The sequence below is a fragment of the Dermacentor silvarum genome, chromosome 9 (genome assembly GCF_013339745.2).
Source record: "Dermacentor silvarum isolate Dsil-2018 chromosome 9, BIME_Dsil_1.4, whole genome shotgun sequence".
Taxonomy (NCBI): Eukaryota; Metazoa; Arthropoda; class Arachnida; order Ixodida; family Ixodidae; genus Dermacentor; species Dermacentor silvarum.
This window is the reverse complement of record NC_051162.1, coordinates 81,815,512-81,887,600: the sequence shown is the minus strand read 5'-3', so window position 1 is coordinate 81,887,600 and position 72,089 is coordinate 81,815,512. Positions and strand designations below refer to the sequence as shown.

General features: G+C 45.5%; 1 protein-coding gene across 1 annotated transcript; it reads right to left on the bottom strand.

Moving 5' to 3' along the window:
- Positions 1-41,851: 41,851 nt before the first annotated feature.
- Positions 41,852-54,417, bottom strand: LOC125940217 (uncharacterized). The gene is made up of 3 exons (XM_049656049.1): positions 54,310-54,417; positions 48,489-48,751; positions 41,852-42,116 (listed from the first exon to the last, which is right to left on the bottom strand). Exons 1-3 carry the CDS (start codon positions 54,379-54,381, stop codon positions 41,861-41,863), a joined length of 591 nt encoding a protein of 196 aa, XP_049512006.1. The 5' UTR covers positions 54,382-54,417; the 3' UTR covers positions 41,852-41,860.
- Positions 54,418-72,089: the final 17,672 nt, after the last annotated feature.

Below are 72,089 nucleotides of genomic sequence, written 5' to 3'. Positions count from 1 at the left end.
AAGTAAACTGCCGCCACCGCATACGGTCGCCACGCGCGCCTCGCGGCAGTGACGTCAGGCCACACAGCGCCCAATCGGGAGGCCACCTGAAGCTCCTGACGACAGTGACGTCAGAGCCCACCGTCGAACACACGGACGCTACGCGCGCCGATGAGATCAGTCATCCCGTGCGGCGCCGAACCACCCCGACACCCGCACTTGACGACAGTGACGTCACGCACGCGAGCCAATCCGGAGGCGCACACCTGCGCCTAGCGACAGTGACGTTACGACACAGAGGAGACCAATCAAGTGGCCGAAAAGCTGTGACAGTTTCTGCTAACGGCAGATGACCTTGACAATGAGCCATTAAAGGCTTCCAAATTCGTTTAAGGTACTGCCATTGTCAGACTGTGGTTGTAGCAATCAGTGGCAAAGTTTTGGAATTGTCAAAATGGCAATACTAACCCTAATGATAAAATTTCGTGGTTCAGGATGTATATATACATACGCACACACACACCCACACACACACTGGGCGCGCACGCACATTACAGAGACAAGTCCGCCGGCTGTCTGTATACAGTGTCTGCAGACAATGTGCGCACGAGGTATACAGGAAGGTCGAGTCTAAAGGAACGTGACTGGGGTGACTGGTTGGTGATCCGCGGGCGACTGAAAGGCCAAACCCATTTTTTAATGGTGGGCATGCGCACACTTTGCGTCAGGAAGAAAAACGAGGGCTCCAACGCTGGCGGTAAATTTACCTTAGACAAGAATATTCAGAACTGGAAGTTTGTTGGAAACACCCCTAGATATGTGCGAATAAACTTATCTTACAGACAATAAAATGCACAACCAAGCTAATAGGTAAGGGGTCGTTATGAGGACGGTAGCGCAAGACAAGAAGAGGACCCACCGCGGTGGCTCAGTGGGTAAGGCGTCGCGCTGCTGAGCACGAGGTCGCGGGATCCGATCCTGTCCGCCGCGACTGCATTTAGATGGAGGCGAAATGCAAAAACGCCCGTGTGCTTGCGTTGTAGTGCACGTTAAAAAAAAAGTTGTCGCAGTTTTACCTGAAAGGCGAAGCATCAATTGCGATAGCAAATTTGTAGAGAGCTATACGGAGTAATGATAGTAGCTTTATCAGCTGTATAAACTTGGACATGCAGTAGCACCGGCAACACGCAGAACTGTTGTCGACGCCGTCGGCGTTTTGCCCGCGTTCGCACAAAATGCGTGCGGCGTTGGTGACTGCTGCCGGAGCCTCTGTTATAAAGAGGCACTTGGTGCCGAAGCTTAACGTCGCCTCCCTTCCCTCCTCCCCCCCCCCCCCCCACGGCCGTTCGTGCGTCAGAAGAAGGCGCGTTTGCTCTACATATATGGTGATTGTAAAGGAGAAAAGAGACGCCTACTTCTGCAGCCCTTAAGGGAGCACGGCACAGAATGCGCGTTTGTTCTCCGCCGTGCGTTCTCTCCCCGTGAAAGAGGACGTCCCACGCGCCCTTTCACTCGCACATACAGCGTTCGGCGGCGACGATTTCATCTCCATTGACGTCCTACAGAACCTCACGGCGACGGCGACGGCGACGGCAGAAATCTGCTTTGGAGTGTCCATATAATTGCTATCGCAATAAAACACAGGTAACCAAATTAATCCGGATCCCTCCACTACGGCGTGCCTCATAATCAGAACTGGTTTTAGTACGTAAACCTCAGAAAGAGGAAGAAGAAAACCAGACGAGGACAAGAAAGTAAACGGGATGGGTGCTAACTCACAACTGTGCCCAGCTCACGGTGGCCCAGCTACACATCGAGGTAAATATACTTAGTAGCGAAGCTTGGATACAAGCCAATACGTTCAAAACATGGCGGTTGATCGGCGGTTCATAAGGTCCCTGTATGTTGCAAAGGTAGCGCAAACCATTGTTCAAATAGGAAAGGAGAGTATCCTCCCTGCCCTATGCCCCTCTCCTGACTTCTTCGTCGTTTCCGCTCTCCCATTGGACGAGGCTTGACACGTGACAAATAACCTCGCATGACCCCACGCGGCTTTCGGTTTCGCGGGAAAACGGCGCCATTAGTGAGCGTAGAATCACCGGGACACATGTTAGCTGTGCGTGAGCGTTGGCTTTTTACATTTTTGAAGACGCCCTCGGCTGCAGCACGATGCCGACTTGCTGTGCTGTTGGATGTTCAAATAGCATTGCCAAGGGGGGCAAGCTTTTTGCGGTTCCTCGTGGCAACGAAACCTCAAACGGTGAGCAGTTAGTGATGAACGCAGTTAGAGATGAACGAGGGAAGGTGGGTGCGTTCACGTGTTCACCATTAGCCAACGACTGAGTAAAAAAAAGAAGTCCTGGTTTATGCTCTGCGGCGAACAAAAAGGCGCATTTTGTCAATATAGCAGCATGACTTCTAAAATGAGCATAATGGAAGAGTGGTCAATTAAAGTGCAAAACGCAGAAAGCGCGCACACATACGGGAACCAAAACATTTAACTAAAGGGGAAACATGCGGGCGAATGCATTTTGGAAAAAAAAGCACGTTGAGTGTATTTAGCACATAAATATCTCCCGCGTATTGTGTGTGCATAGTTTGATGTAGCTCTTTTTTTTCGTAAATGCGTCAGGTAAACAGAACACCATTCGATACCGAGAAACAATCAGCAGTAGTAAAGACTGCTTAGGGTTGTGTTTAAGTTGTTCTACCTTTCATTTTCCTCGTCTGAGCGACGCAGATTCTACTAATAATTGAAGGTACTACATATCTTACGTCTATATCTTAACTATAAACAGCCTTGTGAAAATGCGTCCAGAACAGTCGCGCTTCAAGCAAGCGCTTCAACGAGCCGCATGCGCTACGAAATGAAGCGGGCGGTATAGCGGCCGAGCGCGCTTAGCTCACTAATGGCGGCCGAGAGGAAGGGGCGAGGAGGAAACTGCGCGGAGAGGAGGAGTTTGCGCTATCTTTGAAACATACGGGGACCTTAGCGGTTCATTAGCGGTTCATGGAGCTTAGCGCCGTCTGTGTGACAGGCAACACTACCGGAGTAAAAAAAATGTGACGCCATATCCGTTAAAAACACAAGTGACGTCATTTTGTTCTCAAAGGCGCGAAAATTGTTTTTGTGGCCGGATACTTAAGCTGTATATTCACATGCCCCTACATTCGACTTGTAGAGCGGTTCGAGCTTTCAGCGCAGAAAGCGATACAGGAAGTGGTCAGCCGAACGGGTGTTGAAATCGCACCGCTGCACAGAGCAAAAAGTTTCTTTGGAGGACGAAGAAAGCTTTGTGAGTAGAGGGCTGGTCCCATCGTCGGACGCCAAGCCCGTCGGCCAGCGCGGCCGCACAAAATCAGCCTAACTAAACGATTATCTGGTGGCCGTAACTGACGCCTTTTGACTGAACAGGTTAAGCAACGATGAAACTACCCGCGCCACGAAATTCAGACAAACGTCGACAAGCAGACCAACACAACGTGTGAGGAGGGCGTATTGTAACAGGTGCACTTCACCAGCGACCTTTCTGCACACTTCAAGAGCGACATAGCATTGCAAGCGATAGCGGGGTCAACGCCTACACCTATTGTGTGCGCTGAAAAATGGTATTTATGGATAATGAAAAAGTAAAATGGACTTGTCTTTTCTTTTCTCGCCACGCGCATATAAAATTGATTAGGAACATTATTTTCCTTCCAAGAACCACCCTTGTAATGTCGGTGACAATTTGTTCTGAACCGCTTTTCGCCCAAAGCTTAGCGAAATATTTGGATTGACCTTGTACACATCGCGCAGGTGAACGTTACAATGCACAAGCACGCCTGAAGAGCGAGAAAACGCCGAATCGGAAGCGAATAACGCGGTAGATAACCAGCAATATATTACGCTCATCAAACGCCACTCGATAAACGCAAATAATTTGACGACTCTAGTTTATCCTCTGTACACAACTCGCGTCAGATGTCACATGTGTACGTCACCCGAAAGCGAATGTTCTCACGAATATGCTTGCTTGAATTTCTTTCTCCTTATTCTTCTTGCTGTAATATTTGTTCTCTTTCTTTTTTCTATTTCCTAAAAGAGTATCACTGAAATACTTGCGGCGTTCACCATGCGAGCTTCTTCCATTCCAACTTCGTGCTTCCATCCGCTCATCATTCAACGTATGCGCATCGCAGGGTTCAGCTGCTTCGTGTGTAGCTCGGCTCAATTGTGAGTTATCGCCCTATCTGTTTACTTTCTCGTACTCTTCATGTTTTCTGCTGACATAGTTCTAATAAATTTGTTATTGTTCATTACGTAATGGTTGGGGTTGAGTTTTACAGTTGTTAAGTCCCACCATAATTATTGCATAATGAGTTAGCTACGCATTGCTCATGCATACACACATGCATTTATGCTTGTGTGGGATGACGATTATTGTACCGGTCGCTTTGGGAAATAAGTTCATAAATTGATCGATGGTTGATTGATTTATAGTTATGTAGGAATTCTAGCAAAACAAATGCGGCTTACTAAATATTTTTAAAAATTTTATTTCTCTATTTTATTCAGGTGACGGACATACTGTTCCACTATGTTACGATGAACGAGCGACGTGCGTTCAGTGTGGACTTCTTATTTCCCCTGCATTTCTACAGGCTTGGTTACCTCTATCCGTCGCCCCTCATCTTGAAGAGCGATTTTACTGCCCTGAAGATATTTTCAGTCACGGTGAGATTTGCTTATTGCCGGATTTTTTTCGCGCAGGCCTTAAATGTACGCTACGCAAATATTCGACTCTTCATTGAGAGTTTCATAAATAAAGCCACTACATTTTATCAATGGCTGTCGTTTGAACCCGTTGAAATGAAGGGCGCCAGTAGCATTATCGTCAGAATCGTACATTAGTTCATATTGGAAAGATTTTTACCTGCGCTATAAACAGGGACAAAGGAGGACGAAAAAGACAACACGTGGGCAGACTCACAACTAACTTTTAATGTGTGAAAGATGACATATATACAGTGAGGATAACAAAACAACATGATCTGATTATCTCTGTTTAAAGCGCAGTTTAAAATCTTTCCAATGTGAACTTCAACCAAGTAGCCTAACTTGGTGCACTATCGTATATTAGGCCGAATATATGTAAACTGTACCATAAGGGCCCTGGCCAGACGCCTCCATTCTTCTTCATTCAGGGGTTTTACGTGTCAAAACCAGTTCTGATTATGAGGCACGCCGTAGTGGACGGCTCCGGATTAATTTTGACCACCTGGGGTTATTTAGCGTGCACTACAACGCAAACACACGGGCGTTTTTGCATTTCGTCTGCATTGAAATGCGGCCGTCGGGGCCGAATTTCGAAGGAGGCAGCGCACGCACAGGCGGCCCAGCCGGCGCGCCATCTATGGCGAGACTGAGCGACCAAGCGTCGGTGAAGCAGCCGTTAAACCATCGACTAGTCTTCACGTGGTACCGCTGCGGCGAGGCTCCGAGCGGGCGCATCTGTGAAACCTCTCCGCAGTGCATCACGTGGCGTGACGTCACAACTGCCACACTCGCGCTCCGGCCTCTCAAGGTCATTGAAACGCGATGAATAACCTTGCGAGACATAGCGTAGCAGAGCTTTCGCTCTAAAAAAAGAGAATCTGAAAACTAGCTTATGCATTGTTTCTCTGTCTCGAGGCTTGTCTGTCCCCCGATGACGAAGCCTACTCTTTCTTCCGATAACGTTCTCGCCGTTACAGTGCAAACTGGCGCTCTTGTCGTTATCCTCCCGGCGATTCCGGCATTTTCCTGCCAGCTTGGGTCACTGGGTTGTCTATGTGGTCTAATGGGTAGAAACTAGGACTGCTGTGCTGAGAGAAACCGGTTTGATGCCAACTGGTGGACCAACTTGGATCAGTGGGTATGTGACACAGGGTATGTGCTGCTCTTGAACAGCGTTGCCATGTTTGTGATTTTACCTTTCGAGTTATTGAAATATATTGCACACGAGTTTGAGCGAAATATCTGTGGAATGTCATCACATGAGCGCTGGGTGAAAAAAGTTTGGGCACAACCATTGCCCAACATATTGGACATTGCGCCGAGCAGAAACTAGCAAAGCTATTAGAGAAATATTTAACACTTTTCCCCTTAATAACTCATCTGATTTATTAGGAAATTTCAAGTAGAATGTGTGCAACCAAATGCATCCCGGCTGTCAAGAGGGTAAGCTTTGTCCCGCATAGCTCAACTTCAATGCATACGGCCTTCTGACGTTCAGCACGTGGACATAGGTTCATTTCCCCTGCTGCGGCTGCTTTAATCAATCAGGCACAAAACGCACAAACATGCGTGTGTTGTGGCATGGGTGTATATCAGGGACTTTTAGTGACTTAAAATAATCCCAGAACCATTTCATAGACGCTTGCTCATTTATGATGTCCTCCATCCGTCGGCTCAAGGCAAGTATGTATTACTTTTGACCGCTGCACAATTCAACAAATTGGAAAGCAATATACGAATACCGTATATCTGGCTTGAGCAATTGTGAAAGCAAATGTGATTCTAAGGCTGGCATAAAACGTCACTGAAATCTTGGTATAGGCTAGCATTCAGTTGCAGACACCGTCACTCACGTAAACTGAAAACCAACGATAATACCCATGTGCACAATTTAATTATTTCAGACGTGGTGCTTCTGGGCAACCTCCGTAGTGCTGATTGTTTCCGTGCTTCGAGTGGTCATCTACCTGGAGCAACGGTTGTCACGTGCCAACAGTGTGGCTAAGATATTTTCATTGAGAGCGAAAACAGGTGAGCCTGGGCTATCGCACCTATGTTATCAGAACAAATTGAATGAACTATCGCGTTTCATGAGAAAGTAACTCATGCTTTATTTTACGGATATTGTGCGTAAATGCGTAGTGTATTAGGCAACATTACCCTACACAATAAACAATCTGTTTCATGTTCTGAATACATTCCGGAAAAAGCAACACAAAAGATAAGAAGGAGGGTGTTGAACCCAACCTAAACCTGAACCAAAACCCGTACCCGTTCTGGCATTTTAGCCACCACAAGAAGCATAACAGATATTCTCAGGACTTACCTGAATCCGAACTAAATCAGAACCGAAAGAAATATAATGGTTACTAGTTAAGCATGAAACGGATAACGCATGTAGAGTGACTACGGTTGCTATCTAGATAGGCTTTGTGGAAATAATTACTTCATAAGCGGGCGCATACCATTAACAGATTGCTAAAACACAGAAGTTTCGTTGCGTCAGAGATTGGGGATATGTAATAGCTATTTGCTGGTGATTACACAGCCACATAGGCAAAGATACTTTAACCTCTGTGCTATGTCGTGCCAGTAGTGCTTCGTGTCCAAAACGTTGTTTTAAAGGGACACAGCAGAAGCAAAATTCCTGTTCAAGCTCCCAAACCGGTCGTCAAGTGAGCTTGCGGCTAACATTATCAGAAAGGTTAAGCCCGCACGCCAGCATACATGGAGAGCAAAGACTCACTTTCGCCGGAAAGGCGAATCATCCATTGCGAAAGCAACTTAGTAGAACGCTATCGCTTGCAGAAATTGTTCGAAAGTTATTGAAATGTCATTGCTCAATGTCAACAAATTGCAATAAAAGTACATTGGGGTATTGTTGAAACATCATTGTCGCAGTTGTTGACAAGGATTGTCGCAGTTCTTGACAAGGCATATCAATTTGAGAAATCATTGGTGTATTCTTGAAATCATGTTGTATTTCAATATGGAAAGCCCATTAAAACATTGTTGGAGTGTGTTGCATTCCAATATTGAAAGCCCATTGAAATATAGTTAAAGCTATATTGAACGTCATTCTTGAAATGATCTTGGAATTCCATTGATTATGCCCCGAATGTACAGAGTGTTATTCAACTAGAGCCAATTTTTAAAAATAGACAAATGATACATTGCTGGACAGAACCAGGGTAATGAGGCTTGCCGTCGCTTGGTCCTATTCAGATTATTTTTCGCATTCCGCCTAATAAGATAATTAGTTTTAATTAACGCATCAACTTCTCAATTATTATTCTTAGATAAAAAGTGTCAGTGACATAATTGTAGGGCAACATGAAAAACTCCCAACACAGCTTTCTGTTGCTCAATACGTGCTACATAGAAGTGTTTTTCTGAGAGTGAAAGAAGCCTGAGAGTATACCGAAGAGGTCGCAGCGACGCAATCAAAGGGCGCAGGAAAGGCAGGAAACCGAAGAAAACCACTCGCATACACCGCACGCACAAATTCCCGGAATGTGCCAAAGAGTCAACATCGCAAACGCGCATTCGCACAACTCCCATACAAATACACGCTTTCATAGACATGAACTGTAATATTTATTAACAAATCTTGTCGTATAGTGTCATTTTTTACAATTTCTGTGGTTTTCCTGTGTATGAAAGTTTCTGCTTAGCTTTTTTGGTGAACGATGTTCTGTATCGCGGTAACGCAGTGCACCGGCCTGCCGCGTACGCACGCGCAGGAAATGGTGCAAAATTCGAACGTTGTAAATGTCGTGCCCTGTGTGTGCGCAGTTTTCATTCTCTGAATTTTAAAACTGATGTTTTAATACGCGAAGCAACCGGCACAAAATGAACGATTGACCAGAGAAGTACACAATTGTCGCTGCTTGTGCTTGTTTGTTCAACATAATGACAAACCGTAGACGGCATATCATCCCATGGTTTAAGCATTTGTACCTGTACTTGTGCGCTACGATTTGTCACCGGCAAAGTATAACAGCGTATATTGTTCCTGGTGGCCAAGCAGTCTCCCAGCACATTGGCCAGCACCCCGTATGTATTAACGAATAGACCTTGTCCTTCATGTAAAATATGAACACCACGTCGCAGATATCAACCAAATTTCTTCTTTCATTCTGCTGTGCGCAAATGGAAAACAAATAAACGAAACGCACGCTTTACAACGTATTTATTTATTATGCTTATACACTACTTTTCGCACCTTGTAGCCTATATTTAACATGGAGGTAATGCTTTTTTCTAACACTGCCAGGACGCTGGCCACTTACAGCAGACACCGATGGGAATCCCGCATGTTTCTCATCATCGGTCATTGGTCACTGCTTGTAGGGACGTTTGTCTTGTGCAACAACGGTTTGTGCGTGTGTGTGACTATATATATATATATATATATATATATATATATATATATTGTAAAGGGTTTATTAGAGATCGGAGCAGCGCAGCCTCGACAGTCCACCGAGGCACAGCTTTCAAGCACGAGCGGTGTGGCGAGCAACAGCGCTAGACCGACTAGCTTCTGGGCCCACTAGAGCGGGACTTACTAGCGTCTGTCTTCGCTACAATATATACATCTAAGAAAAGTATGCGAAAGATGGAGAGGATGAGAGTTGTTTTTCTATAAGTGCATAAAATTTTCACTATAACCTTCCGGTACCCATATGTCTGTAACTTAAAAATCAGCTATATATATATATATATATATATATATATATATATATATGTGTGTGTGTGTGTGTGTGTGTGTGTGTGTGTGTGTGTGTGTGTGTGTGTGTGTGTGTGTGTGTCTGTCTGTCTGTCTGTCTGTGTGTGTGGGTGGGTGGGTGTGTGCGTATATATATTTCATTGATTCTAGGAACACTAGAGGAGAGATGTTGATAGAATTCGCCGCAAGAAATAGGCTCCGAATAATGAATACTTTCTTCAGGAAGCGCAACAGAAGGAAGTGGACCTGGAAAAGCCGTAACGAAGAATCAAGGAATGAAACAGATTTCATACTCTGTGCAGATCCCAGCATAGGTCTGCATGTAGAAGCGTTAGGTAGGGTAAAGAGCAGTGACCATAGGTTAGTGAGGTATAGGAGTTCCCTCAACTTGAAGAGAGAAAGAATGAAACCTGTTAAGAAGACACAGGCCAACCTAGACGCAGTAAAGGTAAAATCAGCCCAATTCAAGCTGCAAACAAATATGCAGCTTTAGAACAGGAAGATGAAGACAACATAGAGGTAATGAATGAAACCGTAACTAGGTTGATCTCAGAAGCAGCATTTGAAGTGGGAGGTAAGGCACCAAGGCAACCAGTAGGTAAGCTCTCCGAAGTAAGGAAGGACTCCATAAAGAAACGATAAAACATGAAAGTGTCAAACTCGAGAGATCAGATAAAATTCTCTGAACTGTCCAAACTAATCAATAAGAACAAAGTAAGGGATATTCCAAATTATAACGTGGAAAAGAATGAGGAATCAGTAAAATGTGAGCGCAGCACGAAATCAGTGAGAAGAAAACTCGGCATAAGACCACGCAAAATGTATGCACTGAAAAATAAGCAGAGTAATATCATCAGCAATTTCGGTACCATAGTAAAAGCAGCGGAAGAATTCTATACTGACCTGTATAGTTCCCAGAGCAGCCAAGTTACTTTCTTTGGAGGTAGTGATAAACAGGATACAGAGGCTCTTTCTGCAACTAGCGATGAAGTTAAAAGGGCCTTGCAAGACATGACCAGGGGAAAAGCTGCTGGAGAAGATGGAATAACAGAAGATTTAATCAAAGATGGAGGAGATATACTTGGAAAGCTTGCGGCCCTTTATACGCAATGCCTCACAACTGCAAGTGTACCAGAGAGCTGGAAGAACGCCAACATTATACTTATCCATAAGAAGGGAGACGTTAAAGAATTGAAGAATTACAGGCCCATTAGCTTGCTTTCCGTATTATATAAAATATTCACCAAGATAATTTCCAATAGAATCAGGACAACACTTGACTTCAGTCAACCAAGAGAACAGGCTGGCTTCTGGAAGGGATATTCAGAGATGGATAATACCCATGTCATCAATCAGGTAATAGAAAAATCTGCGGAGTACAATCAACCTCTCTATATGGCTTTCATAGATTATGAAAAGGCATTTGATTCAGTAGAGATAACAGCAGTCATAGAGGCATTGCGTAATAAACGAGTACAGGAGGCATACCTGAATATCTTATCAAATATCTACAAGGATTCCACAGCTACCTTGGTTCTCCACAAGAAAAGTAGAAAGTTACCTATCAAGAAAGGGGTCAGGCAAGGAGACACAATCTCTCTAATGCTATTCACTGCATGCTTAGAAGAAGTATTCAAGCTCTCAGACTGGGAAGGCTTAGGAGTGAGGATCGACGGCTAATATCTCAGCAACCTTCGGTTTGCAGATGATATTGTCCTACACAGCAACAATGGAGAGAAATTACAACGAATGATTGAGGACAGTAACCAAGAAAGTGTAAGAGTGGGGTTAAATATTTTTATGCACAAGACTAAGATAATGTTCGACGGCCTGAAAGGGAACAAGAATTCAGGATCGCCAGTCGGCCTCCAGAGTTTGTAATTGTATATCGCGGTATATATCTAGGTATATCTAGGTCAATTACTCACAGGGGTCCCTGATCGTGAGAAATTTACAGAATAAAATTGGGCTGGAGAGCATACAGCAGGGATTACCAAATCAAGACTGGGAGCTTACCAATGTTGTTCAAAAGAAAAGTGCACAATCATTGCATTCTACCGGTGCTAACGTATAGGGCAGAAACTTGGAGGTTAACAGAGAAGCTCGTGAACAAGTTACGGACCACACAAAAAGCGATGGAATGAAAAAGGACGCAGTTTCGCCCGAAAGGCAAAGCATCAATTGGGATAGCAAATTAGTAGTGAACTCTATGGAATAGGGATACTAGTTTTATCGGCTGTATAAAGTTGGACGCATTCGCTTACTAACTGAATTAACAGGCACGGTGTTAGTGCGCAGAAACAAACATGAATAGATCACACTCAATCCACACACAATCGCTGTTAAAACGCTGGCGTGAGCAAGCGCGCCAGCATCAGTGAGCGAAGGTTCGTGCGGTCTATCGCTTTAACGGAAACTGAGCAGGGAAAGCACATACAAAGATAGGAACCGTGTTGCAGATCGATTTCCAGATACGGCGTGCGCGACCACCCGCCACCGCTCAAAGTACAAGTACGCAGTTGCTCGCGGAGCAGAAGGCGCAACCCCTACCCTTCCTCCCTCGATGCCTTCCCGTTTTCCTCCTTCCGCCTTGGTGATTAGGTCACCAGTTCACCTTGTGCCCGGTCGCAAGATACGCGACACGCAAGATCCTCCCTCCCTCCCGTCCCCCTACGGCCTTTCGCGCGACGGAAGAAGTCGCGTTTGCTCTCCGCCGTGCGTTCGCTCCCCGTGAAAACGCGTGTCCCTCGCCTGCTTTCACTCGCACATACAGCATACGCCACCCGGCGACGATTTTATCGCCGTTGGACTTTAGACGGAACCTCACGGTGACGGTGACCGCGACAGCAGAAATCCGCTTGGAGTGTCTATATAATTGATATCGCAATAAAATGTTAGTACTAACATAAAGAGACAGGAAGTGCGCGGTGTGAATCAGAGAGCAAACGGCGATAGCCGATATTGTAGTTGACATTAAGAGGAAATAATGGAGCTAGGCAGGCCATGTAATGCGTAAGATGAATAATCGGTGGACCGTTAGAGTTACCGAATGGTTACGAAGATAACAGAAGCGCAGTCGAGGGCGGCAGAAACTGAGGTGCGGTGATGAAGTTAGGAAATTTGCAGGTGCAATTTGGAATCAGCTAGCGCAAGACAGGGGCAATTGGAGATTGCAGTGGGCATAAATATAGGCGTATATATACACATATTCTAATAAGACAACAAATATAACACCAATGATAACATAGGGGAAGTCAATTGTACTTACTAATTCAAGTCAAGAAATTATATAATAACGGAAACGAAGGTGGGTGAAAAAACTTGCCGGAGGTGGGGAACGATCCCACGTTTTCGCATTACGCGTGCGATGCTCTTACCAATTGAGCTACCGTGGCGCCGTTTTCGCCTCCACCTTCTGGGATAGGATAGGAATAAACTTTATATGTCCAACGGTTATGACTGTTGGTGCCCGGGGCTAGGCTGCCAGGGGTTCATCGCCTTCTGGGCTACTTATGTTTTACAACTAGAACTAACCCTAACAGTGTTAACAAGTGCCACCACTAACAAACCTTGGCGGAGGATGTGGAACATCCTTTCTACCACAGGCGTCACGAATATGTCATCTTTTTAGCTGAAGGCAACTGGTGAATAAACCCACATATACTACCTGAAGGTATCAGTGTAGCTGGATTCGAAACTCTGGCTATGTAATGATCGAGAACGTTATGTAATGAACGATAAGCCCACACATAGGTGGGCTTATTGACCAGTTGTCTTCGCCCAAAAAGATCACATACTTAAGACGCCTGCGGCAGAAAGGATGTTCCACATCCGCCGCCATGGTTTGTGAGTGGTGGTGCTGTCTAACAATTCCAGGGTTCTGGAAGTGAAATAAATACCCCTCAAAGTGGATAAGAGAACCGCGCCGCGGTAGCTCAGTTGGTAAGAGCATTGCACGCGTAATAGGAAGACGTAGGATCGTTCCTCACCTGTGGTAAGTTGTTCTTAACAGCGGAGCTGTTCGTTTTCGGGCATGCGCCGTCTAATGAAGGCGCGTTTACGCAGGAGCAGAGCCGAAGAGGTCACGTTACGCGCTCGCTGGGAGAGGAGGAGCCGACCAATCGGAGTGCGCGCCGGGGAAGAGGAGGCGAGTCACCAGGGACGCCGCTCACGTCCATCGGTCATGAAGCACGAGAGGCGTCCAGAACACATGCCACGAAGTGAAAACTGTCGAAACAGAGTAAATGTGGTCGTTCCTTCGGTCTAAAACCAAGACTGTCACAGTGAAAAAAAAGAAACATACGCGGCAATTGTAGAAACAGAACAGGATCGTTCACTTCGTGGAACTGGCTGTCTTTTTTAAACCACTTTCATATCCATTATTGTATCATTTCTTTAGTTCAATTAGTCGGTTCAAGTAATTTCCCCTGTGTTCTCCTTGATGTCTATGTTTGTTGGCTTTTTATGATTTGAATAATAAAAATGGGGCCCCTCGATTTCCTTTCTTCTCGTTCAATATACAGATTGTTGAAATCTATGTTTCACGGAATTGTTTAAAATTGCCTATGGCAGGTAGCATAATACTTATCATTGAGCTGGGTAATTCGATGGGGTGGACCTTAGTGGCACAAGAAACCAAAGCAGATCTTCAACTATTTAACAAAAAATCACCAATTAACTTTTTAGTTGATTACTTTACGACACATAATGTAATTTGCGAAATGTAGCTGGTGAGTGTGTCAGGCCTATCCACTTGGAATCAATTTCCAGTCTAATCATCTAATCAGGCGGAATGCAAAAATAAAAAGTCCAAGCGACATCACACAAGACTAGATTGGCACTGTCCAGCTACCTAACATTTGCATATTTTTAAAGTTTGGACCAAGTTAACTGAAACACGCAGTACGCTCGGGGCATAATTCAATGGGCTTTCAAGATCCTTTCAAAGTTGGCGTTCAATATAGCTCGAAAAATATTTCAATGGGCTCTCAGTATTGACATGCAACACATTCCAACACTGTTTCAATAGGCTTTCAAAGTTTAGACACGCATCCTAAACAATGATTCAATGGGCTTTCAATACTGAAATACAATATGGTTTCAACCATACATCAATGATTTCTCAAATTTAAATGCCTCAGTAATATTTAGACAAAATATCAGGGGTCAATTATCGACATTTAACAGATTCTTCAATGATGTTTCAACAATACCACAATGTATTTTCCATGGCATTTTTTGAACTTAGCCAATGACATTTCCATACCTTTTCGACAAATTTTTGTAGGGGTTGCCATCCGCGAGCAATGCCCCAACGACGTCATTTTTGGATAGGGTATTTTGACAACTCACTCAGCGCTCATAGACTGATACCGGCGTAATTCTACTTTAACTTCCTGCTCTTGTCAATTTACTTGTTCTCTTTTGATTGTGTGAGGTTGCAACCAGAATAAGCCACGTGTGTCATCTTGTGGGCATCAACATCCGTTCCTGACGGTGACTACATAGTGTTTCGGCTTGTTGACATTCTCCTCGCTCTAAATGTTGCCGTACCGTACAATTTCGTGACCGTCACCAAAAACCATGGCACACCTACCTCTCCTCAGCTTCAGCAAAAAAGATAGAAACGACCCTAATACTCTACTTAGGTGTATGCTAGTGACACTCGCACGTCGACGTTGTATACACTAGTGTATGGTTTTGGTTTACTTTGTGGTTTGGTTGGGTTAACTTTTTGTGTCAAAGTGAAGTAAGACACAGACACAAAAAATGCTGGTGAATTCTTAATGTAAACGATGTAGAGTACACTACACTACACTAGGCGGGGTCCTCGTCATCGGAAACACGACCGTACACAACACTTAGCCCGGCGTCCCGTACTTGTCTGCTTCCATGGCGAACGGAATGGGCGGCAAACCAAACTTGGAGGAGCGAGCGAATGAAACAGGTGGAAAACCGCCACGCACATGGACCCAAACTATCAGGCACATGGGTGTACCGCAATTAATTATTTCTAATTTGTTTCTAATCATTCTTGTCACTTGACTGACTTACTTTCTAACTAAACTTATGCTCTTATGTCATATCTATCATCAACGTTAAGTAGAACCATTGTTTCGTAGTTTTTATTTTAACAGTGGAGCTCTTTAAAGGGGCCCTTAACCGCTTTTTATCGAAGTGGATAAAGACATTTCAAGTGAAAATAGGCTATTTCAGAATCACATTGCCGCAAAAAAAATACTTCAATTCGTTCAGCAGAATCGGAGTCATCGGCTATCAAACACGACCTCTGTTGTGCTCCCCTTCGTCCTCCAATGCCTTGCCCTGCGAAGGCTACAGTGGAGACATCACCGTGACGTCCGAGACGTCACCGTGGCGCGCAGTTCAAATTTCCGATTTGGTGACTACGCCACACTAAACGTAAGCCAAACGCGGCTGTCCTCAGAGAGCCACAGTGCACTTAGCCAGAGGACTCGTGGCGGCATCTCGCGGCGGCCGCGGTGTAGCCAACCGCAGCGACCACTAGTAGCCGCGTATTGGAGTGCGATTTATTACGAAATAAAGCGCACAGAAAAGAGCGAGCATCATGGGGTTTTTGAAACGAGAGCGTTTGAGAAAAAGGTGACTTCGCGCTCCGCTTGCGAGCTCCACGGACCGCGCACGACAGCATAACTTGGCTGACATCTTCACAACAGCGTATCCTACCCGCGGACTATGTTGTTTCACCAAGCCCGAGGGGTGGCTGAGGGCCCCTTTAAGCTCTTGGTTAGGCCGCGTAGTGCGACCAAAAAACTGCGCCTGGTGATGACGTCACCACATGTTGCCTAGCAACCACCTTGCAGGGCGGCGTGTGCTTCGCCTCCTCTGCGTGCCATGCACATGTTGCCTTGACAATGGACATTAACGAGATGGAAGAGCATGCGTGCGGTACGCACTGTACCCGGGAAAGTGAAAGAGAAAATGAGAGCGAAAGAGAGAGAGAAAGAAATTGTAGCAGCACCAAAGAGGCAACGCGCAGAGCCGTCCGCTTTGCGCCAGTTATGCCATCCCTTTTTTGCACCCAGTAATGAGAGCAAGCCACAGAGCCCGTTCACAAGCGAACTCTTGCTGACGCTCGCGGTCAGACACTTGGACACTTAGACACTTGGACAGAACCAACCAAATGCCAGACACCATGTTTGGTTTCCGAAAGCACTTGAGCACGCAGGACGTGCTCATAAAGATCAAGGAAGATGCCATGAAACAGGCCACAAGGCACTTGCCACGCGCCATATTGGCGCTTGATCTCAAGGGAGCATTTGACAACGTCTCCCACGTTAGCATCCTGACCAACCTCCACAGCACTGGCTGTGGAGAACGGGCGTATAACTACGTATGAGGTTTTCTAACAGATCGAAAAGCAAGAATCACAGTGGGGGAGAAAGTATCCCTCTTATCGAGTTGGGCAGCAGGGGGACCCCAAGGCTCGATCCTTTCACCCCTGTTGTTCAACATGACACTCCTGAACGTGCTTAAGGCACTCGAAGCGACTGAAGGCTTGTGGCACGTGCTCTACGCCGACGACATCTCGCTCTGGACGACGAAGGCTGGATCCCACGGATGGATGCAAGACACGCGGCAGACAGCGGCGGAAGTGGTGGACAAAGATCTCCACGAAGTGAATCATGACGAGTGGGCGAAGCACCGTAAAGCACCCCTGACATTGCGCACTCGCGCATTATATGAGTGACAGTGCATGTGTACAGTATTTACAATGTTTTATTTGTCATAACTCGTGTGTCGTGTTGAGTTCTGGATTCCATTTTCCCTTCATTATCACTGCTTTGTGGTCCGTTAAATGTAGAGGCCATGGTTCTTCGATCGGATCTAGCCTGAAGTTGGCAAAGACAAGGTCTATGCACGTTCCCCTGGTAGTTGTTGGTTGTTTCCAGTCATAGGAAATGCATCGTAGAGCGTAACGCGACGTCATATAGTGCAAAAGCGAGTCGCTGTCCGTGCTGTCTACGTTGAAGTCTCCGACAAGTATGAAGGGGTCGTTCTTGTACTTTGTTTCGTATTTGCTCATGGCTAGATCGATGTACTTTTGTACGTTGCCTCGGGAGAGATTCGGGGCCAAGTACACTGTCATGACGACGGTTCCGTCGGGTGGTTTCATTGCAGCTTGTTCGCCGTTATGAGATTGGCTCGTTATTGCTAGTAGGTCAAGATCCACCGCGGTGCCTGGCAGTTTCACGTACATCCCAACACCACCCGCCGAACGCTCTGCTTCCTCTGTGCAGACGACGGGGAAGTATCCATTGATGTGCGGTCTCGCGTTCCACGTTTCGGTAGAGAAAAGGACGTCCGCTTTCGTTAGTATGGGATCTCGTTCGACGTCTTTTTCGTAGGCACTGAGGGAGTACGCCGCGGAGAGAAGAGAAGCGGGGGGTCGGGAAGTGAGCTAGGAGCTGGCGAGGCGGAGACCGCGTGCGCATGCGCCGCGCCGCCCTCCGCCGCCCTTCTGGTTGCTATGGCTACGGCGCGGCCAACGTTGGCCGTGAGCACGGACAACGTGGACGGACGGACAAGCTTTGACCCTAAGGTGCTTCGCCCTAATATGCCAAGAAATGCGACCTAGGATGGTCGCCACAAAAGTCGGACCTGGTGGTAGTCCGGCAGCGGGTGCGAAAAGACTAAAGAAAGACATTATAGAGTGGTGCAGGATGGAAAAGACATTTTTCCGGGCCCCAGTGTCAAGATCCTGGGACTGGTGATACAAGCAAATAACAAGGCGGAAGCGTCTGTGAGAAAGCTAAAGCATACGACCGAGCAAATACTGCACATGCTCCGCCAGAGTGGCGACGAGACGCAGAGGAATGAAAGCGAACGACACCGTGAGGCTCGTACAGGCCTTCGTGGTATCCCGAATTAGGTACGTGGCACCGTGTCTCCTGCTGAGCACGGTCGAAAGGAACCAGATCGACGTGATAATCTGAATAGCAATCAAGCAAGCCATCGAAGTCCTGATGAGTGCCTCCAGGGTCAAACTCATGAGGTTGGGCCTGCATAACACGTTGGACGAACTGATCGAGGGTCACCTCTCCAGCCTGAAGCATCGCCTAAGTCAAACGAAGGCCGACAGAAGAGTCCTGAAGAAGATCGGCCGGGAGGAGACGAGACAGACGGAGCGAGGACAACTGTCAGACGTTTGGCTAGAAGCCATCAAGGTAAAACCACTCCCCAAGAACATGAGCCCAGCACATCACAGCGGCCGAAAGAAGGCTCGAGCAAAGGCTTACAACAGGCTGCTGGCTGGGCACAAGGGGGTAATCTTCTCAGACACCTCCAAAGACAGAGCAAAAAGCTGGGCGACCGTAACGATGACAACCAAAGAAAAGCTGCTAACGTGCGCGATGGTAAAAACAAACGATGTCGATGAAGCAGAAGAGCTGGCAATTGACCTGACCCTTACTATACAAGGCAGGACAGAGTGGTCACATACTCGCAACAAGCGTATCGAAGCTTCCAGTCGGGCTGGGTGTCCCGGTTGGTGCTTCGGGCGCTCAAAGGAAAGGAACCCCGAAAGGGGAAGAGATAGAATTAATCTAGGTTCCGGCCCCACTGCGCAGTGGAGGGCAATGAGTTTGCCAACAAACAGGCCCGAGCGCTGTCACACCGGGCCACAGCCGTGGAGAGGGAAGAGGAGAACGCAAATAGCCAACCACTGGTCGCGTACAAAGACATAGTGGAATATTACAGAAACGGGAGACAAAGCTTCCCCGAGCCAGACCTCAAGTTAACGAGGGAGCAGCTGGCAACATATAGGCAGATCCAGACAGAGTCGTTTCCCCACCCCCGATTGCTAAACCGCATGTACCCGAGCCAGTACGGGCACGAATGCCCCATGTGTCACGAGCCAGGTACACTCCAACACATGATAGCAGAATGCAAATTTAGCCAACAACACTCACCACTCCTCACCAATCCTTGCCCAAACATGATCCCCTACCCACCCAACCCCTTATAGAGCGATGGAAGATCTTGCTGTCCAGCCCCGCCCTAAAAGACCAGCTTAGCTCGTAAGCAGGGGCCAGGCGGCGAGAACAGCATTTGGATTCCCGTAAATTGGGAACCGCTTCCATCCGGCGCATGCGCTAAAAAGCTCACGAAATAAACTTTTCATTCATTCATTGGATGACGCCGATCCTGGTGAACTTGTGCCGTCACGAGAACCTGCGCCCATCTCCGCTAGTCTAATCTTTAATTCTAAAATTTCTTTTTCATTTTTGTGCTGTTCGCGCACTCGTTCATGTTCCTCGCGTGCTCGTTCGTGCCTCTGACGCTCTCGTTCGTGCTCCTTCTCTTTCTCTTGACGAGTATATTCAAAAAAGTCATTGTCTCGTCCTTCGACAGGTTTAAATCCTTTGCTATTGCCGCCAAACGTTCCCACTCCATCTTTGCTACTCCCGAGTATCGGTGACTGGGCTAAGATATAATCCTGGAACGGATCCTGGCGAGCTCGCCAATTGTGAGTACGCACTGTCTCGTGGTCTTCCCATAGTCGCATCGCAGCCCAAATACGATGCGCGTTCGTTATCCAAAAGGGCGCGCCGCACAGAAACATCTCTTACACCCATCGCCTCTCCTCCTCACGCCCAGCGCGGCTTCTCATTGATCGCCTCCGCCCCCCAGCGCTCCCTCTCATTGGTCATCTCCTCCTTCAGCATGCCTCTCCTCCTCTGCTGGTCACGTGACCAGCCCTCCCCCGATGCGGCTCTCATCCTCTCCTGGTCACGTCACCTGCGTGACACCGTGAGACAGACGGCGAAGGGTCGACTTAGGACAGCTCCGCTGTTAAAAATGCACAAGGAACATTCATTAACGCAAGCGTACATGCCTAACTTATGTTGCAGCTACTGGGCGTCTTACGGTCTAATTTTGCAATCACGCTCTCTCCTGATTTGTAGTGGGCCCGTTTGTTTTGCAGAGGTTATTTTAGCACTACCCTAAAGAAATGACACCCTCTTACTGCTGACACCCAAGCCTGCCCTGGGCCGCTGGAGCTCGTTGCACTCGTTGATGGTTGGTTGCATCAGTCTCCTACGATGGAGCTCCCTATGAAGCTGTCCACGTCCCATAGTGGTCAAACTGACTGTATATCTCTTTCTTTTTCTGGCTGAGTCTCTTTATGCTATTTGTCTACCTGTCGGACGCCATGGAGCTATACCCTAGCAAATGTGAAATTTCTGCAGCAAATTGCTACAGATGTAGTCCTTATAACTTCTGACGAGCACTGGTTTGCCTTTGAAGGATGATACCTGCCATGGGCTGAGTGAGCTTTCATTTGCACCATATCATTTCAGCGAATGATATGCTGAAAACCGATTCCAAACCGTTTTGGAAGCCATTAAAATGATGTGGCTCTGACCGTAACGCTATAAATAAACTGGTTTATGCTCGGTACGTCGTACCGGAAAATTTTGAAAAAGCAAAGTTTGTGAACAAATATTTGCAAGCTACCTTTCTATCTAACGATAACAAGGAAACCATGCATACTCTGTTCTCATGAAACCGGTCGCACTGAGTGCTATGAGTGTTGACGCCCTATTAAAATTTAGTAACCTCTGCGTGCGGCTAGTTGGTACATGGCAACAAACCTGTAATATATAGATCTCGGTGGGATATCCTCCCGTGTACAGAAGCACTGTGCTCACCCTGTCTGCATTTATTTTTTTATTGTTGCAAAAATGGTTAACAGCCCGTCTTTTACCAGCTATTTTGAAGGTATATCATGTCGCTCCAGTTCACAAAGCAGGATCAAAACAAATAAGACAGAACTTATCTCACGATGACTGTCGACGGTAATGCGATGATTATTCGAGCAAAGTATAGCGACGCAACATATTCAAGTAAAGTTTATTTACCATCTGTTGTGGTCATTCTGAAGTATCGTTTTCTAACAGCGGAGATGTTTAAGCTGACCGTCCGTCCGTGTATGGCGAACAAAAAATCTCGCTAAACGATGATGTTCCCTGCGTTGCCTAGCAACTACCTGCCACAGCTGCGCCTCGCTTCTCTTAACATAGCTCCGGTAGCGCTCCTCCACCGCCGCGCCAGTGATGACGTAACTGCACTCAGCATAACGCAACTTGCTAGACCGAGACCGCTTTCCAATGCCTACGCACACCGCGTTGCACCGCGTTGCCATGCCGGCACCACGTTCCAGCAGACCCGCTCCGTCAGTGCGGTCGCCTAGCAATCACTAACCCAGCTTCGCCCTGCCATGCATGTCAATTCTTCGCGCCGCAATTCTTGCTTTGCTTACTCATGACAACAGTTTGTGAAGCTTGACCATGACGTCACACTGGTAATAAAGGTCATGTAACCACGACGGCGACATACACAACTCCCGTATGCTTCTCACTGAGTAAATGTAAAATGGGACGGCCGAAGTAGTACAAAACTCCCGCTCAGATAGAAGCTTGTCGTGCCGCCAGCCGAGAACGGATGCGATGATTGTGTGCTCATCAGAAGTATCAGCCGGAACCTAGGAAAACTTAGCCGAACGTAGCGAAACTTAGCCGAGCCTAGCGAAACTGGAAGAAGATAGGTGATTACCAGCTCCGCTGTTTCTGCAGCCTTCCACAGCTTAGTGCAAGTTGTGCAATTTTTTTCCATCTATGTGCGACATACCGCAGTATCGCTGCGCTTTGCTATGACCCCCGCTTGGCAAGGTCGTCCATGAGAATGGCGTCGTGACGATGACTGCATGACCCCGGCGTATTCACGACGATGAAATGACGCAGATGGACTTGTATAGATGGAAAGGGACAGGCGATGGGATGATGACGGCTTGACCGCAACGAGGTGACGATTCTTAAATGATAATGATGGTATACCGACAACCGCGTGACCACGATGTCGTCACGCCGTCGTCGCTAAAGTTCATATTCAACTTCTTGTGAAAAAAAAAACGAAACGACATGAAATATTGTCATGACCGGAAGAACTCGTACGCTTCCTCAAAGCATCAAGAATGTCGGAAGAGCATGGTATGCATTATGCGATAAGCACTCCTTCCGCAAGTTGCGGCTGCCGGCAAGTTGCTCAAGCATTCTGAAATGGCAGGCTAGTTCCGTGGCCATTGTTTAGTGTGCAGCAGCGCATGTGTTGATACTTTTACGCATATTGAAAACGACAAACATAAGTGGGACGGCTTCATTAAAGGTTACAAGCTCCTCTCTCCAAATGGAAGTCCTTGTAGACCATCAACTTTGCTTTTGAGGCTATTACCGATTTCTGCGGAACAATAAATGGGGGAAGAAAAATGTAATTTTTTTGCAACTAAGCCACAATTCGCACTAATTTATCTTGACACTATTCTCCGTAATTGTGTGTGTGTAATGTTATTTCGCAATTGCAGCACCACCAGTAGCACGCAGCAAGAAGCTGAGTGTACGTGCGTTGCTGCTGCTGGGTTACCTGCTCGTCTTCATAATCTCGCACTGCTTCACGGGAGGGTACATCAGTTTCCTTAACAAGCCCATAATGGAAGAAACACCGGACACGAAAGAGAAACTGTTGTCCTTTCTTCGGAATGGTCGCCTCCAACCCTGCATTGTGGAAAACTTGTTCGAGCATGTATTGATGATGGTTGGTATACGTTCAAATTGCTAGATGATGTTATTTAGATACGTCCACTTTTATTTATTTTTTTATTTTTTTATTTGTTCACCTTACCCTAAATACAAACAGACATTGCACAGAGGAGTGGTCAAGAAGGGAAAGGTGTTATAGATAATTGTTCCTACGTATACAATTTAGCAAATAGACGAGCACAATTTACAAGTTTTACATGCAGATAAAGGTTTCATCGAGCAGGCACGCATAATTTTCCTTGCTACAAAATTATGTAATAGAATGTGAGCTGCAAATGCAGTTGGCAGAATTACGAAGCTATAATATATTATTATAGATGGCGCTTATAAATTGTTTATGGCTTTGGATAGATACCACTTGGTAGGGAAGATAACATCAGGTTTTTCGCTGTTCATTGCACGGTGCGGCTGCCAGAAAGCAGAGATAGCGCTACAGCACGGCGACATTGTAAGAGTGGTCAAGCCAGAGTAGAATGAACTTGCAATGAAGGATAGGTGTTGTCGTATGTGGGAGGATTACGGTACAACCTACCAGAAGGCATAAATGCTGAATTGTGCCACGCGACGATTAAGATAGAAGCCTATTACTACATTTCACTGTTTTCGTACTATCTGTATGGCTGTAGTTCGACAAAATGAGACGACGTAATTACGTTCTACTCTTTCTGCTGCACCGGTCCTGTTTTACTGATCTGAATAACTCAGCGACGCAGCATATTCAAGTTATGGTCGAAATGATGAGTTGTAGCCGAGAAATTGAACTTTTTAAAAAGAAAAATAGGGTCCTAAAACTCTAACACGTTTCTCAGAAACTTACATACATACGAGGTCACGCGTTTTGTTCCGCATGTTCCGTTTTAACGAAGCCATAGGGTACCTGTGTGTTTCATGTACGCTGGACCGCAGACGCAAGCATCAAGGCAACCTACAGCAGCGGGTGGCTAAAATTCTGAACTGGTTTAGTTGGTTAACACTCTTCCGAAATACCCTCGTCAATATGTAGCGCATTTGTTCATTTCAAATAGTTTGTGGAGTTCTTTGAATGACGAAATCAGTTTCATATTTTTGTAATCACCATTCTTGTGATCTCGGAAAGTAGAATTGACACACAGCTTCTTTTTTTTTCATGGAGGAGAGCAATGCAGTGTTGTAGCAGAGATCATTTTGTTTCTTTCTTTGACTTTGTTATCGCAGCAGGGAATTTTCTGCTAGGAGCTTGGTTAGTCGGAAGTGAAAAGCAAAGAACAATCTTGAGAATATTCTAGCAAAAATGAAGGTCTAAAATTATTCGCCTCATTGACTGGGCATTCACATAATCTTGAGGCAATATTTGCTGCATATGCTTTTGATTGTTTATTTTTGCTTTGTGCATTATTAAACAGTGCAGATTATTAGGGATTTTCAGGTTAGCTTTATTTCCACCACATAAACACATTTTTTGGTCGAATTGAAGTTAACTACGAGGGTATTCGTCTGTTTCGTTGGTACTTGGGTACTTGTAAAGCCTAAGTTGAACCATGCACTAAACAAATATGCGCCATTTTTTTTATCAAGATGTGATTCCTAAACACTGTGCTGTTAAAATTGCCAACAGCTGAGCTAACCAACGAACATTTTATCTTTATTTGTTTAAAATTTACTTCGACGCAGTTCGCAAGTGCTTACGTCCTCAAAACTTTATTTACGCCGTAAATGATCAACAATCTGCATTTGTGCTGAAATATATGGAACACAGGGTGTAGATGGTATTCTCTTTCTTTTAAGCGGTCATGTAACACACTGAATGACCTGTCATCTAGCGTTCCATTTTTCTGTGAATAGGCCTAGCGGTGCCTTCGATATGCACACGAAACTCTCTTTGAATTCTTTGCAGCGTTTTAAACACCCGTCACTGAGGCAGTTGAAAAATACTGTGAAAAACTGGACACAGTTCACAGCGACCAGCAGGGCAACATGCATCAAACGCACCAGACAAGGACACGCCGTCTACTTTGGCGCCGCTGGCATATTGGAGAAGTGCATCACTTTTCTCAGGGCCAAGTTCAAATATCCCGGGCGTATGCGGACGACATGATGTTCCCAGCCTCCTTAGTGCTCCCCAAGGCCTCGCCTTACAAGGAACTGCTGGACAGTGTGTAAGAATGCACTCACATAGTACTGTGTCTGTCACAAACATAAGACATTCGTGTAGTCCTTCTAGCCATTTGTAACACACCAACATTCATAAGTGTAATAATAATTGCAGATTAGGCATTACAGTATTTACTCGATTGTAACGCGGTTTTTTTCATGACATTCGATGCTTCCATGACATTCGATGCTTTCATGACATTCGAACTCTACCATCGCGTTACATTCGAATAACAGCAAAATTTATTATTTTAAAACAACTATTCTAAAATCCGCGGTCTTCAAGTTTACGTTGGCAACATGTAACTTTACGTCTCGATTGAATCCATAGAAAAGTCGACCGAAGTCAAAAATGTTTTGTGGGAATGGACGCTATTTGCTATGTGCTTCTGACTTGGTGTTACGGTTACAGTGGTTCATTACCGTGCGGCCTTTCGCTCTTCGATTATGTTCATTCACGTCATTATGGCGCCGCGAAGCGATCGGCATCACGGTCACTTCGAGAGACGAGTAGTGTTGATGAGCGAGGAGCTGGAAAACTCCGCCGTGGCTCGACGTGAATGAGTAAGCGCTTCCAGCTCGGATGGTGTCCCCAATGGGAAGCCTTTTGTAAATAAGGGGTACGTCGGAAGGGCTTCGTAGTAGCCTCGCAATGTCTCCGCATAAAATCTTTGGGCGGTCTCTTAACAAGTACGTAATCTCAAACGAGCTCTACCGCACGCATAACTTTATACTCGTGCGATCACTTTCCGAAATATTTTCGCTTTCGAGAGACTAGGCTCGTTTCGGCACCAACCCTTCGAAGTATACGATCTATAGCGCCCTTGGCACTGATAAAGGACCTGGACAAAGCGCGAGAAACACTTGTCGCGGACATTTTTGGTGCCGAGTCACACGAACTTTAACGAAATTAGTCTCCCAACGTAATGCCCCAAGAATACCGCCCAAGCAAAGCTGCATCTGCTTTTCATACGACGGCGAGAAGTGAAGAGCATTCGTCCCCTAATTGAAACGCGTTACATTCCGCATGACATTCGCGTTTTGTTTTTCCGGACCGAAAATTCGACCCTCGCGTTGCAATCGTGGTCGCGTTACATTCCAGCAAATACGGTAGGTCCCACTAATGGGCGTTCAGTTTAGTAAATACCGGAATGTACCGAATCGCAGCGTAATTCGACGCTCACTCTGCATGGATAGATATGTGCGCGCAATTTTGCTAATGTAAACAGGAAATGCTCGTGATCAGAACACAAAGAGGAATCGGTTGGGACACGTGATCAAAGTGATTATTCTTGCCTGCACTTATGTAAATATGTATGTATTGATGTAATATCGAGCAGACTACCGGCTTATGCGGGATTTAAAAACTTGTCATTTCGTGCTGCACAAATGAAAGCAGTAATTGAAGCAATACGACAAAGAAACAATGGAAAGTTATAATAAAAGAAACTTGACAGCACTAGGTAAGCAACGTCATCGCAATAATTGAAAAACAAGCCTTCAATCAGGTAATCACACATGCAGATTTTAGTCAGAAGTAAAATATAACGGGTGTTCAAAACTAAGCTTTACGTAATTTTGAAAAATCGCCAGAGGCAGGTAGCATAATCTTATCGTTGAGCTGGATGATTCGAGTAGGCGGACTATAACACTACGAGAAATCGAAACATATATTGAACTAATTGACAAAAATTGACTAATGCACTTCTTAGTTAATTAATTCACGACAAATATTGCAATTTATGAATTGTAGCCGGTGAGCTTGCAAGACACATCCACTTGAAAGGAATTTCTAGGATGACACCAGTTTCGAGATAGTATTTCCCAAAGTATGGGACGAAATACATGGGAGTTCTGGTTACTTTTGTGCTTCAATGTCTAAAACAGCATTTTGGTAAAAAAAAGTAAGCGGAACAACATTGCATTTGATGGCGATCGAGTTTCATGACGCGTATCTCCAAACTGACAGGAGACAGGAAGAGAGCGGTGTGGATCAGAGAACAAACGGGGATAGCCGATATTCTAGTTGACACTGCAGTCTGTTATTCTCCGCTCTCCGAATCGCAAGACCTGCAGTAGAATACGAAAGGAAAAAAAGGGAGCTGGGCAGGCCATGTAATGCGTAGCATGGGTAACCGGTGGACCATTAGAGTCACAGAATGGATACCAAGAGAAAGAAGTGCAGTTGAGGACGGCAGAAAACTAGGTGGGGTGATAAGGTTAGGAAATTTGCAGGTGCAAATTGGAATCAGCTAAAACAAGGCAGGGTAATTGGAGATCGCAGGGAGAGGCCTTCGTCCTGCAGTGGACATAAATATAGACTGATGATAATGATGATGTCGATGATCTCCAAACTGGTGTTTCTGGAAATTCATTTCAAGTGGACACGCCTGTCAAGCTCACCTGCTACAATTCGTAAATTGCAATATGCGTCCTAAAGGAATAAACTAAGAAGTTAGCGAATTTTTGTTACTTAGTTGAATATTTGTTTCTATTTCTCGTGCTACTAATGTGCGCCTCTTCGCATAACCCAGCTTAGGGATAAGAATTATACTACCTGCCACAAGTGATTTTTAAAAATTGCGTAAAGCTTAATTCTGAACACGCGGTATACTAGAAACGCACTAACAATCTAACACGTGCATATTGAGAGTATATTTTCACTTGGAATAAACATTTTCAACTGCGTGCGGTTTAACAACAGCAGGTATGTTTTTAATTCGGAATGTGTGCGAGTAACTAATCTGTTTCATATATGCACGATTGTAACTAATCGGAATATTGTATTACATTTATTGGAGGGAAGAAATATTTCGTTCTTGAAAAGAGGGCAGAATGACTGTCATAGGAAGCATTTAGCATGTTACGTACGACCCGTTTATGCATACTGTGTAGTTGATGAAATTTTAGAAATGTACGGGCCCCCATGCCTAAATGCCCAAGCCCCATTTCTGCTGTTTACAGCAGAAATAAATAAAGATTTCTGATTTTTTATTGAACAGCGGCTTATATTAAGTGACATATTCCTGAAACTCCTACTATATATAGAATTAGGCTTGAGACCAATGAAGTCAGCTCATTAGAGAAAAGCATTGTTGTGATGGTATGCTCAGTGTTTTACTAAATAAACCATTGAACTGAGAAGAATATACCGCTGAACGATGGGTAGTGTATAATAAATAAAGAATGAATGGCGATGGCAGGGAGGGAATTTCCTACAGAGGTTGGAGCGGGATTTAGGCAATGGGAGCGTTCTACTCTCCTGTTGTATAATCTTGCCGCTTTTGCCACCTTTGTTGTGGGGTCCGTGTGTCGTGCAAGAACGGTTTTATGGCATCTCAAGAAACAGAGGTTTACAGCCTCCGTCCAGAGTCTGCATGGATGGAGTGAACCATGTGCGAGCGTTATGAGAAGATTTTGCAAGATCTTTACATAAGAACAGCGGCGACACGCAATATTGTAGGACGATTACTACCATGGCTGCTGTTATGTTAATGGCGATGGCAGGGAGGGAATTTCCTACAAAGATTGGCACGGAATTCGGCATCGTATAACTGAGTTTCTGTGAAATGACAGCTGTCCTTTGTTACCGAAAGTGAAGAAGACGCAGCCCTCTCCTGGGAGGACGCTAAATAAGAGAAAGACTGCTTTAAAGAGGACCATTTCAAGATGTTAGCCCTGGGACCAAAGTTCATCTTTCAGCTGCTTGTAAAGCCGACGCACCTTTCAGAAATGTGTATCCCAGTTGCTGCTAAAACACGCTGTGCCGGCGAGGCTACTGTCGTCGTGACTTCAAGGCAGGAAAGAACTTATTCATCACTGCATTCTATTTTCTGGTTAATTGCTTTGTAACAAAGAGGTCAGACCTTCAGTGGCGAGAAGGAAGGTTTGCTTGTTTTCATGAAAGAGGCAACGTTCTTTCGCAAGGTGAAGTTGGCGGTGAAAAATATCCTCAAGAAGGCGCTGGTAAAGCCTCCTGACTTGAAGAAACAGCCTGTGTGTTTACTGGATGAGCTTCAGTTCAATAACACAATAGTTTGCTTGAGGCGTGCAAAAGTTGAGCCTCCTAGTTTTTTTTTTCATTTGGTTTAAAACAAATAGTACAGATGTGAACAAAACTGCAGTTTGTGCTATGTTTTTTTCTTTGTTGTTGTTCTGCAGCTGAAGCTCCCGAAATTTTATTTTTATTCTGGGGAGGAAAACTTGCATTTAAAATTGCTCAGAAAGATTTCTCGGTTACATTCCGCAATCTATCTCTGTAATATTTTGGAAAACGGTCAATATTGCGCTATTCACGGATGGTGGCCTGAGGCGCAAGAAGTCTTGATATTTTTTGCAGATAAAATATTTTTGTCGAGAAAGTAAGTTTTCAGTCGCTTTTGTTGTCATTAAAACGCTATCATTTTTTGCGTAATAAAACAGGTCGACCCGACAGGGTTGACTGACTTTCACTGAAGCCAGCCAACAGCATTGAAGAAAACCCGAATGTGCCGTACCTCTCATATCCAGGGCTGTGATATGAAACATATAACATCATATACAAAAACCCATGGTTGCCACATGTCACATGATGTTATTGGACGCGGAAGATATGGAGAATACGCAATACGGGAACATTGAGTAAGTTTGGGAAGAGGTGTAGTTATGCTATTAGATACGAGTGATATTGACGCCTCCAAGAAGCCTATCATATGCATTTAGAGAGGAAGAGCTTAGCTTGCACAAAATCTTATTGAGGTTGTAATGAGAATTGGCATGACTGTAGCGTTACCGATAAAACACTACTACTAAGTCAGATCGCGGTAAGGCACACGGGTTGAGCCATTCTCTTCTGATTCGGATTCAACTAAATACAACTTAATGTAATCACGGCCTATAAAGCAGAATACGAGCTAACATTATTTGCAACAACCATCGTGAATATTTCCTAATAAAAAAATAGAACATGGCCTGAGCGTTTATTTTTGCTGACCTTAAATGCAGCTAACGTGTGGAGTGCATCACCCTTCGTTAAACAAATTCCATATTCTCCTAACTCGCGTTTGACAGTGCAATGTGCTTTTGTGATAGGGGGCGCCGAACACTAAAGTTCTTATTAATTAATCGGTGGCAATAAAATATCGCTCAGTAGGCTTTGTGGCTAATTTATATCAGTATGATATTAATGTTACATATTTATACAGCTCTGGGTCATGGGCCACTCTTAAACATTGATGCAGCTTGTTTAGGCTTTATTCTCAAGACAGATTGTGTGTCAAGAGGTGGCGGTTGAGTGGCATTCTACCTTTCATATCCCCCCCGCCCCCGTACATATCTAGAAGAAGGAATAGCGAAAAAATTCGAGAGTATTCGTGCCGCACAGCTACATTTCAGGCATAAATTTTCCACAGTCATTTACAGAGTGGAACACCCTGCCTGATACTGTGGTGCCCGCGCCTTGTGTGAGCTTTGTGGCTAAGGTCTGGCAGCAGTTGCGCCAAGCTCATTATGACTTGCAAGTGTGCACATTTATTGTTTGTGTGCCGCTGTAATCACGCTATGCATGGTATCTGTGTTTTTGTATCACGCTGTGCATGGTATGTGTACTTTTGTGCTTGCCTAGAATGGCGGATAGCACCGAGTATAATGCCTGCGGTGTCGATGAGACTATAGAACTCCTACTGTGCTACTGCCGATATTTTCAAAACGAAAGACATGACCTCTGCAACGCTCTCAATAACCTGGATAGAAGACCGTTCACCTTGAGCAAGATCTTCGGTCCATGGCCTCGAATATCGCAGCTAAAAAGGCCACAAAAGCGCTGCTGCGATTTTTGAAAACAACAGGACTGAGTGACCGTCTAGAATCCGGATTGAGTGATCGTCAGTGACAGAGCAGAGATCTGTTGCTCCGTCGGCGATATCCACAGCGGACTTTCTATTCTTCTCTCAATCTCTCTCTCTCTCACCTTTTCCCGTCCCACAGTGTGGGGTAGCCAACCGGGCTCAATCCTGGTTATACCTCCCTGCCTTTCATTAATAAGTTTCTCTCTCTCTCATTCTGCTTACCCACGTATTGTTCAGGCGTTCTTTTTTCGAAGTTGTTACTTTCCTCTGCTCTTTGTATTTTCCAGATCAACACCCCCCTATAACAATGCCTCATGGAGAATGAAGGCATTCCAGTAAAAAAATAAAGCAGACTAGAATAGATTTTGATTGAAAGTCTTAAGTCTGCTAGTGTCAGCTTTACTAGGATGCAAAAGATAAGGTTGATGATTGATTACTGAGTCTTATGGCCGCTAGGTCGAGGCAGGCCTACAAAACGCTAAGGCTGTGGTTATGGCAACTAAAGTCTTGATGTGTTCCCGCTAAGAGGACGCTCTGATTCTTATGCTTGGTTAACAATAATTTCTCACCTTAACCAGCACTACAGTCCAGACATATTAAATTTAGCTGACCGAGTACAATTACCATTTTCTCAGAATGGTTTATTGAGGTGGTTGTCAACGTACTTTTTTTTCAATTTTTATACTTTTATGTTGCTAATAGACTTTAGAAATCTTGAAGGCGCAGGCTGGACCAGGCTGATGCTATTGAGTGTTAATTATTGTTTGCTGGGAGAGGCATTCATCGCGCAATACACGCATGGCGTGTGTAACGCGAAATCCAACATGCAAGTGATCATCACTTACTTTCCTTTCCACATTTCACTTCAAACTATTTGTATTATTCCTTTATTTTTAGTAGACAATGACATTTGTAAATCCGTACTGACAGTACTCATTCTGGTGACACATCTGCTATAAAGAAGCATTATTTTTCCACCGTCTTTGTTTTGCAGGACCATCAGGACTGTCGAGACAGGGCTTATAGAGCAATTCAGAGCTCTATACTGGAGACGTAACTTAACAACCACGAGCAACGTTGTTCCGGGAGGCGTCTGGCAGCCTTTACAGTTCAACGAGTCCGTGCTTGCATCACTCATTTTGGCGGCAGGTCTTGGTGCCTCCTCGGTCGTGTTCCTTTGCGAAGTGCTGTGTGGCATACTAAAGGGACGGCGACAACAACGACCATTCCGCATCTTGGTAGTAACGCGATAGTGAGTTTGCAAGGTGTTTATTTTATTGCGATAGCAATTATATGGACACTCCAAAGCAGATTTCTGCCGTCGGCATCGCCGTCGTCGTCGCCGTGAGGTTCCGCATGACGTCAATGGAGATGAAATCGTCGCCGCGCGCCGATGATGATGATGATAAGTGGTTCTTGAGGGAAAGGGAAAGGTTGGCGCTATCTTCTGCAGCCCTTGAGGGAGCACGGCTCAGCGCCAACGGGGAGGGGTAAGTGGGAGCGAAAGAAGGGATAGAGTGGAGTCGCCATGGCTGGGCGAAGCAAAACCGGCAGGCATAGGCGGCACGTATCAGGCCGAGATGGAAGGCCTTGGTGTGCTGCAGAGTCTGCAGGGGTGTTGTGCCAGGCCGGTCAGGCCCGGGGTGGGGTGGGAGGCCGTGAGGCCTTCCCGCTTGTAGAAATGTCCTTAGAGGCGTGCGGAGAGCCCTGACCAGTCAAGGAACTCCACGACGCCTCGAAGTGCAGAAAGGTGGTGTCGGCCGGGGAAGAGGAGATCTTCCTCCTTGCCAGAGGGGAGGCCCAGGCGGCGGAACTCCTGCAGGAGTGGGCCCCGCTGCTGGAGATACGTCGCCGCTCGCCGCCGAACGCTGTATGTGCGAGTGAAAGGGCGCGAGGGACGCGCGCTTTCACGGGGAGTGAACCCATGGCGGAGAACAAACGCGCGTTCTGCGCCGGGCTCCCTTAAGGGCTGCAGAAGTAGGCGTCTCTCTCCTCCTTTACAATCACCATATACGTAGAGCAAACGCGCCTTCTTCCGCCGCGCTAAAGGCCGTAGGGGGGGGGGGGGGGAGGGACGCGACGTTTAGCTGCGGCACCAAGTGCCTATTTATATCAGAGGCTCCGGCAACAGTCATGAACGCCGCATGCATTTTGTGCGAACGCGGGCAAAACGCCGACGGCGTCGACAACAGGTCTGCGTGTTGCCGGTGTTTATAGCTGATACAGCTACTATCATTACTCCGTATAGCTCCCTACAAATTTGCTATCGCAATTGATGCTTCACCTTTCAGGTGAAACTGCGACAACTTTTTTTAGCGGTGTTGATCATTAAGTATCCAGCCTTTACGTACCTACAGTCTCCAAGGAATCATAGGCTGATATAATTCTGTTTCTAGCTACTTTTTCCATGAGTGCTTATCACCAGCTGCGTGCTAAATGACAGCTAACGTTGAAGAAAAGCAAGGTCTTCGGCACTACATAAAAGATTGTTTGTCTTGCTCACGCTGTAACACAAACAATACTAAAACTGGGCAACTGAAACGTCCTTCAAGAAGTCTTATGAAGTGTTCAAGTCCGAAATTGACGAATCGAAAGAATGCGACTCAAGTACTCCATTGTACATACGCGTCCCTAGGCAGTGTGAGAGAAACTGTTTTCTTGCATTCTGGATTTCCTGAATGTGCAAGGTCTACATACATCGTCTATGTGCATTGTCGATATACATTGTCTAATACATTATATATGCCATGTGCCTATAGTCTGTTGATTGTGACACGTCTGCATATATGTCGCGTAGTGATAAATGTGTTCCGAACATGTAAGAAGGAACGAGCATCTTCTCCAGGACAGCATTCAGTACAGTGATGCACAAACTATAAATGAACAGCCAATAACGATTCAGAGAAAAACCCAGCTATCTGGCCTCGCAGTAAAGTGTTGGATACAACGTAACCAAAAATTGCTAACAACCTGTTAAAACAATAACACTTGAGCTTATGCAGAAGACCACATATAACTAAGAGAAAGTTTTCAGGGCAGCATGCGCTCACCAGAAAAAAAATGACCAAACGAAGAGAGATTGATCACTGATAGGGATGCGTGTTCAGCTAATGAGCGTTATTCTGTCTCTGCAACAAATAGGCTACGGTTTGCTTGGCAGCCTTCGAAACTTCTAAGCCTTGTTCAGAACACACAGGTCCCACTTAGCGAAGGAAGATCCTGGTGTTTTTCAGCAACAAAGGACCGATAATACCTGCGAACTGTGTGAAAATTCCGTGGTCATGCAAGTAAGCATCATCAATGCTCACTCCTCATCTAATTGATAATTATCAATTTCTTGGAGGTCGAAGAGTTACTTTTCATCTAAATGCATAAGATAATGTCTAGCACGAACGTCCCCAGCGTCTTCAACGTAAAAGAAAAAAAAGAAATGGGTTTCTTTTCCTGACTTCTTCATTTTTCTAGAGTTGTCACTGATGGTCAGATATCATCACTGGCCAAATAAAACAATTGCTAGACAGTACTCTGTCCTGTGCGCCGAGGTGGTTATTCGATATTTGCGCTTTTTTTGTTTTTTTAAGGAGTAATATATCTCATCGCAAATATCCAGTGTTATACTGGTAGAAGCGACAACTGGACGAATTGGTATATGTCGCAAATAATAAAAAAATGACATGGACATTGGACGATGAGGGAAGAAGAGACAAAACAAGCGCTAATAACTTAAGGCCCTTGGGTTGCAAGACAAAGCTAGTCCTCTTTGTGCCTCTTCCAGCGTAATCATTTCAAACTCTGCAAGAGTGTTTACAGCAACACTCCAGGTACGAATGTCGTTGCCATCCCGGATTTCAAGGAAGCAACGGCTCAAGCTCTGCACCCAGCTGGTTCGATAAAGAAGGCCAGCTACATGCTCGGTATTTTCGTTAAACTTGTATTTGTGACCAACGAGCGCGGCGTGGGATTTACTGCGGTACGTTTCTTTTACACTAAGTAGCGCGCGTTTTGTGCGGGTAACGGGGCGTTATGTGCACCAAGTTGTTGAAATTGGAAAACCAACGGCTGCTGGGTGGCACTCGGAAGTTAAAACCGGGACTTAGGCCAGCAGTTGTACCCCCGCTACATTGCCTGGACTGTCATTAGCAGGCGTTAAGTATTTTATAACATTGTGGAATAAGCAAACACGCATGTGGCGTGGTGCTGATAGCCATACGACGGCGTCTTGCCTGCTTCCGTACCGTTCTAGATATTCTTCTCTAAAATTGCTTACGACATTATGAAGGATTCCCTGTCCAAAGTATGGGTCCTTGATCATCTTCCAAGCGGCTTCTGTACACATGATGGACTACTGCGTATTGTAAATCTACAGCCTGTGTTTTAGGATCATGAAGGTGGCGTGTGTCAAAGTGGCGAATGTGCTATATTATGCTTCACCTCACTAAAAGCCTTTATTAAGGTGACACATGTTAGTCAAATACGGCGAGCGTAACACGTAGGGTTACCGCCCTGTAATGGTTTTTAAAACGTCGCCCGGAACAGCAAATCAACCCAATCATACAAACTGCTTCGCTGCGGACGAAAACCCTGAAATCGTCATTGTTCCTGCTTCTTCGACAATGAAATTTCAACCTGTGTTTTGTCTTTTTCCCATTCAGAAAGCAGCACTTTCTCATCGCAGACAGTATCAGGTAATGCTAGTTTGAAAGTTGTACGTTTCTGCAAGGAGCATTTATAACTATCGGCATACGGTGTCCCACAAATCTAAAGCGCCTTGCCCCACCACACCACAGTGAACACTAGTCACGTGAAAGAGCGTGGCTTGCCGCCAAAAAGCCCGTCCTAGCTTTACTAGATTCTGCTTTCGGTTCGCGACACTCCGACATTTTTACATGATTTTCATGATAAAAGAGCAATTTAGCCACGTTGCAGATTTGTGCACGAGTTTGAAATTATCTTATGAACGTGCACAGCAACAGCCGCCGTCTGTTCGCTTTCCCGTAAACCGGCCGTGGCAGTCGCTTGAATTCTACGGCTGTTAAACTGAAAACAAGAACCCGATGCACATGCGCACCGCACGCACTTTTACTCCCGCCTGCGCACTAACGTCCGGCGATTCGTGAAATGTCTGTCTCGTATGCGACAGGTAAGTTGCAGGTAAGTTCTATAGTGTTGCAGGTAAGTTCTATAATAAATTCCTGCCTTGTAGTTGCGTTGATTATAGTTTGAGGAACGCATGTCCTGATGATTTTGAAACCGCCTGCCATAGACACTTTCTCGCTTTTCTAGAAGTCGCTTGCTGTAGACATGAGCTTTCCCTTGATGTTGGTGCTGCGAAAGAACGCGGCTGAGTATCGCCGTTTGAGCAATCATGTCGTTATAAAACCGGACACGCTGTTTCCTCCCATAACGAGCACCGCGCCATGCTTGCGCGGCGATTTTAAACTTGCCGAAGAATTCGCCCTCTCCTCCCCATAACCATCCCCTCCGAGATTGCATGCCACCTGATCTGGTCCCAACGAATGTCAGAATAGTCGTTTGGTGGCACTTTTCATTTCTGCAAAGAGGTTTTATAACAAACGGGCATCCGGTGTCCCCAAATCTACAGACCTTGCCCCACCGCACGACAGTGAAAACTAGTCATCTGAAAAAGCCTGGCTTGCCACCAATTAGGCAGTCCTCGCTTTACCAGATTCTGCTTTGGGTTCGTTAATCTGTGACATTCAGGTAAGATTTTCAGGAGACCGGATCTGCAAACAGTCATAGGTAAAGGTAAAAGGTCGATTTTTAAGGGAAAGAAATTAGGGAAATATATACGAAAAAGTCACAGGCCTGCGCGGCACACGCAGCACAGTCACAGCGTAAGCTGGTTGAGCGGCGCAAGAGTAGCTCCAATTTCGGCACCACGCACAACAAAGTCTTCGCGGCAAAGTGTCTTCGCCTCGATTTTGACGAGAACGATCTGAACTGTCCGCCCGGCAACGGCGAGCGGCGGTTGTAATGCTCTCTGCACAGCAGTCTGCTGAGCCCGATGATGACTGGTTGTAGCCGCACACGTAGCTCTAAGATTCGCTTCTTCAGCAGCGGTTCGTACCTTCCGAGGAGACGCCATGACGTGTACCGAAGAGGTACCCAGAATACGTGGCGCACATCTAACATCGGGATAGCGTTGATTGCGCGCCTCGTCTGAGTCTCATCGCGTCTGAATCGCATCTCGTCGCACGCGGCGGTTGCAGGCACGTTAACTAGAAGGCGCCACCATACTGGCGGAGGCTCGGGTCGTCTGCCGAAAGATTTCGTAATTTGTGCACTTCATTTGTTCTCATTTGCGAGCCATTCAATTGATTATACGCCACGACAACTGAGCGGCTGTGAATGAGCTCATCGGTGAGAAAAAGAAATAGAAATATGCGGGGAGGGAGGGGGGAGGAGTGGTTCTGCGGCCCTGCGCAGAAAGGTGGGGTTTCCCTGGGCTAGTAAGATTGGGAAGCGTTTACGTAGAGAATAAGTATGTTGCTTAATGTTCACATTGGCTTCCGCATTGATCCGTAAGCTTTTACAGTTACACTTTTCGTGCGTTTAGAAACGCTCGAAAATGTTATACAGGGTGTTTCATTTTAGCCGCACCAGATTTTTAAAAATTGCCTGTGGCAGGTAGCACAAATAAAATCCTTGATCTAAACTACTTGATGAAGCGGCCATTACTTCCACGATAAATCAAAACGCATACTCGAATATTTACCATTATTACGCTTATTAACTTTTTAATTATTTTAGGGCACATCTTTCAATCTACGAATTATAGCCGCTAAGTTATTTTGTGCTTCAATGCATAAAGCAGCGTTTTCCTCAAAAATTTAACTGGAACGCCCGTGCATTTCATCGTACACTTTGCAAATGAATATCTCGAAACTGGTTTAGTCCAGATAATTCGCGCCCAAGGCTTCGGGAGGAGGGTAGAGCGTTGGGGTGTGGCGTTCGAATTCTCGCGGCGCGGGTGGCCGCGCTCGCCCGCTCAGGCCGCTGTATATTAGAATCAATCCGCGGCGGGGATAGGCTCCGCCCTGCGCCGTCTTTTCGCGGATTAGTTCGCGATGATGCGAGCGGGAGCACGAAGGTCAACTTCCTCGCTACTGCCGCGCTCCCTCACCCCGGCGTTTTGACAGCGAGTTTCCGTGTTTATCGATTAAAGTACGCAGATTTCGGGCACCCCGTGAACTTTATCACTCAAACCTGCTGCTATTACTCAAGCATGACGGACAGCGTCACGTGAGGGGAGTTGAGTTAGGGCGAAATAAACGCGCACCAGAGGTGAAGAAGCTGAACCCTTCATGGCCCTGTCAGTCATGCTTGGATCTACGTTGGCCGAGAGCAATATGCTTCAGCCCGACGTAAGATGCTTGCTCCGCAGTAGGCTTGTATCCATCATAGGACGTCTCATGAAGTGGGCCTGTTATGAACACAGCAATTTCATAGTGGTAGCCATTATACAGATACTTCGCCTCAACCGTACATGCAAGTTGGGTAATACGGTCTGTAGAACGACTAAATGTAACAGTCTCAACCAACGAAGGTGCCTTATGGCTTGTTGGCCAGGTACCTTCTGGCACACGGCCACATTCCGCGCCTGCAAAAGGTGCCAACGGCCCGAAGCTAAGCACCTAGGCATTGTGTGATCTCTTGCTCACCTCTCACTCACCTCTTTCTTAGCAGCACGTTGTTGACGTGCTGCACCAGAAGCGGCCACCATAGTTTTTCAAATCTTCGTGGGGGAATGGTCCACTCCTCCCTGCTGCCAGGACGCTGGCTGTGAGGTATTTTGGAAAGTATTGCCTTTTTTAACATGGCAATTGCAGGGCACTCCCACAAGGTGTGTTTATTTTATAGATAGGCCCCACACTGCTTGAATGTCGGGGAGCCTGGGTTCCTGTTAATATAATGCGTTTAGTGTGGTGTGAGTAATGTGTGTGTTTTTGCTTTTCGTATGATTGAGGCGTCCTCTCTGGAATGCGTGTAGGATGGTGTATTGAGAAGAGTTGATGCTTCCCTGCGAGACTTCAAAATATGTAGCCTTTCTTTCCGCTGCATCTTCTGCTCTTTTCTGGGGTTGTGTCTTCGAAAGGCCGAAGGATAGGAGGTCCCGGATTTTCTGCGCGGCAGAGCTGGTGTGCTCTTACATTTGCTCGCAATCCTTGATGGCATCGAAACCATTGCATATGTACGTGTGGAAGGGGGTGAGCATGCATGTACATGTGAAGCTTTGTGCGCGTGTGGAAATGAAGGTCAACATTTTGAATGTCTCTGCAAGCGCCTTGCCTGTCTGCTCGGTTTCTGATCGTGTCAGATATATGTGTCATTTTCGTTACGGCAAGCATTACCGCCAGCAATTCCGCGTCTTGAGGCGTTGAGACTCCCAAGTAATTTTTCACAAGCGTCGAGTCTTGGCCCATGACCGCTGCGTTGCTGAGACATGCATTTTACCTTGGAGTCCCAGAGCTTGCATTACGTGCTTGGTTAAAACGCAGTCAATCGGCAGAGATGTGCAGTCGAGAAACGTATATCAATATACGCAGTGTTGAAACTAGCAAGCGGATGCGCCGTAACCACATTCGCCGTTGCTCGATATCCTGGGGCCTTAGAAGGAATCTTCTAGGGCTACTTTTCTTACTGGTACGTCAATAGTGTCGTCTGCCAATCACTCTAAAGAGTGCGAAAGTCAAAGATTCACCGCACACCGGAGTTGGATACAGAAAACGTCTCAACACACAGTATAAAATATTGTACGGCGATAACAAACGTTTCGAGAGGGCCTTTCCACAACGCCGCTTATATATAGGGCACAACTTGGCACCGAAACAATGCGGCACGCACACGAATCGGAGGATCGGCCAATCGTTATTTCGTATTTGCGGTTCTGTGCGCGATATATGAGAAAGTGCAATTGTTGCAGATGACTCTACCTCGTGAGCTCAAAAAACCACAGTACAAAGCTGAAAAAAAAACCGGCGGATGCCACGCCCTGTGGAAAGAAACGACCATGAGAACACCAAGACGTAGGCGGGTCTTTCATCACCTACATGACACGCATGTCATGATTTCATGTCATGAATCCTCGAGAGTCCTTTCAGTTACACCTAAGAGACCTTAAGGCGAAAGCTTTAGTCATGCTCATCACCATGACTTCGATCATCAACCTTTAGCCTTTTTCTTCACTTAGTGCCCACCTCTGAACCCATTTCAGTGGTTTTGAGTGTTAATCTTTTTTCGCTGTGTCACTGTCATTTCATCTGAGTCATGCTCATGACTATGACTTCTACCATCATCCTTTAGTGTTTCCTTCACTTAGTGCACTTGTCCGAACCCATCCCAGTGGTTTCTGAGTGTCAATCTTTTTTCGCTGAGTCATTGTCATTTTTGCTGAGTCATACTCATACTATCATCCTTTAGTGTTTCCTTCACCTAGTACCCACGTCAGAACCCATTTAAGTGGCTTTTGAGTGTTGATATTTTTTTTTTCGCTGGTCATTGTCACTTTTGCTGAGTCATGCTCATGACTATGACTTCTACCAGCATCCTGTAGTGTTTCCTTCACTTAATAACCACGTTCGAACCCATTTCAGTGGTTTTTGAGAGTTAATCTTTTTCGCTGGGTCATTGCGATGACCTACATGACACGCATGTCGATTATATTTATGTCATGACCTATAACTTATGTTCGCCATATACTCCTGTCATACTATGCCAATTTTGGTACCTACCAAGTTAACGAAACGACCATGAGAGCACCAAGACGTAGGCCTCTGTTTCATGGCCTACATGGCACGCATGTCATCCAGCGGCACTTCAATGTGACGCTGGATTGTTTTTTTTTTCTGCATCGTTATTGGCTGTTAATTTACGGTTAAGAGACAGGAAGAGAGCGGTCTGGATCAGAGAACCAGCTGGGATAACCGATATTCTAGGTGACATTAAGCGGGAAAAATTCAGCTGGGCAGGCCATGTAATGCGTAGGATGAATAACCAGTGGACCATTAGAGTTACAGAGTGGATACCAAGAGAAGGCAAGTGCAGTCGAGGAGGGCAGAAAACTAGGTGGGGTGATGAAGTTAGGAAATCTGCAGGCGCAACTTGGAACCAGCTAGCGCAAGACAGGAGTAATTGGAGATCACAGGCACTGCCTTCGTACGCGCTGCCTTCGTCCTGCAGTGGACATAAATATTGGCTGATGATGATGATGAAATTACAGTTTGTGCATCACTGTACTGAATGCTGTTTTGGAGAAAATGCTCGTTGCTTCTTCCATGTTCAGAACATATTTATCGCTATGTGACACTTATGTAGATATGTCACAATGAACAGACTGTGGACACATGGTATATATAATGTATTAGACAATGAGTACGCGCAAATTCACATTAACAAAATCCAGAATGCAAGAAAACAGTTTCTCTCACACTGCCTATGCACATGTATGTACAAACGAGTACTTGAGTCGCATTCTTCCGTTTAATCAATTTCGGACTCCAACCCTTCATAAGAGTTCTTGAATGTAATTTCAGTTGCACAGTTTTAGTTCTGTTTTTGTCACAGCGTGAGCCAGACAAGCAATTTTTGTGTAGTGCCGAATACCTTGCTTTTCTCTAACACTAGTTGTCATTTAGCACGCAGCTGGTGATAAGCACTCATGCAAAAAGTAGCTAGAAACACAAATATATCAACATATGTTTCCTTGGAGACTGTAGGTAGGAGAACGTAAACATATTTAAGGGTAAACACCGTTATATATTAACACCTTGCACACTCGCTATCACGTTACTGCCAACATGAGGAACGGTCGTTGTCGTCGCCGTCCCTTCAGAATGCCCCACAGCACTTCGCAAAGGAACACGACCGAGGAGGCACCAAGACCTGCCGCCAAAATGATTGATGCAAGTACCGACTCGTTCAACTGTAACGGCTGCCAGTCGCCTCCAGGAGCAACGTTCCTCGTAGTTGTCAAGTTACGTCTCCAGTAGAGAGCTTTGAATTGCTCAATCAGCCCAGTCTCGACGAGCCTGATTGTCCTGCAAAACAAAGAATTCACAAAAAGAATGCTCCTTTTTAGTAGATGTGTCACCAAATGGGTATTGGCAGTACGGACTTAAAAGCGCCATTGTGAACCTCATACAAAAAGGAATAATATAATTACCCTGAATTCAAAAGTGGAAAGTCATGACAGTGAATCGCTTGCAGATTGCTTTCGCGTTACATCCGCGGTGCATTATTTCTACAATGCATGCCTCTCCCAGCAAATAATAATTAACCCTCAATTGCTTCAGCCCAGTCCGTCCTGGGCCTTCAAGTTTTCTAACGCCTATCAGTAACAAAACATTGAATAAATAGAGAACTATCTCAATCATTCAGTCAGAGTAAATAGTTATTGTACTTGGTCAGATAAATATTATATATCTGGGCTGTAGTGGTCTGTAAGGTGAGAAACTCATTTTATCCAGGCATAGCAATCAGGACGTCCTCTTTGCGGGAACAAATAAAGACTTTAGTTGCCATAACCACAACCCTAGTGCTCTATAGACCAACCTGGCCCTGGCGACAATAAAACCCATTAATCAATCAACCTTAATTTTTTTATCCTAGTGAAGCTGCCACTCGCAGGCTTGAAAGACTCTCATTCAAAATCAGCTCGAGGTTACTTAATTGTTTTTATTTGCATACCTACGTTCTCTGTGAGGCATTGTTGTAGGAGGATGTTAGACTGGAAAATATACAGAGCCAAGCAGAGTCACAACTTAGCGAAACGCGCCTGGTAGGCATAGGTAGGCACAAAAATACAGGTACCATGCATGTGATACTGCATTTGAGACAGCTGTGAGACAGTTGCAAGTGATAATGAGCTTTGGGCAAGTGCTGCCAGTGCACAGCCATAAACATTTCGCAAGGTGCGGACACCACAGTATCCGGCAGGCTGTTCCACTCCGTAATTGTCGGCGCAAACATAACACCTGAAATGTAGATGTGCGGCAAGAATACTCTCGCATTTTCTTGATATCGTACTTTCTGTTGGGTAGGTACGGAAGGGGGGGGGGGGGGCTGAAGGTACAATGCCGATCAACAGCCACCTCCCGACAGGAAGTTTGCCTTGATAATGAAAACCGAAACACGTGGCATCGAAGTTTCAGTGTGGGCCATGGCTTAGAGCACTTTAAATTTGTAACATTACTATCATAGTCCTACGAATTAGTCACAGAGCGGTCGGAACGATTTTGTATTGCTTCCAAATAATGCATCAGAAATTTAGTGTTCGAATCCCAAATCATAAAAGCATATTCGACTGCCGAATACAAAACAAAAAATATAGAATTTGTTTAACGAAGTGCAGCATCATTGGTTTTTTAATGACGTTTAGGACACGTCCTGCTTTTAGGGTACGTACTCCGCACGTTTGCTTCATTCAAGGTCTGACGAAAAAAAAATAACTGCAAACTGAACCTGGCCACGTTCAACATGCGCACCTCCTCGAGTGAGGCTACTTTAGCTGGGCTAAGGATAACTGAGGAATTATCAGGCAGTGCCTGGGATAGTATTGGCCTTAGCGCGGTAAGAAGTACAGGTGAGTCTTATATAGTGCCCACAGACGGCCACGTCCTCTGCTAAAGAGGTCTTCCAGATAAGAGAGAATACCGGGTAGGATTTCTAATCCATAAGGACATAGCGCGACACAATGAATAATTCTACAGCATTAATGAGACGGTAGCAGTCGCCGTAATCAAGCTGAATAGGAGGTATAGAATAAAGTAGTACAAGCCTACACCCCAACCTCCAGTCACGATGATGAAGAAATAAAAAGTCACAGGCCTGCGCGGCACACGCAGCACAGTCACAACGTAAGCTGGTGGAGCGGCTCAAGAGTAGCTCAAATTTCGGCGCCACGCACAACTGGGTCTTCGCGCCAAAGTCTCTTCGCCTCGTTTTCACGAGAATGATCTGAACAGTCCGCACGGCGTCGACGGCGAACTGCGGCTAGTACTGCTCTCTGCACAGCAGTCTGCTGAGACCGATGATGCCTGGTTGCAGCCGCGCCCATAGCTCGACGATTCGCCTCTTCAGCAGTGGTTCGTACCTTGCGAGGAGGCGCCATAACGTGTACCGAAGAGGTATGTAGAAGATGTGGCGCACATTCCACATCCCTTGACCCATGGCACGGTACGTTACAGTTGTTGTTTATGATGATGATTGTTTATTCGCATCTTCAAAACGGGCTGGTGACAAATAGTCACCTAGCCTGCTAGAGTTAACCAGGTCCAGTTACATGCAGCATGCAACTGCTATATGCAGTTTACATCTTGGGACACGTGGTGGAATATTACCGAACTGCAAAGCAGATTTTGTATGCATCCAAGCTACGCGGCACGCATGTCACAAGCGCCCCAAATGGCACGATACGATGCTAATGATGATGATTATGATATAATGACATTGCCTTTGAAACGGGATGGTGACAAACAGTCACCTAGCCCGCTTGAATTATTCAGGTATGCCATACATGTTTTTCATTACATCAATGTTTATACATCCCGATAATCTTATTTTTCTTCCTCCAGACTTATCCATCTACCTTGTAACGCTACTTATGCAACTGCTGCATGGCGTGCCACCGGGTGCAATAATTTGCGAGTGCAATGCAAATGGTGCACGTATAGACGCTAGGCGGCGCGCATCTCACATCGCAAGGCAAGTGGCCGGATACGATGCTAATGATGATGATCATGATTATTTATAGACAACTACCCAGCTTGAGTTATTCAGGTACACAATATAAATTTTTTCTAGCATTCATACATACAACTCCTTAAAATTATTTTCGTCCTCAAACCTTCTGGCTTGTACCGCTTGTACCACTTAAGAAAATGTGAGCCAGGGAATCATTACCTGGGAGGGAACCCCGCGGTTCAAGCACACGTGAAAAAATAATGGTGATGCCGTACATTCATTCGATCACGCACCGTGTAAAGAAAATTGGTAAAATATGCGATGTAAAAGTGGTGTTTTCCACACCGGAAAAATTGCTGAGCATGTGTGCGAAGGTAAACCCAGGTGCCACACAGAAACGAGGCTGTGAAACAAAACACAGAAACAGGTTCGTCGACTGTGCTGAGGGAGTAGTATATTCTGTTCCACTTAAGTGCGGCAGAAAGTACATCGGACAGACTGGACGATGCCTAAACGAAAGATTAAAGGAGCATGACTATAATGTTTCGAAAGCCGTCGCCGGACAACTTGGGATGCACTGTAGAGATTGCGGATGTCGGCCATTCTTTGAAAAATGCAAGATTGTGACCAAAGGGCAACTGCTTTTAACACCGCTAGCGCGATCTCTACGTCACGAGACAAAGGGGCACAACGATTGGTGGGACGGGCCGCCGCCGAGTATCGCGACACTTGTGATAGAGGCATCGGTGGTTTCGAGGGGTGCTACGGCACTTTATACATTCATCGATATATATCCGCCGCCTAAAATTGTTACGTATTTCTGCAGCTCGGCCACATGAGCCGCCGGATCGGCCTGACATTGCCACTTGCACTCCGCATCGCGGGCCCGATCTTCTGCCGAGGTGTTGGCGCAACACCGAGATCTCTCCCGCTCCAGCTCTCGGTGGTTCATACCCACATATCCAACGCGGGTATGAACCACACGTTATTTATTTCTTACGTTCCTTTTTTTTTCCTTATTTCTTTCCTTCCTTCCTTCCTTTTTCTTGTTTTCTTTCTTTCTTGTCCCTGGCTTATACCTTCATGTTCCTGGTTCATACCCGCATATCGAATGTGGGAATGCGCCACTCGTGATTTTATTATCGTTAATCGCGATGTAACTGATCAGCGTATGATGTTATTGATGTCATGACCTAGCAGTCATGTTAGTCATGCATTTCTACCCTTCCATGTCAATTTTGGTATATACCAAGTGAACGAGACGCCACAAAATTGTTGCCTACTTCCGGTGTACACGGACGCGATCTCCTGGAACATAACCTATAACAGCTTCGCTGTAAAAGGGGGGCCGCCAAACCTGCAGTATTAGTGAACGGGAGCGTAGACCACGCGAGAAAGCCCAAACAACTGGTAATATCGCTAAGAATGGGATAGACTGATGAGTGAGTTGGTAATGCATCGATAATTAAAGAGCGTTTAAAATGAAACACGGGACAAAAATACGATAAACCGAGGGCAATATTCTCGTCTTACGTCTTTAGCGCTTCTTTATTTATCATACCCTACCAACTCGCCCAGCGAACACATTGCTAAATGGTTAGGGCTAAATGGTTCCTTTAGCAAAACCCTGAGCATGAAATCATAACAACGCTTTTGTCTAATTAACTGACTTTGTTGGCCTCAAATCAAATCTTAAATATGGTAGGAGTTTTAGGAATATAGCACTGCATAATATCGCTGTCTACTTCAAAAAATCACAAGTCTTTCTTTATTTCTGCTATAAACGATTGTTTCTAGATGTGGGAACCCATACATTCTCGAACATTCATCCACTGCACGTTCTTCATAAACGTGTCGTGCGTAACACGGTAAATGCATCCTATCACAGTCACGCCGCCCTTTCTTCAACAACTCAATATTTATTCCCTCCATTAACTGTAACACAATATTCTGATTAGTCACTATCGTTCATATATAAAACAGTTTATTTACTCGCACGTGTTCCTTATTTAAAACATACTAGTTGTTATACAACACGCACTAACTATATTTGGTAGACATCAAAAGATGCACATGTCTATTCAAAGTGTAAATCTCGTAGTAGCACGTGTCAGATTATGAGTGCGTTTCTAGCACATATTTTATTTCTCACAAAAATGTGTATGTATGATTACCTGAATAGTGCTTGTTCTTTTTTTCAGTTATTGCCATGGTATTGTTTGCCTGGTGTTGTCAAGTTGTATTTATCGTAATTTTTATTATTTCTTTATCGCCTTGCTTTATTGCTGCTATCATTTATGCAGCCTGAAATGTCACGCTTTTAAATGACGCGTAAACCTGTAGTCTTGCTACTAGAAACGCTGCGATATTAAATAAACTTGATTGAATTTAAGTGTGAAGAAGGCAAGATTAAGCACTTCGATCACTTGTCCCAGCCTATATCTCATTGTGTCCTGATCGCGAGCATTCGTGTTTACATTAGAGAAATCGTGCACCCATATTTTCCCGTACAGAGGGAGCGTTGGATTGCGCGACGATTCGGTATATTGATGTAATTACTAAACTGAAAGCCTATTAGCGCGACCTACCGTATTTACTCAAATGTAACGCGACCGCGATTGTAACGTGCGGTCAACTTTTCTGTCCGCCAAATAAAAAAAGAATAAAAATAAAACCGCGAATGTGACGCGAAATGAACGGAAAGAGAAATGGTACCTTTATTCAAGGAACCAATTCGGAAACAAATTTTCTTGACGTATCATGGTATCATTGTCGTCTGAGAAGGAGCCGCAGCTTCCCTCGAGCGGTATTCTCGGGCGATCACATTGGGAGACTAAATTTCGGAAACTTTCGCGAGACTCGGCACGAAAAGCTTCCCCGGCAAGTGTTTCTGGCGCTTTGCCAAGTTCGTTTACCAGTGCCAAGAGCGGTGTGGGCCGTATACTTCGATGGGATTTGGTGCCGAAATGAGCCTAGTCTCGCGAAAGCGAGAATATTTCCGGAAGTGATCGCCCGAGTATCAAGTCATGCGTGCCGTAGAGCTCGTTTGTGATTACGTACGTCTTAAAAGACCGCACAACGATTTCATTCGGATCGGAGACAGTACCAGGCCACTGCGAGGCCCTTGCGACATACCCCGTACTTACAAAAGGCCTCCCATTGGGGACACCATCCGAGCTCGAAGCGTCGACTCATTCACGTCGAGCCACGGCTGGAGTTTCCCAGCTCCTCCCTCATCAAAATTACTCGTCTCTCGAAGCAGCCGTCATGCCGAAAGCTCCGCGGCACCATAGCGACGCGAATGAACATAGTCGATTGGCGAAAAGCCGCAGGGTAATTCATCACCGTTACAGTAACACCAAGTCACAAGCACATCGAAAATGGCGCCGATTCCCACAAAAAAGAAGTTTGGCTTTGTCGACTTGTCTATGGATTGAATCGAGATGTGAAAGTACAGGTTGTCAACGTAACGTGAAAAACCGCGGAATTTGCAATATTTGTTTTAAAGTCGTAAATTTTGCCGTTATTCGAATGCAACTTCAGGGTAGTGTTCAAGCAACGGAAATCATAAAAAAACTCGGGTTACAATCGAGTATAACTACGGTAATGCATAATCTCTAAATATTGTTCTACTTATGAATGTTAGTGTGTTACAAATTTATACAAGCCTTACAAGAAAATTTAAGTCTGTCACAGGCACAGGTACTAGTACGTGAGTGGATTCTTACACACTGTTGAGCAGTTCCTTGTAAGGCGAAGCCTTGGGGAGCAATAAGGAGGCTGGGAACATCATGTCATCAGCATACAGGTGGGAGATTTGAACTCGGCCCTCAGAGGAAGCGACGTACTTCTCCAATATGCCAGCGGCGCCAAAGTAGACCGCGTGTCCTTGTCTGGTACGTTCGACGCATGTGGCCATGCTGTTTGCTGTGAACTGTGTCCAGTTTTGAACAGTATTTCTCAACTGACTGAGTGATGGGTGATTCAGACGCTGCAAAGAATTCAAAGAGAGTTTTGTGGGCATATCGCAGGCAACGCTACGCCTATTCACAGAAACATGTAACGCCAAATGACTAGCCACTTAGCGCGTTACATCATTGCTTAAAAGAGTCTACACCCTCTGATCCATATATTTCAGCACAAATGCACATTGTTGATCACTTACGGTGATATTAAAGTTTTGAGGACATCAGAAGTATTTGCGAACTTCGTCGAAGTATATTTTCAAGAAAGAAAGCTAAAATGTTCGTTGGTTAGCTCAGCTTTTTGCAATATTTACAGCACAATGTTTAGGAGTCACACCTTGATTTAAAACTGTGATATAATATTATTCCAGGGAAAACTCGGGGAGTGCAGGAGATGGAAATTCAAGACGATGAGCAACACGAGAACAAGGTGGGAGCAAGAGCCAACTTTTCGACAAGTGGACTTGTCTTCTTCAAGGCCTCCTTGAAGAAGAGACTTGTCTCCTTCGACAAGACAAGTCCACTTGTCGAAACATTGCCTCTTGCTCTCACCTTGTTCTCGTGTTGCTCATGTAATAGTATTGTGGTCTATGTAAGCTATGGAATTCAATTGGACTGCGATGTTGAGCAATGGTGTTCAGGTTTATTTTAATGGTTCCGCAAGGAGGCTACGTGTGAAAAAGCTGCATCTACTTCTTTTTCAGGTAGAGTTACAGCTTGTGTTTATGCAAGCAATTTTACTCGAGAAAAAGGGTGTGCTTCTGACATGAATATTGCAGAAAGCAAAGTGCTTACTGAGGTCACTAAGTTGTTTATGGTTCATGACGTTGAAGAATTTGGTTACATGAATGGGTTTTCTTGTTGTACATTTTGCTCTTAAAGGCAAATTCCTCTCCTGCCAAAGGAATTATAGGCGCAATGATTGTAATTGCATTATGCTAAGCAGTCGATAGCTCGGTATGCTGGTATCCTTGTAACTTCGCGGCTAGTTTCACTATTACGCTCGAAGCCTTGGAAACAAAAATAAGAACGAAAATGCGCAAGTCTCACGTACAGTCGGAATCAGTCTTTTGCTAAGCACTTTGTAAGTAGCTGGTTTTTTAGCAATGTTCGCAGTTGCCGCGAGGGTTACCAGGTAGACAAATATGTCTGTAAATTGAGTAGGTGAGTAGTATACGAGCTCACCTGTGTGGAACCACAGCAGCAAGGCGACGGTCACACTGTCGTTGATAGTATGGTGACGACGGCATCATTTCTGCTGCGGCCATTGATGCGAATTTATACGTAACCACGGTTGGGTTCGGCATAAGTATTTCTCGAGCTTAAGTGAGAGAGGCGCATATTGCGACCTGATCTGCGACTAAGTTTTATACAGTTTTACGTACCACGTCTTTGTCATGTCTTTTATTTTAAAACAACGAGGGCATTTCCACTCCGGCGAAGAGATGGTAGCCTGGGCCTATCATGAGAAGCCTGGGCCTATCATGAATACGATAACACGTCGCACCTTTTCTACGCAGCTTTGGTTGCGGCTTCAAAAAAAAATACTGACAAAGGTTAGTCGATACCGAACACTGTGCTGTCTTATACACCATCTAAAAACGCAAGCCGTTACACGGGAATAATACGAGAAAGTGGTAAAGTAGGCTAGCGCCAAATGTTTTCAAAATCTGAATGCCTTTGGAAGGAGAGAGGTATCCATGCGATCGAGGCCCAGTGGTTAGGGCACCGGGCTGCAGTGCTCGAAGACGGAGTTTCGACTGTGCCACCGGTAACACGTAATGTCTTTAAAAAAAGAGGCGAGCCAGGAAACTAGCTTCCTATCGTAAAGTGCCTAGAATGAGATGAATAACGCTGAGCCTGACAAACTTCCGAATTTCTCTAACCGAATCCGAAATCCTCTAACGTCTCCTGTTTTATCTATTAGTATAATGTTAGCATTCTTTCACTTCTCTGGTACACTTGAAGTCGCGAGGCATTGCGTCTAAAGGGTCGCAAGGTTTTCAAGCACGATGTCTGCTCCATCTTTGATTAAATCGACTGTTATTCCATCTTCTCCGGCCGCTTTCTCTCTGGTCATGTCTTGCAAGGCCCTGCTAGTTTCATCGCGAGATAGGAGCCTCTGTATCCTTTTCATCACTACTTCGACTGAAGGTAGCGTAGCATCCGTGGGAACTGTACAGGTAAGTACAGAATTCTTCCGCTGCTTTTACTATATCTTCAAAATTGCTTATGATATTACCCTGCTTATATTTCAGTGCATGCATCTTGCCTTGTCCTTTTCTATTGTTTTTTCTCACAGATTTAATGCTGAGTCCATAATTTACGGCTTCCTCAATCTTTCCCAAGTTATAATTTCGAATATTCCTTGCTTTCTTCTTGTTGCTGAGTTTTGACAGCTGCACGAATTCTACCTGAGCACTTGAGTTTGACATATTCATCCTTTGTCATTTCTTTATTAGGCCATTCGTTAGTTGGGAGAGCCTACCTACTTGTTGCCTTGGTGCCCTACCTCCCATTTCAATTGCTGCTTCTGAAATTCGCCTAGTTACGGTTTCATACATTACCTCAATGTTATCTTCATCTTTCTGTTGTAAAGCTCCACGTTTATTTGTCAGTGCCAGGCTGAATTGGCCTGCTTTTACCCTTACTGAGTCTAGGTTGGCCTGTTTCTTCTTGACAAATTTTACCCTTTCTCTCTTCAAGTTAACCTATGGTCACTGCACTTTACCCTACCTGACACTTCTACACCCTGCACTACGCTGTGATCGGCAGAGAGTACAACATCTATTTCATTTCTCGTCCTTTTCCAGGTTCATTTCCTGTTGCTACGCTTCCTGAAAAATGTATTTATTATTTGGAACCTATTTCTTTCTCAGAATTCTACCAACATCTCTCCTCTAGTGTCCCTAGAATCGATGCAGCAGTTGCCCATTGCTTGCTCACCAACCTGCTTTTCCCCCAATTTTGAATTGAAGTAGCCCATGACTACGGTTTGCACTTCTCTCATCGCTAATTCAACATCTTCATAAAACCCTTCTATTTTTTCATCATCGTGACTGGAGGTTGGGGTGTAGGCTTTTACTACCTTTATTCTATACGTCCAATTCAGCTTTATTACGACGACTGCTCCCCTCTCATTAATGCTGTCGAGTTCGTCAGTGTTGCCCGCTATGTCCTTATGGATCAAAAATTCTACCCCATATTATCTCTTACCTGGACGACCTCTGTAGCAGAGGACATGGCCGTTAGTCAGCACTGTATAAGCTTCACCACATCTTCTGACCTCTCTTGGCCAATTTAATCCCAGGCACTGACTGATAATTCCTCAACCAGCCCTGCTAAGCTAGCCTCACTCGAGAGTGTTCGCGTGTTGAACGTTTCCAGCTTCAGTTTCCAGTGGCGGCCTGTCCGGATCTAGAGACTCTGAGCACCCTCTGCCGCCTCGCAGGTCTGACCGCTGCCTTGGTCAGGTGCTCCGAAGCCGCTGTGGACTGAGGGCAATGGGTTAATTTCAAGGGTCATGAGGGAGGTTGTGGCCGAATACTGCAACAGGGAGGAAAATTCCTGTTCTGGTGAGGGAGTGCCTTTGTTGAAGCTTAGTGGGCCTTTTTACTTTGGTTGCACCTGGATATATAGCCCCAATCGTCAATTTTTGGCGATGTCAGGCGCCACTCTAAGCCTGAAAATATACTGGACTGGTGGAGGATTCCAACCTACGACCTTCGAATTAGAAGTCCGGTGTTCTACCTCTGCTCTACCCCACCACTTTTCCATCAAAATTTCCGAAATTAGGTCAGATAAAATCAAGAACCACATGCTTCAACACGAGTGGTTTCTTACCATCACCACACTCACCGCCACATTTCACTGCAGGTGAAGAACAGTTGCGTATGAGGTTGACTGTTGACCCTCACCAAATGGTTGAGCGGTCCACAGTGAAGGTGGCCATCCGCAACCAAAATATTTTGTTTTGTGCATGGTTGAAAGCAGGCCTTAGAAGTATGTACTCAAGTGCCAACTGAGCAAGCAACTCCCATCCTCATAGCATGTTTCCATTCAGCCTCCCCAAAAACGCTTTTATCTGGTTACATTACAGGTAACATGAAATTCCCTATTTATTTGCAGTATGTGCAAGTACGCAAGACAGAATAAACAATGAACACCATATCCAGCAATTATTGCCTCAAGACTGTGTGACTGCCAGGTGAATGAGGACAAGAATTTCGGACCTCCATTTTTTGCAACGCCATTCTCAAGACTTTTCTTTGCTTTTCACTTTCTACTAGCCAAGCTCCGATCAACGAATGCACTGCTGCGATAAGTCAGGCAAAAAAAAACAATATCTCTGCTACCACATTTCATTGCCCCCTTTCCTGAAAAAAAAAAGCTGTGCGTCAATTTTACTTTCCTAGATCGCAAAATGGGCACCGCAAAAGCATGACACTGAGTTCGTCTTTGACACAGCGCCAAACACTATTACGGAATGAGCAAATGCGGTGGGCTATGACGGCAATATTTCAGAAGAGCATTAACCAACTGCACAATTCAGAATTTTAGCAACACCGCCGCTGTAGGTTGCCTCGATGCTTGCCTCTGAGTTCCAGCATACGTTAAACGCACAGCTACCCTTTGCCTCCATTAAAACAGAACATGCGGAACAAAATGCGTGGCTTCCTACGTATATAAGTTTATGAAAAACGTGTCAGAGCTTTAGGGTGCTTTTTGTTTGTTAAAAAGCTTAACTTTTCAGGCACAACTCATCATTTCGACCAGAACTTTATTATTGTGCATTACTGCATGATCAAGATTAGTAAAACCGATCCGGTGCAGCAGAAAGAGTACAAAATTACTTAGTTCGTCTCATTTTATCAAACTACAGCCACACAGCTCACATAAAGACAATGAAATTAAATAATAGCCTTCCATAATAATCGTGTCCTCGCAAAATTCACCGTTTATGCCTTTTGATAAGCTGTACCGTAATCCTCACATATATGACAAAACCTATCTTTCCTCGCCAGTGAATTCCGCTTTGGCTCGACCACCCTTACAAAGTCGAAGTTCTGTTGCACTATATTTCTCATTTCTTGCAGCAGAAATATAGTGCTTTCTGTCATCAGAGAACAGCTAAAATACAGGCTTATCTTCTCTACGAAATGACATCTATCCGAAGCTGCAAACAATTTCTAAGCGCTTCTATAACAATATGTTATAGCTGCGTAATTCTTGTCCCCGCATTTGCAGCTTGTACTGTATTACATAATGTCGTAGGAACGATTATTATGCACGCTTATTTGGTCAAACTTCTGTCTGAATGCAAAACTTGTGAATTGTGTTCGTCTATTAGCTAAAATTCTATGGAGAAGAACAGTTATGTTTAGCACCTTTCCCTTAATGACCACACCTCTCTGTAATCTCTAGTTGTCTGGAGGGTAATGCCGTTAAATAAATAAATAAATAAATAAATAAATAAATAAATAAACAAATAAATGAATGAATAAATAAATAAATAAGTAAATAAATAAATAAATAAACGAAAGGGAAAATATTTATAAGTATAGCAATCTGAACGTATACTAACCGTCATCAATACATGCTCGAACAAATTTTTCACAATGCAGGGCTGCAGGCGATCATTCCGAAGAAACGACATGAGTTTCTCTTTCGTGTCCGGTGCTTCTTCCAGTATGGGCTTGTTAAGGAAACTAATGTACCCTCCCGTGAAGCAGTGCGAGATCATGAAGACGAGCAAATAACGCATAAGCAGCAACGCACGCACGCTCAGCGTCTTAGTGTGGCCTGCTGGTGGGGCTGCAAATGCAAAATAACAATAGACATACACAAGTACTGAGAAGAGTAGCAAGACACAATAGGGAAAATTGCAACTTAGCTAAAAAAATGACATTGTTCATCCCCCCTGTATTGTTTCGTAGAAATCGGTAATAGCCACGAAAGCAGAGTTGATCTTCTACAAAGACTTCAATTTGGTGAGAGGAGCTTGCACCCTTTCATGAAACTGTCCCGCTTGTGTTTGCCTTTTTCGATATGCGTACAAGTATCAACACATGCGCTGCTGCACACACAACAATGGCCACGGAACTAGCCCTCGATTTCAGAATGCTCGAGCAATTTACCTGCGGCCGCAACTTGTGGCAGCAGTTTTTGTAGCAGATTGCATAGAGACTGTTCTGACATCGATGACTTCTGCAAACGTACGATCTCTTTCCGGTCACGTCAATATTTAATGTCCTTTCGTATTCTTTCAATGAGAACTTGAATATGAACTTCAACGATGACCGACAGACGACGATGTCGTCATGCGGTCGTCGTTATACCAAGGTAGATAGATATACCTGGTAGCGAAGCTTCCATAGAAGCCCATGCGTTCGAAACATGGCGGTTCATCGGCGGTCCATGGGGCTTAGCGCCATCTGTGTGAGGAGGGAACACTTCCGGCGGAAGAAAAATAATGTGACGTCTTATCCGTTAAAAACAGAAGTGACGTCATATCGTTCTCAAAGGCGCGAAATTTGTTTTCGGAGGCCTGCCACTGCAGCTGTATATTCAAATGCCCCGCCATACGACTTGATGGGCGTTGCGAGCTTTCAGCGCGTAAAGCGATGCAGGAAAAGGTCAGCCGTACGGGTGTCGAAATCGCATCCCTGCACAGAACACACTTTCTTTGGAGGCCGACGAACGCTTTGGACGTAGAGTGCTCGTCCTTTCGTTGGACGCCAAGCCCGTCGGCCAGCGCTGTCACACGAAACCAACTAAATTAAACAATTATCTGGAGATCGCAACTTACTGCTTTTAACGTAATAGGTTAAGTAACAAGGAGACTACCCGCGTCACCAAATTCAGACAAACGTCGGCAAGCAAAACAACACAACATGTGAGGGAGGCGCATTATAACAGCTAGGTTAACTTTGCGAGCGCGCCTTTCTGCACACTTCAAAAGCTGCATTGCATTGCAAGTGACAGCGGTATCGGTGGGCGCTCTTACGGTGGGCACTGAAAAAAGGCATTTATTGATAATGATCAAGTAAAATAGAGTTGTTCTTTTCTCGCCATGCGTATATAAAATTGATTACGAATTGTATTTTTGTTGAATGAATCTAACTGTGTCTCTCTTTATTTATAAAACGCTTTTTTCTTTCCCAATGTTTGTTCCCTCCAAACATAGTAGCGCCTCAATCGCTGCTCCCATAACCACCCTTGCTGATGTCGGTGACAATTCGTTCTGAACCGCTTTTCGCCCGAAGCTTAGCGACCTATGTGAATCGACCTTGGGTATACCGCCGGCATCATTTCAAAACAGTCACCTCGTTGTGGTTAAGCCGTCATCATCATACCACCTTTCTCCCTTTCCGCCCATACAATTCCATCTAAGCCACTCCATCGTCGTGAATGTAGCAGTTATCGTCTTGCTGCCCTTCTCAAGGGCAACCTTGGCAAGCTAGTGTCATAGCAAAGCGGAACAATAAGAGAGTATGTCGCATATAGCTGAAAAAGAACCGATGTCTCTGAATAACCACTACAGATGTTGAATACACGGTACTTGATGAATATGGTGCGTCGCTACTTTGCTCGACTAATCATCGCATTACCATCGACACTCATTGTGAGATAAGTTCTCTCGTATTCGTTTTGATCCTGCCTTTTGAACTGGAGCTACATGAAATACCTTCCAAACATCTGGTAGGAGACTACACGTTAACATTTTTAAAATAATACAAAAATATCAATGCAGACAATGGAGCTTCAGTATACGGGAGGAGATCCCACCGGGACCTATAAACTAAGTTTCATGATTATTTTAGTAAGGTTTCAATGCCCATACACTAGTGCTGCCCGTTTCATTAGAAGAAACACAGTATGTAGTTGTACTCTTCTTATCGTTAGAAAGAAGATCACAAAAGAGCTTGGGAATAGTTAATAAAGCACCTTCCTCTTTGATAATTTTATGAACGACGTAGAGAATACAGTCCTGTTTCTTTAGACCGGTAGCGTCAGAGCATATCCCTTTAGTGACTTCTAACGAAGTGGCAGATTCACCCGAAACGCGAAGCATGAATTGCGATAACAAATTAGTAGAGAACTATACGGAGTAAGGATAGTAGTTTTATCGTCTCTATGAACTTGCACACATTCACTTACAAACTGAATTAAAAAGCATGGTGTCAGCGCGCACAAGCAAACATGCTATAGGTCAACTTTGATGAGCGCTGATAACCGCTGTCAAAACGCTGGCGTGAGCAAGAGCGGTATCAGCGAGCGAAGGTTCGTGTCGCCTATCGCTTCAAAAAAACTTAGCGACAAAAGAACAGGGCAGTCAAAGGTAGGAGCCATGTGCAGATCGGTTTAAAGGCACGGTGCGCGTGACCTCCCGCAGCCGCGCTATGTACAAGTACGCAGTTGCTGGCAGAGTAAAAGCCACACCCCCTCCCTCTCGCGCTGCCTTCCTGCGTTACTCCTTGCACGTGCGAGATTAAGTCGCAAATTCCTCTTGCGCCCGGTCGCAAGATACGTAGTCAGTGCCGCAGCACAACGTCGCCCCCCCCCCCTCCCTCCCTCCTATCCCCCCATGGCGTTTCCTGCGATGGAAGACGTCGCGTTTGCTCTCCGCTATGCGTTCCGTCTCCGTGAAAGCGTGCATCCCTCGCACGCTTTCAATCACACATACAGCATTCGGCGCGCGGTGACGATTTTATCGCACTTGAACTTTCTATGGAACCTCACAGCGACGGCGATGGCAGAAATTCGCTGGAGTGTGCATATAATTGCTATCGCAATAAAAGGATTGGAATTCGTTTTCGCTATATCATTTGTTGAAATAATATTGTGACGGGGCGTCAAATAGACAAAAACAGAAGCACGTTATATAAACAGACTATTTACAGAGATGTTCAAGATGGCTTAACACGCGCAACGTTCCGGCGATCGTCGTCGTCTTCATTATTCTAAGGAGGTGGCTCGTAACAATATACTGCAAATGATAGCTCACTCAGTCATAGTAGGCATCATGCATCAAACACAAACCAGTGCTCATCAGAAGTTATAAGGCCTGCATTTGTTGCAGTTTGCATCACAAATTTCACATTGGCTCGGTTATAACCCGACTGCGTTAGACGGGTCCAGAACTAGCGTAAAGAGACTCGGGCAGCAAAAGAAAGAGATATCCAATCCCTTTGACCACTATGGAACGTGTACGTCTTCATAGGGAGCTCGAGGATAGGATACTGAGGCAAGCCGAGGAACCCCAGCAATCTACGAGTCATGCGCTGCTTAGAAATAGTAAACGTGCGCTGAAAAAAAAAAGTCACAGGCCCGCGCGGCAGACGCCGCACAGTCACAGCGTCAGCTGGTGGAGTGGCTCAAGAGTCTCTTCGCCTCGTTTTGACGCGAACGATCTGAACTGTCCGCCCGGCGTCGACGGCGAGCTGCAGCTTCTAATGCTCTCTGCACTGCAATCGGCTGAGCCCGATGATGCCTGGTTGCAGCCGCGCACGTAGCTCTACTATTCGCTTCTTCAGCAGCGGTTCGTACCTTGCGAAGAGACGCCATAACGTGTACCGAAGAGATATCCAGAATACGTGGCATACATCTCACATCGCGATCGCGCTGATTGCGTGCCTCATCTGAATCGCATCTGGCCGTCTGCGCCTGCGCACGCTGCGTTTGCAGGCACATTAACTAGATGGCGCCACCATACTGGCGGAGGCTGGGGATCGCATTGATTGCGCGCCTCGTCTCAATCACGTCTCGGCGCCTGCGCACGCTGCGTTTGCAGGCGCCTTAACTAGATGGCACCACCATACTGGTGGAGCCTTGGGTCGTCTGCGCCTGCCTGGGGCGGGTTTATAGGGCATTTTTCCGCTGCCTGATAGCAAGCGTTTGCGTGGCTCAGTGGTAAAGTATCCGACTGTCGCGCAGCGAGCCTGGTTTCGATTCGGGCGTGGACCAGGTACTTTTTTTCGCATTTCCAGCTATAGCGGTTACGGTTACAAGCGGTGGCTGCGGCGCACCCCATCGCGAACCGAAACGGCTATAGGAATGGGCCCATAACAGCTTACGCTGTAAAATTGCGCAACAAAGCAGTTTTCCTGTCCCGTTTAAAGCCGTCGTCACCGCATGCTGGGTGGTTGACGGCATTCATTAGCTACAGCAATGTTGTTACAAGGCACGCTGATGAACACCTTGGCTTTCCTAATTTCATTCTTCGAGGACACATTCTTTTTTCGCTCTGCATGCATGCAGGCATGTGTGTTTTCCGTATCCTCTAATGGTAGCAGCAAGCTGACTTGACGGCAGGTTTGGGAGCTTTAACAGAAATGGTGTTTCTGCGGTACCCCTTGATAACAAACATTTGGATACGAAACACAACTGGCATGACTGAGTACAGAAGTGTAAGCATCTCAGCTTATGTGGCCGTGTAATGACCAGCTTATAGCAATCGCATTTCCTCAGTCTCGCATACAACGAAACTTTTGAGTTGTAACAATCTGTTAATGGGATGCGCCGACTTGACAATTAATTATTTGCAAATATAGCCCCTCTAGATAGCATCCGTAGTCGCTCCATATATGCTTTGTCCTGTTCGTACCTTAACCGAAGAAATATATATTTCTTCGGTTAAGGTTCGGCTCGGATTAAAGTAAGTCATATGAATATCGGTTCGGCTGCGTGTTGTGGTTATAATGCCGCGACGGAGACGGTTTTGCGCTCGCGTTCGGGTTAGGTTCAACACCCTGCTTGTAATTTTTGGTATTGCTTTTTTGCCGATTCTATTCACATCATGAAACAGGATAATTATTGTGGGGGATGATGTTTCCTAATACACTACTTATTTAGACACAATATTAATAAAATAAAGCAGGAGTTACTGTCACCTGCAGTTGATTGAATTTGTTCGGATTATACAGAAACTAGAACGTATGCTCACCAGTTTGCTCCCTCAAAGAAAATGCCTTAGCCACACAGTTGGTACTTGACAACCGTTGCTCAAAGTAGATGACCATTCGAAGCACGCAAGCAATCAGCGCGACGGAGGCTGCCCAGAAGCACCACGTCTGAAATAGATTGTGCGCATGTACGTTATCGTTTGTTGTTTTCAGTTAACGTGAGAGACAGTGTCTGCACCAGAACGTTAGACACGATTTCAGTAACGTTTTCAGCCAAGCGTGTAGTCAGATTAGCTTTCACAATCTTCTAAGTCAGCTATACATTGCTTACTGGTATGTTGAATGGTGCAGCAGTCAAATTAATACATGCTTGCGTTTATAGCCCATCAACGGAGATCCTCATATATGAGTAGCAGTCTATTAGAGAGTGCTGGAATTATTTGAGGCACTGAAAGTCAGTGATGTGCACCCATTCCACAACACAAATATGTTTCCACATTTTGTGCCTGATTGACAAATGCAGCCTTGGCCAGAAATCGAACCCATGTCCCCATGCTGAACATCAGAACATCCATCCAGTGAAGACGAGCTATGTGGAACAATGCTTATGTAAACCAAGTAAAGATGGAGGACATGAATGACCGCAAATAAATACATAATACAAAGAAGCGACATGATTGGCATGTTGCAGTAATTCGCATATGCAAACATGTAAAGTAAAAACATAATTTCAGTTCGTTCCACGAGGTCTTACCTTAATGACGCTAGATAAAAAAAGGTTGAAGAAAAAACCAGAACACAGACGCAAGATTATGAGTAAAAAAGACCGCAGTAGAGATAAGAGGTAAAACGTTGGCTTATTGGGTTCTGGGTGAGATTAAGAGCAAGCAACACAGCTGAGCAGGATATCATGCCTGTAGTATACTTGTGATGGCATCTATTCCCTAGTGAATTAAACAAGCCGAATGTCAGTCTATTTAAATAAAATGGTGCCAATGATGGCAGAGGAGTGAGTGGAGATATATTATTAGACAGTGTTCGGCATAGTGCGACCTTCATGGGCATCGAAAAATCATTAGTGGTGATGTCTGGCAGTGTCCTTTATGGTGCATTTTATATATATTTGGCTGAATAAACGACGCTGACAATATAGCTACAGGTGTCCTTTATTTCAACGTATCCAAACTAAAGCCATTGGTAAAATGTAGTGACTGTCTATGAGGAGCGCATTGTGAATATTCAAATATTTCCGCAGGGTACACCCAAGGCCTGCGCGAAAAATTCTGCAATAAGTGAATCTCACCGTGACTGAAAATATTTTCAGGACAGTAAAATCGCTCTTCAGGATGCTGGGCGATGGATAGAGGTAGACTAGTCTGTAGATATCCAGGGGAAATAAGAAGTCCACACTAAATGCACGACGCTCCTTCATCGAAACATAGGCGAACCGTATGTCCGTCACCTGAGTACAAGAGAGAGATAAGATGAATAAAAACATTTGGTAGGCTGCACTTGTTTTGCTACGATTCCTACATAACTATAAATCAATCAATGAGCGATCAGTTTATGAACTTATTTCCCAAAGCAACCAGTACAATAATAGTCATCCAGCAAAGCATAAATGTTTGTGTACATCTATGTACAATATATAGCTATAGCTAACACCTTATACGATCATTGTGTTGGCCATTAAGAAGTGCAAAATCACCATGAACCCAAACGTACAGTGAACAATAACGAATTTATTAGGAGTACGGCAGTGGCAAAATACGAAGAGGACGTGGAAGTAAACAGGTACAGCGCTAACTCACAAGTGGGCCGAACTACACACAGCGCAGCTGAACCTTGCGAGGCGCATACATTGCATGATGAGCGGATAAAGGCACAAAGGTGGAATGGAAGAAGGTGGCATGCGAAGGCCGCAAATATGTCAGTCATGCTGGCTTAACAATCGAAAAAAAAAACACTCAGCGCCCTTTCACTACTTTGAAGATGGAAGCCTGCGAAGCTGCGACTATGGTGGGTCTGCTGTAGTGAATATTGCTATAGTTAATATATATATTATCATTATTGATTATATTGAGTGTCTTGGGCATGTTCGTCAAAGAGCAAGGACACCGGCGTCTTGTTTTCGCCCGGCGAGATGGCCAAGTAGTGCGCTTGCTGCGCCAAGTCCGCCCCGTCGTCACATAGTAGCGTATGAGCCACAGCGTTCATAGCCGCGGCAGACTGCACAGCAGCTTCTAGATCCAGTGAGATCTCTCCCACTCCTGCTCTCGGCTTCTCATAGCCACATATCCAACGCGGGTATGAGCCACACGTAGTTTCTATCTTATCTTCCTTCTTTCTTTCTCTCTTCCTTTATTTTTTGCCTTCTTTCCTTCCTTCCTTCCTTCCTTCCTTCTTTCTTTCTTTCGGTCTTTCTTGTCCCTGGCACATACCCGCATTGCAATGTGGGTATGCGCCACACGTGATTTTATTATCGTTTTTTTGTGACGTAGCTGACGAGCATCTGATGTTATTGATGTCGTGACGTATCAGTCATTTTTGTCATCTGACCCGCCGCAGTTACCTAATTTAGGCGTTGCGCTGCTGAGCACGAGTTGGCGGGATCGAATCCCGGCCACGGCGGCCGCATTTGGATGGAGGCGAAATGCAAGACCGCCCGTGGGCTTACGTTGTACTGCACGTTAAAGAACCCCAGGTGGGGAACATTAATCGGGAGCCTGCACATATGGCGTGCTCAGAATTATAACTGGTTCTGGCACGTAAAACCCCAGAAAGAAGAAAGAAGAGGTTAGTCATCCGTTTAGACGTCTGCGCTAAGGCACAACTGGCGGAAAACCGCAGGCATGCTGATGATGATAGTTTCGTCTACACACGGGCACGTTCCTGGGGGAACTAGCCCTTAGCAGCTTCGCTGTAAAAAGAGAAAAAAACTATTACAGCAAGAATAATCAGGAGAAACAAAAATTCGTGGAGCCGCAACATTGATATGGGGAGGGATTACCAGCGAAGCTGTTTAGGCTGCATACATAGTCTGCATCATTATAAAATCATGCATTTTTTTTTCATACGGCACCACATTGCGCCGACACAAGCGTCGCCGCGGTCACCACACTTACCATGCATCTGCCGCCACAGCGGCGGCAGCCACGCCGGCACCTTCGACGCGCGTGACGTTACGAGCATAACCACACAAGCACGCGCCACGTGCACAGACGCCGTCTCCACAACCACTGCTTCAGCGGCGCTGGCACCTCCGGTGAGAGAGAGAGAGAGAGTGATCAAGAGAAGGAAATGACGCTTGATTCTGCAACCCCTGAGGGAGCACGACGAAGCGTCGTCAGGGGAGAAGGAATGGGAAGTAAAAAGTGGAGAGGGAAACACGGAGGGTGAAGGGAAATAGATTCCACTGCGCGCGGTATGCTATAACAACAGAAGCGCATGCCACGTGAACATGCGCCGTCGCCACACTCTTTCTCCTTCTCTGCAATTCCTGTCCACGATACGGACGTAAGCTGCCCAGGGTACCCTCCCATGGAAACGCATGCATGGCTGCATACGGGGACCAGAGGTAATTAGTTTCGCTGTAAAATAGGATTGAAAGCAAGCATTTTCACGAGAACACTCGCTTTCGGGTGACGTACACATGTGACAACCCACGCGAGTTATGTGCAGAGGGTAAACTAGAGTCATCGGAATACTTGCGTTTACCGAATGGCGTTTGATGAGCGTAATATTTGGGTCGTTATCGACCACGTTCTTCTCTTCCGCTTCTTCTTTTTTGTTTCCGCTCTTCAGGCGCGCATGCAAATTCTAACGTTCACCTGCACGGTGTGTAGCGGGGCCCAGTTGTGAGTTAGCGCCCTTCCGGCTTACTTTCTCGTCCTCGTCTTGTTTTGCGCTACCGTCCTCATATACACACCCTAACCTACTAGCGTGGTTGTGCACTTGGTTGTAGAACAAATTTATTCGCACATATACAATGATGTTTCCGACAAGCTTCTACCTTATGATATCCTTGCCTAACGTGAATTGACCGCGGGTGTTGGAGCCCGCGTTATTCTTCCTGACGCAAACTGTGCGCATCACTATCGAACACGCCCCTCTGTAATACCGTTAAAGGAAGGCCTCACGACGAAGCTACCACGGTCTGGATTGAGTTGGTGCTCAAACGAGATGCTTTTTGTTTCTACGAAAACACATATAAAATATTTTCAAGCTACGCTGTTGCTGTACAATGGCTCGCCGAGGTACTACTGCTACTTTATTTCCTTTGTACTCTTCAAGTAAGTATGCGAAAACTAATTTATACAAAGCAATTTCTTTTAAAGCCTTGCTCGTCTACCGGCCTGTCAGTTTTTTCTTGAGTATACAGATATTTAACGGATGGCTATCACCGTATTTAACTTGACACTTTCGCAGAGGAGGCATAAGGCAAGGTGTGAATTAATTGCAGGTAAATACACCAATTCAAAAAAATAGGTAAGACATTTGTTTAAAATATGCCTAACATTACTGGAGGCGGTTGGTTATATGGCGTGTTTGAAAGCAGTGAAATTTGAAATTACCCCATTTTCCTGGATCTAGAAAGTTGCTTTAATTCGACATATTCATAATGTAATTCGAATGCTCAGTCAAGGCAATATCAAGTCCCACTGCGTCGGGAGCAGAATTTGGCAGCCCCGATATCACGTCAGACGGAAAAGCCCAATTTCCGACTGCGTGGCAAGGTTTGAGTGATGATTTGTAGCAAACACTGATACGGCAAGTCACGTCAGATGATTACTCGGCAAGCATTACAGTATCTGCCACTACGCTCAAACTTCGTGGCGCGCTTCGTCAACAGGCGTTTTCGTCTTGCTCGGTTGAAACCGCGCTCTCGTCGTGCTCGCTTTCAATCTATGCCTGGCTGAGCGTTCCAATCTAATGATGATTATCTCGAATTAAGTTCATTTTAAAGGTAAAGAAACAAGGTGCAATTAAAAGTGATTGGCTCTATATTAGGCATAAAAAGAATCCCCTCCAAAGTTCTCACAGAAAGTTACTCACAAATATTACGAATCAGTATTCTGAAATTCACGGGATTTGCACAAAAGAACCAGTCTGCTTTGCCTGGCAACTCCTCTACAAAAATGCCAAGTTTGCTACACTTTTAGGCTGCTTATAAAAGTTTGTTCAAAAATACTGTCTATATATAAATGTATTTTCTGACAACCTAACTGGCCGAAAGAAGGTCTGTTTCAAGACACACGCAACTTCAGTATCGCAGACATCCCTGAAAACATGAAATATGTATTATCGTGCTCTGCTAATCGTGCAAAGCAACACTCACGCCATGTGTGAGATACCAGGAGTACGTTCCTTGCGCAGGAAATACATCATCAGGGACGAGTGGTACCGGGGCTGTAACATTGATGAGGTGCCTGAAACAAGACGTTTGGAGAAGGACACGTTCGCATTAGAGCTCGATATTTGGACGAAGATCGGCGTGCGACAACGTAAGGAGCTCCAGACGCCAATCTTGGTGCCATTTCTATAATAGTGGTGTTCCGAAACACTTCTGTGTAAAGACCAACTATGCATCCTAGTTTCGGCTATCATAACACGATCTCGCGCACAAATGGAAGCTTCTAGCACGACATAAATCAATACCAGGTGTTTTACGCGCAAGCGTAAATGGCAAGGCGTACCGAGGGCCGTTGAGGGCAGTGTGAAGCCGCAAAAAGCGGAGGAGGAAGGTGCCTGGTGGTGGAGAAAAGAATCGTGCGTCGGGCAAAGTGCGAAAGAGCACTCAAGAACGCGCGGCAAACCAACGCCACCTAGAGGAAAGTCTAGGTGTGGTTGAGCGAAGGGGGGAAGGAGAAAAATCACAATATTTGAGCAGGATTGGAGCATCATTAGGCGCTGGATTCAAATTATGCGTTTGTGTAGTTCAAATCCAGCGCTAATGCAGTTGCACTAACGTGGAACCAGGGGAAGTGCGAAGTAGTGATGCGCCGGTGTCTCCCCTATGTTATTCATGTGCTATTCTTGCACAATTAAGGAGGAATGGAACGCTTGTGGGGTGGTGGCGCCCTCTCGCGCTGCACTGGTACCATACTGGCGTTTCGGAAGTGATTTTCACGGGTTTCGGCTAATTCCCGCATATCCCTGGCTCATACCCGCATAACCAATGCGGGCGCCACGGGATTTCATTATTGGTAATTGCGATGTAACTGACGAATATATGATGTTATGGATGTCATGGCCTATAAGTCATGTTAGTCATAGATTCGTACCCTTCCGTGCCAAATTTCGTATAGACCAAGTGAACGAGACGCGAGTTTCTGGCAGATCTTATTTTTGTGCGTGACCACGACGACGTGACATCACATTAGACTCCGACATCCCGGGCCCCTAAAGTGCTTCGCACTTAAAATAGCCGCAGTTACGCCCGAAAGGCGAAGCATCGATTGTGATAGCAAATTAGTATACAGCTACACGAAGTAAGGATAGTAGTTTTAGCGGCCGTATTAACTTGGAAATATTTACTTGCTAATTAAATTAACAAGCATGGTGTCAGCGCGCACAGGCAAGCATGAACACATACACTCGATGACGGCGGATACTCGATGTCAAAACGCTGGCGTCGGGAAGCGCGGCAGCAGCATCAAGCGAAGTGACCTTCGTGATGGATATCACTTGGACGTAAACTGAGCGACGAGAACACCGCACCCACAAAAGTATGGCGCCTGCACATTGCTTTCCAGAAATTTGGAGGCCGCTTAAGTTTCGCCTTTAAGAGTATATAACGCGATAGCATTGAAAGATCCCTGACTGCTTATCAGGCTTCCCGGCAACTGCAGCATTTTTGTCCAAGTTCGCCTCCACGCGCCGCAGTCGAGGAGGCGAGCGCCATGCGGATGGTGTTTTTGCAAGGAATATACTGCGGCGCGCCGCCGTATGAGTTGTAGAAATGCCGGAAGGGTGTTTTCGTTTGAGTTTCGGCGTAAGAGAATTGTTTTCTCGTATATTCAAATTACAATCCAACGTAATCGCGTCTGTAGGTTGTGGTGAAGTCGCACTTTACAATTTTTCTGACGGACTTTACTTTGAGAAAATTTAATTTTATTCGCTAACGCCTTGTGCCACCCGGAGGGCCTGCGCGGCCGGGTTGTTTCGGGAGTATTATTTCCGCCAACGACGCCGGCGAGCTCGCGCCCACGGCGACGCCGACGCCAGATTCTCTGCTACACGTTGCCCTTAAGGCTACCGCGCTAATGAGGCGCGCTTGCCAGCTCGCGGCCGTGCACAGGACGCAGCTGGTGCCGGAGTCAAACGCCAACCCCCCTCCCTCCTGCGCTGTCTCCCTTCCTGCGCGCGCGAGATTGGCCCGCGGTCGGCAGTTCCCTAAGCGAGCGGTCGCGAAATCCACAGTAGCTGTCGGAGAACAACGCCGCCGCCCCCCCCCCCTCCCTTTGCTTCCTCCGTCCCATCCCTCCACGGCCTTTCGCACAACGAAAGGCTGCGCGTTTCCAGTGAGCTTCCCTCTCTTGCGCGCGCGAGATTTAGCCACGATCCCCTGCTCCACTCGCGCGCTTTCACTAGCACATACAGCATACGGCGCCCGGCGAAGGCGTTATCGCCCTTAGACTTTATACGGAACATCACGGCGACGGCGACGGCAGAAATGCGCTTGGAGTGTCTACTTAATTGCTATCGCAATAAAGGAGGCGAAGCATCGCAGAGGAACACGGAGGGGCGCTGGGTTTACCTCCTCTGGCAGTTGCTACAAGTACTGTTCGCGGAATGGGCGTGCCTTCATCTCGCGATCGCACCGTATGCAATATGTGCGATTGAAGGCATGCGACGGAGAGCGGACGATGGCGGCGCAAGCTTCCGCGTGCACGGGAGGAAATGGGGAATGAAGCGCGCTTTCTTCCCACCGGGGCGGGGGGATGCTTTTACTCCGGCAGAAGCTGCTCATGGCGCGGCCACGCGAGCCCTATCTTTAAAGCGATCTGCGCTGCGGGCAGTCAAGGCGTCGAGGCGCACCGAGGGCTGATAGCTTCATGTGCGCTATAGCACCCATACGCTTGCGCGTCACTCGCGTTCATGAAATGAAACGTCACAGTAACTTTTTTTTTGTGAAGGCATCTCGGAAGTTAGTTGCAGTTTTCAACAACGTTGGAATCTGCAAGACATATAATTTTAGAAAGCCCAATATACTTAAAAATTGTTTGTGGCAGATAGCAAAATTCCGACCCTTAATTTACATAGAACGATGAGGCGGCCACAACTTCTACGAGAAATTAGAATGCTTCAATAATTAATAAACATAATTGCGCTAATAAACTTTTTAATTAAACTCTTTACGCCACATATTTCAATCTACAAATTATAGTCGGTAAGTTTGCAAGGCATATTCACTTGGGATGAATTCTCTGGACAGCACCAGTTTCGAGACATCACTTTCAAAGTGGCCGACGCCTTGCGAACTCACCGGCTATAATTTGTAGATTAAAATATGTGCTGTAAACTAATTAAGGAAACATTTTATTTTAAAAAATTAAGAAATATTTGAATTATTTTATGATGCATTAGAAGTTGTCACCACCTCACCGAGTAATTTAGATCAAGGGTTAGAATTGTGCTACTTGTCGCAGACAATTTTAAAAAATTTGTACCTTCCAAAAAAAATATACCCGGGATATTGACAGAATGCCAGTCTCAGCAACAGCTTTTCCTAATATAAAATGCTGGTTTACTAAAAATTTTCCGGATAGAAAAGTTCACGGAAAAGCTTGTCAAACCATTTTTTGTACATAGGTTTCATGTGAATAATAGTATATACGCCGATTCAAATTGTGGCAGCAGATGTACTGGTAGTACTCGTTATACTAGATGTTTTCACGTAGACTGCCAAAAGCTTATTTGCACAATCAATTGGATCCCCAATTTTTCAATATAACCGAAAGCTCGGCAGACCTGTTACAGTTTTTTTTTCATGCTGCCAGCTCTGTCTTGTTTGCGCTACGATTATCTAATAGACCCGACGTTCATATTTTTTACTATCTTCATTGATAGCGGTCATTGCATTTTATCCGCGCATCTAGGTGACAATTCAAGATGGTATACCGTGCATTGAGTACGCGTTAAAGAACCCTAGGTGGTCAAAATTAATCTGGAGTCCCTCACGATGGCGTGCCTCATCATGAAATTGTGGTTTTGGCGCGTAAAACCGCGGAAGCTAATTGAAGTTGAAAAATATGTGGCTTCATAGGAAATGGCTTGATAATCTCGAATAAAACAGATGAGGTCAAACAGATTTTTTGATCGCATGGAAAGCACAGCGTACATCGACGTGTTCAAATAGATTGCTTGAAGAATTGGACATGCACGGCGAATTGCAATGCTTAAGTCGGTAAATGAAAAATGACCAAATAATTTATTTGTGCACTTTAATGTACACGTTAAGATATGCAAATTCAAGACAAGGTATTGCGGTGTCTGCTTAGCTGAAGTCAGATATTCAGTACGATGTAAACCAATATTATCGTAAACTCTTTCGCAAAAGGCCCCTTTACCACTTTGGGTAAATGTTATTTCAAACAACAATACGATTTTAGCGCGTTTTGGAAATGAATATCTCAAGTCAGTACTATACTTAAGCGGTTCAGGGCAATATAGTATACGGCACACTTACGCAATTTTTATCAGGTTTTCAATATCAATCTCTCGAATTGGTGCTAAAAAATTGTGGGGTCTTACGTGCGAAAACCACGATCTGATTATGAGGCACGCCATAGTGGGGCACTCCAGAATCATTTGGACCCCATGGAGTTCTTTAACCTGCACCTAAATCTAAGTACACGGGTGTTTTCGCGTTTCGCCTCCATCGAAATGTGGCCGCCATGGCCGGGATTCCATCCCGCGACCTCGTGCTTAGCAGTTCAACACCATAGCCACTAAGCAACCACGGCGGGTCTATTCTTCCTAGAACCTAGCAGTTGTAGGCCTCGTTATACGGCACGCATATCACTTTTTATCATGTTTTCCAAAAGGATATCTCAAATTGGCGCAATAATCTAGAAGTCCTGGTCTATATGTAATACGAAAACAACAGTACCGCTTTGGCCATGCTTTGAAACGTATATATCTAATTAGTGCTCGACTCTTTTTCTCATGTCAACCAGACATGAGTCGCTAATTTGAAGCTTTGATTTCGCAATTGGAGCCCATTAAAAGTTATTACTAAAACGATATTCCTGGTATGTTTAACTATAGCTAAGTGGACATTGCAATTTGCCAGGAATGTATTTGACGCGTATTCAAGATACACGACTTGAAAGGTGCGACAGGGTCATATGTTAGAGGAAATTTCATACGAAAGAGCTGGTAACGCAACATGTTTAGTGCTGAAAAAAATACTACAATTTTAAACTGCAATATCAGTGATGTATGTTGAAGAACAATGGCACCAACTCCGAGTAATTTGAAAGTAACTTACGTAAAGTTTAAATAGCGTTTCATTACTCGCAATAGTTCCTCCAGCTCGGGGTGACAACAGTAGGGCTGCAAAGAAGCAAGAAAAACAGCGAGATTTATCACAGTTTACCTGCTGTTAGCATTCTTTGTTGCGTTGGGCCCATTGAGCCTATTTAGCCTCGTTTGCCATCGTGATGCCGTCGTGGTCGTCGCTTTAACTCGATATATATATATATATATATATATATATATATATATATATATGCATAACATGGCATGCATGCATGACATGACATGAATTACTTGGCAAGACATTCATGAACAAATGACAAGTCATCACATGTATGTCACACCGTCATTGTTGTTTCTTTAACTGGATATGCATGAGGAAACGCATGCTATACTGACATGGCCTAAAATGGTATAGCATAAATGGCATGGCATAGACGACATGAGAATAATACCATGCTTTAGTGGCATGCGTGATATGACATCACTGACATGCATTACATGCATGCATGATTGACATGATTTACTAGAAGGACCTTACATGTCGTCTCACGACATACACAGCATCATCATTCGCAAAGTGTCGCGTATACACCTATTATATGGCGCTGTCCGCCGTTGGAAATATGGTGTGTAGCTGCGTTGCTTCGATGCTTATCGGCGACGGTCATCGAGAGATGGGCCTCATAATCAGAACTGGTTTTGGCACGTAAAACCCCAGAAAGAAAGAAAGAAAGAAAGAAAAAGAAAGAAAGAAAGAAAGAAAGAAAGAAAGAAAGAAAGAAAGAAAGAAAGAAAGAAAGAAGAAAAGGGATCTGTCTGATGTTTTAGGATAGAACCACGTCGACTTCATTCTGTCGGTGCTTCAAGTTTGTCACGGCTCGATTGCGGTGTGCGCCTTGCTCTATTCAGTGGCAATGATAACAGAGCTTTTTTATTGCGATAGCAATTATATGGACACTCAAAAGCAGATTTCTGCCGTCGGCGTCGCCGTCGCCGTCGCCGTGAGGTTCCGTATGACGTCAATGGAGATGAAATCGTCGCCGTGCGCCGAACGCTGTATGTGCGAGTGAAAGGGCGCGAGGGGCGCGCGCTTTCACGGGGAGTGAACGCACGGCGGAGAACAAACGCGCGTTCTGCGCCGTGCTTCCTTAATGGCTGCAGAAGTAGGCGTCTGTTTCCTCCTTTACAATCACTATATATGTAGAGCAAACGCGCCTTCCGACGCGCGAGAGGCCGTGGGGGAGGGGGAGGGAAGGGAGGCGACGTTTAGCTGCGGCACCAAGTGCCTATTTATATCAGAGGCTCCGGCAACATTCACCAACGCCGCACGCATTTTGAGCGAACGCGGGCAAAACGCCGACGGCGTCGACAACAGTTCTGCGTGTTGCCGGTGCTGCTGCATGTCCAACTTTATACAGCTGATAAAGCTAATATCATTACTCTGTATCATCATCATCATCAGCCTATATTTATGTCCACTGCAGGACGAAGGCCTCTCCCTGCGATCTCCAATTACCCCTGTCTTGCGCTAGCGTATTCCAACTTGCGCCTGCGAATTTTCTAACCTCATCATCCCACCTGACTTTCTGCCGTCCTCGACTGCGCTTCCCTTCTCTTGGTATCCATTCTGTAACCCTAATGGTCCACCGGTTATCCATCCTACGCATTACATGGCCTGCCCAGCTCCATTTCTTCCGCTTAATGTCAACTAGAATATCGTCTACCCCCGTTTGTTCTCTGATCCACACCGCTCTCTTCCTGTCTCTTAACGTTACTCCTAAGATTTTTCGTTCCATTGCTCTTTGTGCGGTCCTTAACTTGTTCTCGAGCTTCTTTGTTAACCTCCAAGTTTCTGCCCCGTATGTTAGCACCGGTAGAATGCAATGATTGTACACTTTTCTTTTCAACGACAGTGGTAAGCTCCCAGTCAGGATTTGGCAATGCCTGCCGTATGCACTCCAACCTAATTTTATTC

Bases quoted from the DNA above. Each gene is read 5' to 3' on its own strand.
- LOC125940217 (XM_049656049.1), bottom strand. From the start codon at position 54,381: ATGTCGTTTCTTCGGAATGATCGCCTGCAGCCCTGCATTGTGAAAAAT. The intron at 48,752-54,309 runs GTTAGTATACGT...AATTCTTTGCAG, and splicing joins TCGAGCATGTATTGATGACG to CGTCTGAATCACCCATCACT. The intron at 42,117-48,488 runs GTAAGAATCCAC...TTTGTTTTGCAG, and splicing joins AAGGAACTGCTCAACAGTGT to GACAATCAGGCTCGTCGAGA.